We start from the raw sequence: 72,089 nt of genomic DNA on the forward strand, positions 1-72,089 counted from the left end.
GCATCAAAATATGATTTTTGTATTCACTAAGTTGTAGCTCGGTGGAGGGGTTGTAGCTCCTTGGTTTAGTGCCCTAAATTATGAGTTGGATCTCCCTGGGTTGGTGCCCTAAAATCAGGGATTGGTGCTCCTTGGGTTGGTGCCCTAAACTTTATAATCATAGATTCATTGTGAGGCTGGATTGGAGGAGTAGACTCTAGCAGAATTTCTCACCGAGGTTTTTCCCATCTTGGGTATTCCTAGTATATGTTGGTGCTATGTGATGTCTCCTTTATGTTTGATTTCATTTATGGTGGTCTCCCCTCCAACTGGTAAGTCTACATTAAGTTAGATCTGATAACCAGTATACTCACATAGGATAGTTAAAGGGAAAATATTGAGAACCATTGATTCACCTCCCTCTCTGTGGTGCATTGTGTCTAAGAATTGGTATCAGAGCCTTAGGTTCCTGGTTGATAAGTTTTCTCTAGATTGGTTATATTTTAGCTTAAGGACAATGATTTGTTTAGTGTTAATCCCTACTCCTATTTTTGATGGTTCAAATTATTCTATTTGGAGTTGTACGATGGAAGTATACCTATCCTCTCTAGGGTTTGATGTGTGGATGTCTTTTGTAAATGGTTACCCCAGAAAAGACAATCATCCCATCGATTCAAATGTAGAAATAAGAAAGCAGTGAAATGAAAGCTATAATCTATGGTTTATCAGATGATGTCTCCTCACAGGTGGTCAGATGCAAATTGGCAAAAAATTTATGGGACAGATTAAAGAAGCTATATGGGAATGAGCTTACAACTACAAGATCATTTTGTGAAAATAGTAAAATCAATACAATGAACACATGTGTTGGTGTTGAAGGCAAATCAATTAGCAGCTATAGTAGTGATGATGAGGAAAATCATCTCTTCATGGTACAAGAAATGAAAAGTGAAGGGCACACATCAGAAGGTGACAAGGTAGACAAATCTTACAGGCAAGATCTATTTGGGAGTGATGAAGAAGATGAAGAAAAAGTTGAGGCAGAATTTGATCTAGAATGTGAGTTTCTAAGTGCCCTTGATGAACTAAAAAATATTAGAAATGAAATTAAAAATTATAAGAAGTCAGTTCATGAAAGAATGCAGCCAGTTGAGAAACTGCCTTGAAGAATCAAACCAAAAGGTCATTTTATTGAGCACTCAACTAGAAGAGGCAAAAATAATGGCTGGTGATTTGAAATCACTCTTGGAAGCCAAAGAGAAAAGATGTGAGGAGCTATAGGAAGAAGTGAAGATAAAAGACAAAGAATGTCACAAGCTAAAAGAAGATATGGAGAATCTGAGGAAAGTATACAAGTTATTCAAGAATGCAGTAGTTGTGGAGTAGAACTGGTTGATTATATGCCCTGAAGATTCTGAGAAGTGTGTCTCAGAGTTGAAAACTCAACAAGAAGACATCAAGGAGTGTTGGTGTAAAGATCTAGCATCTGAGATAGAGGTAAATGATAAAGAATATTAGCAACTACTTGGAGAAATGGAGATCCTCTGTAATGACCTTGAAAAATATTTGAATGACCTCAAGGTAAGAATCTGGTTCGATGGAAATAGTGATGCCTTGAATAAAATGTTGAAATAGTAAAAGCTTTCCAAGGACACTGAAGGATTAGATAGTGGTGTCAGTGAATGCTCCACCAACAAGAATGTCCCCCACAATGAAATTCAGTTTTTCTCTTCAAATGGAGAAAACAAGGGACATGGCTTCACAGTTAGAAATTCTCCCTAGAAAAAGGTTGATCTAACCACAACTGGTGAAGACATGTAGATAAGGATGATGATCAGTGCTGCAAAAAGGAGGAACAATGTAGATCCCAAAGGAAAAGGGAAGATGGGAGAAGAAAGCTTCACCAGAAGCAAGAACATGAGAAGGAAGTAAAGAAGACCTCCTACCGGTAGAAGATAAGGAAATGGTACCTCCCACAAGGCAAAGAAAGTATGGGAAAAGAAGAGATCACATGGAATAATTGCTCAGCATGACCAACCTAGGATGCATCCTAAGAAAAGGAGAAATGGAGAAGCCATATCGGTAAGATCGCCCCATGCATGGCAGAATAAGTTTGTAAGTTATAAACCTTCCTTCTTTGGTTCTTGCTTTGCATTTAATGGTCATGGCCATAGGGTAAAAGAATGTAGAAAGGGATATAGAAGGAAGAATCTAGGATCTCATAGATATCATAGAAATGAGAAAAATGTATCAAGGAGTAGATACATGCATATCCCCTCTCCCGGTTATGCAAATAATGTTTGTTATAACTGCAATGAAATTGGCCATAGAAGTTATCAATGTAGGAAGGACTTGTGGTCACATGGAAGCTAGTATAATAGTTATGCTCAACTTAAAAATGGATACAAAGCATATGGAAGTTAGAGTCCTCAAGGAAGTCAAATGAGAAATGTCCCAATAGGATCAAGAGGTCCACCGGTTTCAATTGCTAGTCACAGTAGCATGATCAGAAGAAGATGGTCTAATCGGTATGTTAGAAGATTTCCCAATCATGAGGTTGGAATGGATGTTGTGTGCTACTATAGCACTACTTCTGATTATGATGCAGAATCTAGAAATGTAAGGACCAATCACCAAAGCAAGTAAAACCTGCTCCCAAGATTGAAAATTGGAAGAAGAATGAGAACATGTAGGTATGGAGGAAGAAAGAGGAGAGTAGGACCATGGACTGGCATTGTGCATTCAATGTATAGATGATATCTCCTTGGGTTGAAAGGAGATATAGGACCTTAGGGGGAGTTACACATTGACCACATTCTTCACCCCTATAGTGGAATAAGTGAAATATAAGAACAAGGTGTTGTCGGTATAGGGGAAGGAAATGAGATGGAAAGTGTGTGTAGTGGCTACCTTGGCTACATACCTATAAATCAGAGATGGAACTCTATTGCATGTGTCAATGGATGAAAAATTTGCAATTGGGATCAAAAGCAAAGTGACACAAGAAGATAGGAGTTAGAGAAAGATGCTCTGGTAGAGATAGTGAACTGGTACAAGAAACCCTTATGTGCAGTAAACTACCGATATGTGTGCTAATAGGTACTTGTTGGTTATGTAAGCCAATGAGTTTGAGGATCATTGTATTAGCCACTGTAGCATGGAATGAGGAGTTTATGTCTCAAGTGGTGCTGATGAAGACCTAATTTACACATGATGGCCCGATAGTTGATCATGTATGCATGCATCCTTTATGGGATAACAGGTTTGATTTATGGCATGATGATGATATTGTATGGCATTGTGTACATCCATGATCATGTCATAGGTTGTGGTAGATATAATGGAGTTGATAAATCATTGGATCGATCATATATGCACAGCTCAACTGATATAAGGGGTAGATTGGAGCTCTAGATTAGAACCTGACAGACAATGGGAACCTCAGATGTATGACTCGGGGGGAGTTGGCAGCCATTCTTTTCTAACTATTGTCATACTTGCTGACAAAGAGGGTGTGCAAGTGTCTATGGCTATACCGGATATGTTTGTATCTTTGGAGATATCTGGGACTGTGAGATATTTCAATGCCAATTCAATTGAATTCCCAACTAGATCACCAGAATAGTTTTCTTCAAAAAGGGAGAGTTTCTTGCACAGGAGAACAGACAGTTGGTATCAAAGAAGATACAATTGGTATTGGTGTCAGCTTCAACACTTGATATCATCTAATTGGGGTCAGAATAACTATTGCATATCAAAGGGGAGATGATGCAGTATGGCCGATAGGTAAGTTTTGTTCACTAACACATGTGCTTTCAATTGGTCTCAGACTTGTATATGCATTAGGGTTATGGTGTGCATATACACTTGGTTGTTTAGCAATTAGTGTCAGTTCATGGTTGAATCCTCAATCTCAAGTGTTGTACCTTGAGAAGATGTAACAAGTGGTATCAAAAGAGGAGATGCATCTGATAAAGATAAAGGGGGAGAAATATTTATGCCAGTGGTCGGTATATACAAGGAGGTGAGAGACCTTGATAGTTCCATTTTCCAATGTTTTCAAAGGGCAAGAATTTTAGTATAGCACCTACTACATGTGTGAGAATCCATGGATTATATAAAGGGGAAGATTTGGATCACACAAAGGAGGAGAGATATTACGTAGTATGTTAGGTACTACGTGTGTTGAGATCAATGCCAAAGGGGGAGATTATAGTACCATTATGTTGTCATTGATGTCAACCAGCATTGTGATGTCATTGGAGTCACCGGTACACAAGTTAGTGTTTGACTTGTGTAGAAGATATGGACATGAGACTGGTATGATATAACAATGAGTAAATGATGACATATGTGAGTGGGAAAGATGTTGAGTTGTTGATTGTGATGAAGAGGAGGAGTTCTATCTAAATCACATCAACACAGGAGGAGAAGGATGTACAGGTCACCGGTACACTATGTGGCTGTAGAATAGCAGGACTCCCACCGGATAGAGATGCAGTCACCATGTGAAGAGATGACTGATAGTGAGTGTGCCCAACTGGATCACATGTGCTTGTTTGAAGATATGTTACACAAACAAGGAAGAAACATTAGTGCATTGTAGGATACAAATGATAGGGATCCACTACCATTGGTAAGTAGAGCTTATCTCCTATTATACATAGTGTGCATCATAGTTCTATGAGATAAGGAAGAAGCGATAAAGGAAGGTGTTTGAAGGCTCACACCAGATCTACCAGTGAATTAAAGGGATGCCTCAAGTGCATGAAATTAGGGATATGCACTAGACCGACATATAAGGCATGATGAGTAGTGAGGACAGATGAAGAGTGATGGCTTTATCACTTTGACAAATTGGTTGAGATATGGTCTGGGCTGATGAGGAAGAAGGTAGGGTTGAGCAGTTGCAGATAGAGGACAATGGGGGGATTGAAGATGGAGTCAATTTAAGGGTGATGACATGTATTCATCAAGGTGCTTACCGGTATGTATGTCCACTGGTAATATGGACAAGGTACAGGATGCAGAAGACTATCATTTGATGAAGATGTGCATAAGGAAGGTTAGCAAGAGTGTTGACCAGTTGAGTATTCCACCAAAAGAGAAGTAGAATGCAGGGTTCGTAATAGTAAGATAGTTTGTCGGTTGATCAAGTGTGAATCGACCAAATATCAATAACTTGAATGTTGAGTTGGATGTTGACATGTGCCAAGTGGCAAGAAGGAAGAATTTAGTGAAGGTGTTTATATCATCAAGGCATGGTAGGTTTTTTACAATTGCACAGTTAATATGGAGCTTGTGATTTGTGGATTAGATCAGAGGATTGTAGGTTGAGAAAGAATGAATGATAGAAGGAGATCAGGGAGTTGTTGGCACTAGGATCAAAGAAAAGTAATCAAATTGCAAGAGAATCCTAAGAAGGAAATAGTTGGGTCATGAATGTGTCAACAGATTTCAAGGCCAAAAAACAAGGCTAGGTTTTCTATTCTTGGCAAACATACTTTGGATAGATGGAAAATGTGTGATGGCTTATCCCTCTAAAGTAGGTGTGTGATCCAAGGTGGATCTGATCGGAATGGATGTAAATTTAGTCGGTAGAAGAAAAACCTAACCGCATGAAATTTGAATTGTCTTTTAGTGAGAAAACAAGTTGATAAATATGAAAGCCAAAATCAATGAAGGTTGTCACCAAATGTGAGAGTGTTGTTGCTGTAGAAGAGAGTAAATCATTCAAGTGCTCATTGATAATTAGAGGAGAGACTAAGTGAGAAAGAGAATCCAGTTGAAAGGTTCAACTGGCAACAGTGAAGCAACTAGCAGTCTGCAAATGAGATTGAGAGAGAAGTATATGAGCGGTGACTAAATTGACAGAGAAAAGCCATAGCAAATTGCACAGAAGGGAAGTTGAGATTTGGCAAGATTTAGATGGTAGACATCTGAATAAGTTATCAAGACCATTGGTGGAGAGTAGTAGTGTAGTAGAGTACCTAAGAGAAGAGAGAACTAGCAGAGAGTAGAACCGGGAGAGTGTAGAACCAATAGAGAGTAAGGTTGTAGCAGTGTGAGGGCTAGCAGAGAACTGGCAGTGAACTGAATAGAAGATCCAGTAGAGAGTTTTGAAGAAGAGTTATAAAATCCATTTGTAACAAGAAGATAAATTTGGCATCAAAATATGATTTTGGTATTCACTGAGTTGTAGCTCGATGCAAGGGTTGTAGGTCCGTCCTTGGGTTGGTGCCCTAAATGAGGGGTTGGTGCTCCTTGGATTGGTGCTCTAAAATCAGGGGTTGGTGCTCCTTGGTTTGGTGCCCTAAATCAGGGGTTGGTGCTCCTTGGGTTGGTTCCCTAAACTTTGTAATCAGAGATTCATTGTGAGGTTGGATTGGAGCAGTAGACTCCAACAACATTTCTCACTGAGGTTTTTCCCATCTTGTGTTTTCCTCGTATATGTTGGTGTTATGTGATGTCTCCTTTGTGTGTGATTGCATTTGTGTTGGTCTCCCCTCTAATCGGTAAGTCTACATTGAGTTAGATCTAATAAGTAGTATACTCACATAGGATAGTTAAAGGAAAAAGATTGAGAACCACTGATTCACCCCCCTCTCAATGGTGCATTGTGTATAACACCTACTTTCTTTATGGCATCATGGTTGAAGCATGTTTTTGTGAGGCCCTACCCCAACCCATCCTATCTCTTCAGTTATTTTCATTTTGGAACTATTTTGGATACTAGTTTGGACACACTATGGATATAGAACTTTTCATGATTCCGCGATTTTGGTAACATTGATATATGTGGATGCTTCATTTCTATGCCTTGTGGATTATAGAATATTATATGATTCTAGATTAGGGTAATGTTGTGATGATGCAGGTTATTATCTGAATTTCAGGATTAGATATAATGTTTGGAAAATGTTTGCATATATTGTAGATGGATCAAATTTTGAGGATTATGAGGAAATTGCTTTGAATTGTGACAAATTATATTTCATAATGTCAAGTCTTTGTAGAATGAATGTATTGTATTCTGATTATGTGATTTTATATTTTATATGAGGCTATTTGGGAAGTACTAATGTTTAAATTGAGATGTGCAGGAAAATATCCATGTGACCATGGAAATATTAGGGAGAATCAAGCCTAGGCCAATGTGCGTTAGTAAAACCAGGGGTTGTCTATTTGGAGAGACAACACCCCGTATGTACTGTATTTTATTCGTAAATGTAAAATGTTGCATGAGTGTAATTTGTATTTATTGGAATATTTAAATTGTTTAAGGGACAATTGCCATGTGTTTATTGTGATGTGGAATTATGTTGTAGTGTCACTTGACACCTATGTAGTATGTTGTGTTGGCAATTTGTCATGTCACTTTTTTGAAGGTTTTATTTTTGTTAATGGTTATATCCCCTAATTATCCTTGAAGGAACCAAGAAATCTAGGTTAGAGAGCCACAAGGAAGGTCAACTCAGAGTTGACCCGTAGGTTAACTTCAGGTGGACTTTCTGAAGGTCAAATCAACTCCTAGAGTCAATTTTAGAGCTTTTTTATTAGGCCTCATGGGGTACCTATGGGTGAAGGCCAAAATTGGCCATGTGTCTTTCCCTTAGGACTTGTTTAACCACCCAAAAAAGTGGTTTTCCCAAGATGGACGAATTCCATCTATAGGAGTGCCATCCTTGGTAGGATAACCTTCTTGGAGATAGTAATCCCTCTTCCCCATTCCATTTCCCTTCTCTAGGCACCTAGGTTAGGGAGTGTGTAAGACCTAGGGAAGACCAACCCAATGGGAGATCACTCACTCTATCCAAGAGGTTGGAAGGAGTGAGAGAGGCCTTCTTAGGCTAAGAATGGAAGCTTAGTGAGCTAATCACCCACTCTCCACTTTTGGAGATTTTTGGAAAAATTTGAAAGGAAAAACCAGTTTTAGAAAATTTAGAGGAATTTGGTGGCCAAGATTTGCAGAAAGTTGGGTGGATTGGGCAGCTCATCTTCAACCAAGTTTAGAATACCTATTGGCAGAATAAGGTTGGTTGTTATCTCCTCTTGTTTATGTTGTTTATGTTAGCTATGTTGTTTTGTTGAAGGAAAGATTTGCTTGTAAAGGAAGTGTGTATGTATAATGTTGTAGAAGGAAATAATGTGTAGTTTTATTTCTATGTTTTTTCTGTTTTGTGTTTTTGTTTTGGGAGTGTCCAAGATCTCCTACTCTTGGGAGAGTAGGATGATCTTGGGGTGGAAGAAGCATGACAGCCTTGGGTGAGAGGCTCTCCTTAAGGAGAGTGATCTCAAGGGTGTCCTTTGTGACCCTTGCTGCATAGCCTTGTGTATGCATTTGGGGGTCATAAGGGGAGAGAAATGGCTTTGAGCCTTTGGGGGGGCATAAGGTGGTTGGGATGAATTCTGATTGAGTATTTGTGTTGCCATGAGGTGGCTTGTGATATTCTTTTTGGCTGCAGTCTCCCCAACGGTACTTGGTCCACTTCCACCCATAGATTTATCTCCACAAATGTGGTGATAGTGTAGCTTGGGATGGGAAAGTGTATGTGTTGTGTGTTTTCCCTATTGTTATGTTGTATTGCTTGGTTGTAACCCGTCTATGCCTTGATTCTCCTAGCTCGGGGGTGGCTTCTGGTAAGCCTAGGCTGGGAGGTGAGCATCCCATGGTCACAGTCCTAAAATTTACTTGCAGGTGGCTTGGGAAAAAGATTAGGAGTTGCAGATTGATGTGTTGCAGACTTCTATTCAGGATTCTTATTTTTATTTAAATGCAAAAAAAAAAGAGAAAAAGAAAAAGAAGAGAAAGTGCAGATGTAAATATAGGACTTAAAATGATTCTGTTTCTATTTGAATAAATGTAATTTTTTATTTTCTGTGTAAAGATTAGAGAAAGATGACTGTTTAGAAATTCTACCCATTTTTATATTGGGCTATTGTAACCTATCATTCTGGAAAGTAATGTAAATTTTTATTATATTTTGATGCCTATTGTGTTGTAGAAGACTACATTTAAATTTGGTCTGTAACATGTTTAGTTACTGCAATATTAAAGAAAAGTAACAGAAAAATGCATTAGGATTCCTTATTTACTATTCATTAGTTTATTTACTGCATTAGTAAGGAAAAGAAAAAGAAGTGCAGTAGGGTTATTATTTACTTGCATAGTGTAAATACTGTAATTTTATGACTGTTTTAAAAAAAGGAGTGAACTAGTATTGTTTTTTTTATTTATTTCTCACTATTTACTTGCATAGTTTAGATTTTGTTTTTTTATGACTGTTAAAAGAAAACCAGAACTATTTCATTTCTGTAGCAAGTTTAAATAAAAGAAAGAAATAAATAGATCTATTCTAAATGCTGTTAGAAGACTAAAACGGAATGTAGATGGTTTAAAAAAAAAAAAAACTCAGATCAATATAAGGGTTTTAACCCTATTACTTCAACATTTAGTCATATATATATTTCTATATGTATATAAGTATATATATTGAAAATATATACCTATATATATAGAAAATATATATATATAAGATTTCCTGTATATGTATACCTCTGTAACAACGAAATTTAAAAAGAAACAAAAACATGTATTCTGAATCCTGTGCATCTCTGTTACAAATCATATAAAATATAATGCAGAATAAACCCTTTTATCCTATATATATATATATATATATATATATATATATATATATATATATATATATATATATATATATATATTCTGCATCAAAAAAAATATGCTCTGTGGATGCCTGTAGAAGAAAATATCTGCATATTCATAAACGATACTATGCATATTATATATATATATATATATATATATATATATATATAATACACATAATATACATTGGAAATTAAAAAAATGAAAAAAAACTACATCTTATACCATTTTTATCAACCCACGAAACTTATTAAAAATGTTGCAAAAAAAAAAGGGAAGCAAGTCTCGCGGGCCACTGTGTGCAACACAGTGGACGGCCACGGCCGAACCACTGTGCTACACACAGTGGGCGGCGCCGAAGGGCACCGCACTGTGTGTAACACAGTGGGCGGTCGCGGCCGCCACTGTGCTACGCACAGTGAACGGCGCCCGCCACTGTGTGTATACACAGTGGGCGGCGGCTATGCCGTCCGCCACTGTGTGTACACACAGTGGGCGGCGCTGCCGCCACTGTGCGTATGCACAGCGGCGCCCGAACCCCTGCGAAAACCTCCGCTCTCCCCGCATGAAACCCTCCGCCTCCGTACCTGCAGTCACATTTCAAAACAAAAAAAAAGAGAAAGAAAACAAAACAAAGAAAAAGGGTAATATAAAACCCTAACCCATTTCGGGTTAGGGTATAATATGTAAAAAAAAAATAAGGGGTAAAAATAACATAAGACAAGTGTAATATGTAAAAATGCAACCCTAACCCCATTTCGGGTTAGGGTTAGCATTATAAGAATATATATATATACATATATATATGTATATATATATAAATGAATATATTGATATATATATATATATGTATATTTATATATACATATATATTTATATACATATTGGAGATTTAGATTTGGGGACATTTAAATTGATTTTAATTTATAATGAGGATTAGAATTTAAGAATTTATAATGTGATATATATATATATATATATATATATGTATATATATAAATATATATATATATATATATATAAAAGGGAAATTAAATTGGAAATTTAAAGCTAGATTTTAGTATAAAATTTGGGGTTAAGTTTATAATTGAAATATTATGGAAATTTTAAACATTGATTTTAATATATGAAATGGGGTTAATTAATGATAGGATTATTATACGTCCATTTACTCCTTAGGAGATTTGAAATTTAAAAAAAAAAGATTTAAGAATGAAGGGGTTATCAAAATCGGAAACACCATACATCAACTCGAATAATTTAATTAATTAATCAATAGACTTCCCTAATTATATTTGGGGTATTAGGAAAATTTAAAAAAAAGGGAATTTGTAGAATCAATTTTATGGACCATAAACCCTTTGGGGGTAAGCTTGGGCCAAATTTAATTTAATCAACAAATTAAGAAGTTAGGGAAAATTGGAATTGGCCTTAGCTTATTGTCGGTTTTAGTGGACAAACGACATTGTAGTAATTCGAACCCTCATCAGTTGGATGTATATAATAATTTCGCAGGTGTATCAATTAATCAATAGCATTATCCTTATATGGATTGGGAATGATTTAATACCTTAAGGTAACCAATTATTCCTTGGTTTAATTAGCGACAACTTGTCTTAGGTAATTGAGCTAGCTAACTAATCGGCAATGCAAATTAATCTTCATCAATCAAGTCACTCGCTCGAGTTGGTTATTTAACTTAACCTTAGTAAGTAAGTTAATTACTTCCTAGATAAGACAAAACTTTAAATACAGTCGTTATGTATTAGGATTTATAGCGAGTTCATGACGTCAAAAAAAATTGTTGTTCCGTTTTTGTGCCCTAAAGTTTGGGCACGACATCTTGGTATCAGAGCAAGGTTTCCAACACTAGGAACCTTTCTCCATTACGTTTCGCTTTAATTATCTAAATTAATCAAATATTTTCTTAAACGGAAAATAAAAATATAAATATATGAAAATTGAATTGTTTAAATTAATTGTTTATTTATTTTATTTTTGTTTCCTCATAGGATGCCTCCGACTACGCGACAAGCTCGCAAGCGCGGAAGGGGTCCTAGGCGTACACGTATGGCACGCGAGGATGTTGCTAGGGAGGAACCGGTTCCAGAAGGGAACCCGGAAGCACCTCCCGAACCACCGGTTGACCCTAACCGAGACATCTTGCTAGCTCTTCAGAACTTGATCGGGATCGTGCAGGATAGGCTTCCAGCAGTGGACCGTCATGCAGACAATCAGAACTCAGGGAGTCATAGATCAGTGGATAGGGAACGGAGTAGGAGTCCACCTCCTAATTCTGTAGAGGGTGAGGCAGAGCATGAGCCAGAGTCCGTTCACCTGCCCGAACCCCCTCCAGTAGCAGCACCTGTGTACTTTGAGAGAGCACGTCAGGAACCAGGAGACCTGATTAGAGAGGTTTTACGCCTCCAGCCGCCATCTTTTGGAGGCACTACTGACGGAGTAGAGGCTGAGGCATGGCTTTTAAGCCTAGATCGGTGCTTCGCATTGCGATCTTATGAAAGCAATCTGAAGGCACGCGTTGCAGTCCACCTTCTGAGATCGACAGCCTCCACATGGTGGAAGCAAGAGGAATTCAAGTGTGGACTCACTGCAGATACCATCACATGGGAAATCTTCACAGAGAGGTTCAGAGAGAGGTACTTGTCAGAGCATTTCCGGCAGCGTAGGATCGATGAGTTCCATGACCTCCAGCAGAAGGGTCTCACAGTGACCCAGTACGAGAGTAAGTTTATTGAGCTCCTACCTTATGTAGATTACCTGAAGGACGAGAAGCTACTCGTCAACCGTTTTGTTAGGGGGCTTAATGCTGGGATAGCAGGACCAGTGAGGATGGCCGCTCCAGGGAGCCTTCGGGTTGCCGTAGAGAAGGCCCTTATAGCCGAGGAGATTCAGATCAGGCCACAGGACACGAGGGATCGGTTCCAGAACCGAAACCCAGCTCCCCAGCCTTTCGGGTTTCAGAAACCCCATTGGAAAGGCAACCACAGAAATGTTTCGGGGTCCCATAAACCCCCTCCTCCACAGCAGTCACAGCAGAATCAGAGACAGAGGCCACCTCAGGGACAGCAGGGCTCCAGGCCCAAACAGTGGCAGTCACAGGGTCCTAGGCGTGACCAGAGAGTACAGGGTACATACACACCCCCGGCACGGGCTCAGCAGTCCTCCAGGGGTGGGTACAGTGGTTCTAGCCGGACAGGTGGGCATCCTTTTACTAGGCCTCAGGGTGCACAGTTTCAGGCACGCGGTGCTTGCTTCACGTGTGGAGCCATGGGGCACATGGCGAGAGAGTGTCCACAGGGACAGATGACAGGGAATCAGAGGATGGCAACATCAGAGCCTACAGTTGGGGACATGGGCAAGGCCCATAGAGTCTTCGCAGCGGTTGATAACCGCCAGGCAGAGCACCAGGCCACAGTCATCGAGGCTGCAGGTAAGGTCAGAGGTAGTAGTATTTCTATATTATTTGACTCAGGAGCGACTGACTCCTTTATATCTCCATTGGTTGTGGAGCGTTGCGGGCTAGTGGCAGTAAGGCAAAGTGTCAGCTGGGAAGTGGAGTTAGCTTCAGGAGCTAGAGTGTCAGTGGATTCAGAGGTTAGGGGATGTCCGCTCCAGATTGGTAATACCACCACCTTAGTAGACCTTAGAGTTACACCACTCGGATCTTATGGCGTCGTACTTGGCATGGATTGGCTTTACGCCCACAGAGCCAAGATGGATTGTCGCTTGAAAAAGGTTGAGTGTGAGGATGATCATGGTGCTCCCATAGTAATCACTGGGATTCAGAGACCCGTGTCTCTTCGTATGATATCCGCAATGCAGCTTAAGAGGAGCATGCGGAAGGGATGCCAGTTGTTTGCTATCACAATCAGTGACCGAGAGGAAGAAAATGAGAAGGAGCCTTCCATAGATGATCATCCCATCCTTGAGGCATTTGCAGACGTGTTTCCTGATGAGCTACCCGGTATGCCGCCCAGCAGGGAAATTGACTTCCACATAGATTTGGTACCAGGAGCCGAGCCAGTTTCGAGAGCACCTTATAGGATGACCACTCATGAGCTTAATGAGCTCAAGATGCAGCTAGAGGAACTCTTAGAGAAGGGTCACATCCGTCCTAGCGTCTCTCCTTGGGGCGCACCAGTCATCTTCGTGAAGAAGAAAGATGGATCCCTTCGGTTATGCATGGATTACAGGCAACTGAATAAAGTAACCATCAAGAACCGCTATCCTTTACCGAGGATCGATGATTTGTTTGATCAGCTTCAGGGTGCCAAAGTGTTTTCCAAAATAGACCTGAAGTCAGGGTATCATCAGTTGAGAATTGTGGAAAGTGATATCCACAAGACCGCGTTTCGCACCAGATATGGCCACTATGAGTTCACTGTGGTCCCATTCGGTCTTACGAATGCTCCAGCTGTATTCATGAGTCTCATGAATGGGGTATTCCGCACCTTCCTCGACCGATTTGTGATAGTGTTCCTCGACGACATATTGATCTATTCCCGAAATGAGCAGGAGCATGAGGAGCATTTGAGACAGGTTTTGCAGTGTTTGAGGGATAACCAGTTGTTCGGCAGTTTGTCGAAGTGTGCCTTCTTTAGATCAGAGGTCAAGTACCTAGGGCATGTTATATCCGGTGATGGGATCTCAGTTGACCCATCAAAGATTAGAGCCATCATGGATTGGCCGGCACCTACCAGTGTGACAGAGGTCAGAAGCTTCATGGGTTTAGCAGGATACTATAGACGTTTTGTGGAGGGATTTTCCAGAGTTGCACACCCCATCACATTCCTCCAGCGAAAAGGGAAGAAATTCGAGTGGACAGAGAAGTGTGAGAGGGCTTTTCAGGATCTAAAAAGGGCCCTTACTAGTGCACCTATTCTTATCGTGCCAGACCCCACGGCCGACTTCATGGTATGCACGGATGCTTCCTTAGATGGATTGGGAGCAGTTCTTATGCAGGAGGGTAGGGTTATAGCATACGAGTCCAGGAAACTTAAGACTCACGAGCTTAACTACCCTACGCACGACCTAGAGCTTGCGGCAGTTGTACATGCACTTGTGAGGTGGAGACACTTCCTTTTAGGTCATCACTTCGAGCTTCATTCAGACCATCAGAGTTTGCAGTATATCTTCACCCAGCCTAACCTTAATGCACGTCAGAGGAGATGGATGGAGTTCCTTTGTGAGTATGATTTTGATGTTCATTACATCAAAGGAAAGGAGAATGTGGTCGCAGATGCCCTAAGTAGGAGACGACATGAGGTTTACACCATATCCATGAGCACTGATTTGAGAGACCGTATTTTGCAGCAATTGCCAGAGGATGATTGGTATCTTGAGGTTTGTCAGAGGATCCGTAGTCAGGAGACCCTGGAGGGGAAGTTTGTGGACTACTCTTTGGAGTCTGATGGTTTATTACGCCATAGAGGGCGCATTTATGTACCCTCTTCTGGGGGTTTGCGAGATTTCATTGTCATGGAGGCTCATAGAGCTCCTTATGCAGCACATCCCGGGGTTAAGAAGATGCATGCTGACTTGAGGCAGTTATATCATTGGCCAGGAATGCGGCAGCTTATCGCCGAGTTAGTAGCCCGATGCCTTGAGTGTCAGAGAGTCAAGGCAGAGCACCGCCATCCAGGAGGGTTACTCCAGTCCCATGCTATACCAGAGTGGAAGTGGGATACTATATCCATGGACTTCATTATTGGTCTTCCTATGTCATCGCGTCGCCATGATGCTATCTTGGTGACAGTTGACAAATTGACCAAAGTAGCCCACTTCTCACCAGTTCGGACTACCTTCACAGCTCCAGCAGTGGCACAGGTGTTCTTACGAGACATTGTTAGGCTTCATGGTGTCCCACGCAAGATTATCTCTGATAGGGATTCTCTCTTTACATCTTCCTTTTGGAAGGCATTACAGGCAGCGTTGGGCACTAAGCTCAACTTCAGCACAGCCTACCATCCAGAGACAGATGGCCAGACAGAGCGGGTTAACCAGGTGTTAGAGGATATGCTCCGCATGTACGTCATGGATCATCAGACCCGATGGGAGGAGTACCTGCATTTAGTAGAATTTGCCTATAATAATGGGCATCACACTTCTTTGGGGATGCCACCCTTTCAGGCCTTGTACGGCAGACCATGCAGGACACCTTTGAGTTGGGATCGTATTGAGGACAGAGTGGCCATAGGCCCTGAGTTGGTCCGTGATATGGAGCAACAGGTAACTTTGATTAGACAGCGCCTTAGAGAGGCACAGGATAGGCAGAAGAAATATGCCGATGCAAAGAGGATAGACCGGAGTTACATGGTTGGGGACAGAGTTTTCCTGAGAGTGCGACCGCATAAGAGTCCAATCCGCTATGGAAAGGGTTCTAAGCTCGCACCTCGCTTTGTTGGACCCTTCGAGATCCTTGAGAGGATAGGACCAGTTGCTTATCGCCTAGCTTTGCCACCTAGCCTGTCACGCATCCACGATGTGTTTCATGTGTCAGTTTTGAGAAAATATATCTATGATGAGTCTCATATTTTAGATTGGGATGCCTTGCAGGTGGAGTCGGACGGGCAGTTAGCCTTGGAGCCCATTCGCATTTTGGCACGCCGGACGTTGGCCCTTCGAGGTCGAGAGCTGGACCAGGTTAGGGTCCAGTGGGATTGCTATGATGAGGTTACAGCTTCATGGGAGGATGCAGCACGTATGAGATCACAGTACCCTCATCTTTTTGATGAACTCCAGGAGGACGTTCATACCTAGAGGGGGAGGGTGTGAGGCCCTACCCCAACCCATCCTATCTCTTCAGTTATTTTCATTTTGGAACTATTTTGGATACTAGTTTGGACACACTATGGATATAGAACTTTTCATGATTCCGCGATTTTGGTAACATTGATATATGTGGATGCTTCATTTCTATGCCTTGTGGATTATAGAATATTATATGATTCTAGATTAGGGTAATGTTGTGATGATGCAGGTTATTATCTGAATTTCAGGATTAGATATAATGTTTGGAAAATGTTTGCATATATTGTAGATGGATCAAATTTTGAGGATTATGAGGAAATTGCTTTGAATTGTGACAAATTATATTTCATAATGTCAAGTCTTTGTAGAATGAATGTATTGTATTCTGATTATGTGATTTTATATTTTATATGAGGCTATTTGGGAAGTACTAATGTTTAAATTGAGATGTGCAGGAAAATATCCATGTGACCATGGAAATATTAGGGAGAATCAAGCCTAGGCCAATGTGCGTTAGTAAAACCAGGGGTTGTCTATTTGGAGAGACAACACCCCGTATGTACTGTATTTTATTCGTAAATGTAAAATGTTGCATGAGTGTAATTTGTATTTATTGGAATATTTAAATTGTTTAAGGGACAATTGCCATGTGTTTATTGTGATGTGGAATTATGTTGTAGTGTCACTTGACACCTATGTAGTATGTTGTGTTGGCAATTTGTCATGTCACTTTTTTGAAGGTTTTATTTTTGTTAATGGTTATATCCCCTAATTATCCTTGAAGGAACCAAGAAATCTAGGTTAGAGAGCCACAAGGAAGGTCAACTCAGAGTTGACCCGTAGGTTAACTTCAGGTGGACTTTCTGAAGGTCAAATCAACTCCTAGAGTCAATTTTAGAGCTTTTTTATTAGGCCTCATGGGGTACCTATGGGTGAAGGCCAAAATTGGCCATGTGTCTTTCCCTTAGGACTTGTTTAACCACCCAAAAAAGTGGTTTTCCCAAGATGGACGAATTCCATCTATAGGAGTGCCATCCTTGGTAGGATAACCTTCTTGGAGATAGTAATCCCTCTTCCCCATTCCATTTCCCTTCTCTAGGCACCTAGGTTAGGGAGTGTGTAAGACCTAGGGAAGACCAACCCAATGGGAGATCACTCACTCTATCCAAGAGGTTGGAAGGAGTGAGAGAGGCCTTCTTAGGCTAAGAATGGAAGCTTAGTGAGCTAATCACCCACTCTCCACTTTTGGAGATTTTTGGAAAAATTTGAAAGGAAAAACCAGTTTTAGAAAATTTAGAGGAATTTGGTGGCCAAGATTTGCAGAAAGTTGGGTGGATTGGGCAGCTCATCTTCAACCAAGTTTAGAATACCTATTGGCAGAATAAGGTTGGTTGTTATCTCCTCTTGTTTATGTTGTTTATGTTAGCTATGTTGTTTTGTTGAAGGAAAGATTTGCTTGTAAAGGAAGTGTGTATGTATAATGTTGTAGAAGGAAATAATGTGTAGTTTTATTTCTATGTTTTTTCTGTTTTGTGTTTTTGTTTTGGGAGTGTCCAAGATCTCCTACTCTTGGGAGAGTAGGATGATCTTGGGGTGGAAGAAGCATGACAGCCTTGGGTGAGAGGCTCTCCTTAAGGAGAGTGATCTCAAGGGTGTCCTTTGTGACCCTTGCTGCATAGCCTTGTGTATGCATTTGGGGGTCATAAGGGGAGAGAAATGGCTTTGAGCCTTTGGGGGGGCATAAGGTGGTTGGGATGAATTCTGATTGAGTATTTGTGTTGCCATGAGGTGGCTTGTGATATTCTTTTTGGCTGCAGTCTCCCCAACGGTACTTGGTCCACTTCCACCCATAGATTTATCTCCACAAATGTGGTGATAGTGTAGCTTGGGATGGGAAAGTGTATGTGTTGTGTGTTTTCCCTATTGTTATGTTGTATTGCTTGGTTGTAACCCGTCTATGCCTTGATTCTCCTAGCTCGGGGGTGGCTTCTGGTAAGCCTAGGCTGGGAGGTGAGCATCCCATGGTCACAGTCCTAAAATTTACTTGCAGGTGGCTTGGGAAAAAGATTAGGAGTTGCAGATTGATGTGTTGCAGACTTCTATTCAGGATTCTTATTTTTATTTAAATGCAAAAAAAAAAGAGAAAAAGAAAAAGAAGAGAAAGTGCAGATGTAAATATAGGACTTAAAATGATTCTGTTTCTATTTGAATAAATGTAATTTTTTATTTTCTGTGTAAAGATTAGAGAAAGATGACTGTTTAGAAATTCTACCCATTTTTATATTGGGCTATTGTAACCTATCATTCTGGAAAGTAATGTAAATTTTTATTATATTTTGATGCCTATTGTGTTGTAGAAGACTACATTTAAATTTGGTCTGTAACATGTTTAGTTACTGCAATATTAAAGAAAAGTAACAGAAAAATGCATTAGGATTCCTTATTTACTATTCATTAGTTTATTTACTGCATTAGTAAGGAAAAGAAAAAGAAGTGCAGTAGGGTTATTATTTACTTGCATAGTGTAAATACTGTAATTTTATGACTGTTTTAAAAAAAGGAGTGAACTAGTATTGTTTTTTTTATTTATTTCTCACTATTTACTTGCATAGTTTAGATTTTGTTTTTTTATGACTGTTAAAAGAAAACCAGAACTATTTCATTTCTGTAGCAAGTTTAAATAAAAGAAAGAAATAAATAGATCTATTCTAAATGCTGTTAGAAGACTAAAACGGAATGTAGATGGTTTAAAAAAAAAAAAAACTCAGATCAATATAAGGGTTTTAACCCTATTACTTCAACATTTAGTCATATATATATTTCTATATGTATATAAGTATATATATTGAAAATATATACCTATATATATAGAAAATATATATATATAAGATTTCCTGTATATGTATACCTCTGTAACAACGAAATTTAAAAAGAAACAAAAACATGTATTCTGAATCCTGTGCATCTCTGTTACAAATCATATAAAATATAATGCAGAATAAACCCTTTTATCCTATATATATATATATATATATATATATATATATATATATATATATATATTCTGCATCAAAAAAAATATGCTCTGTGGATGCCTGTAGAAGAAAATATCTGCATATTCATAAACGATACTATGCATATTATATATATATATATATATATATATATATATATATAATACACATAATATACATTGGAAATTAAAAAAATGAAAAAAAACTACATCTTATACCATTTTTATCAACCCACGAAACTTATTAAAAATGTTGCAAAAAAAAAAGGGAAGCAAGTCTCGCGGGCCACTGTGTGCAACACAGTGGACGGCCACGGCCGAACCACTGTGCTACACACAGTGGGCGGCGCCGAAGGGCACCGCACTGTGTGTAACACAGTGGGCGGTCGCGGCCGCCACTGTGCTACGCACAGTGAACGGCGCCCGCCACTGTGTGTATACACAGTGGGCGGCGGCTATGCCGTCCGCCACTGTGTGTACACACAGTGGGCGGCGCTGCCGCCACTGTGCGTATGCACAGCGGCGCCCGAACCCCTGCGAAAACCTCCGCTCTCCCCGCATGAAACCCTCCGCCTCCGTACCTGCAGTCACATTTCAAAACAAAAAAAAAGAGAAAGAAAACAAAACAAAGAAAAAGGGTAATATAAAACCCTAACCCATTTCGGGTTAGGGTATAATATGTAAAAAAAAAATAAGGGGTAAAAATAACATAAGACAAGTGTAATATGTAAAAATGCAACCCTAACCCCATTTCGGGTTAGGGTTAGCATTATAAGAATATATATATATACATATATATATGTATATATATATAAATGAATATATTGATATATATATATATATGTATATTTATATATACATATATATTTATATACATATTGGAGATTTAGATTTGGGGACATTTAAATTGATTTTAATTTATAATGAGGATTAGAATTTAAGAATTTATAATGTGATATATATATATATATATATATATATGTATATATATAAATATATATATATATATATATATAAAAGGGAAATTAAATTGGAAATTTAAAGCTAGATTTTAGTATAAAATTTGGGGTTAAGTTTATAATTGAAATATTATGGAAATTTTAAACATTGATTTTAATATATGAAATGGGGTTAATTAATGATAGGATTATTATACGTCCATTTACTCCTTAGGAGATTTGAAATTTAAAAAAAAAAAGATTTAAGAATGAAGGGGTTATCAAAATCGGAAACACCATACATCAACTCGAATAATTTAATTAATTAATCAATAGACTTCCCTAATTATATTTGGGGTATTAGGAAAATTTAAAAAAAAGGGAATTTGTAGAATCAATTTTATGGACCATAAACCCTTTGGGGGTAAGCTTGGGCCAAATTTAATTTAATCAACAAATTAAGAAGTTAGGGAAAATTGGAATTGGCCTTAGCTTATTGTCGGTTTTAGTGGACAAACGACATTGTAGTAATTCGAACCCTCATCAGTTGGATGTATATAATAATTTCGCAGGTGTATCAATTAATCAATAGCATTATCCTTATATGGATTGGGAATGATTTAATACCTTAAGGTAACCAATTATTCCTTGGTTTAATTAGCGACAACTTGTCTTAGGTAATTGAGCTAGCTAACTAATCGGCAATGCAAATTAATCTTCATCAATCAAGTCACTCGCTCGAGTTGGTTATTTAACTTAACCTTAGTAAGTAAGTTAATTACTTCCTAGATAAGACAAAACTTTAAATACAGTCGTTATGTATTAGGATTTATAGCGAGTTCATGACGTCAAAAAAAATTGTTGTTCCGTTTTTGTGCCCTAAAGTTTGGGCACGACAGTTTTCACTCCTAAGTCTATGTGCATGATCCTATTGATTCTGGGTATTGGCTCTGAGTATTTCTATGCATTGGGTGATAGGATTTGTAAGTTTTCAATCCCTCATTTTGATTTTTTTATTTTTAAATGCAAATCATACTTTTCATCTTGGTCGTACCATTTAGGGGGTTTATTGAGATGCATGTTGCTTGTCGGGGGTCATGTTGTTGTTGTTTTGTAGTTTGTACTTAGTTGCTTAATGCATATTGTCAATTTGGGTGTGTTGAGGGAAGATTTGAGTGAATTTTAAGTTATTTAGAATCATTTTGGTGTAGATTGGTGTTGTTTGTTATGCATTTCCAGTCTGTTGTCTTATATATCAGATTTTCAAAAGTTGGATTTTGAGTGAGTTCTTGTGAGTGTGAGTTGTTTGGATTATTAGAGGATGTTTGGAGCTTGTCGCAGCTGTCATTTCTTAATTATCACTTGGTTTACCAATTTTATATTCATTGTAATGTTGATTAGTAGTGCTAATAGCAACATTTTGGCTTTCTATTGTCCCACTTTCTGAGTGGAAGAGGTTGGCTTCGCCACCTATCTTAGATTGGGAAAATTTCATAACTTTTGAAATCTTTGTAATGAATTGTAAAGCTTGTTAGTAGTAATAATAGCTATCTTATTAGATTTCTCATTATTCTCACTACATAAGTGGAAGAGGCTAGCTTGCCACCTATAGCTGCAATTTGTAATAATGTCCTCTGAAATATCCCCTATCAAATGATTGATTGAAAAACAAGGAATATATTGACAATAGTTCCTGAATTTAGTTTATATATATTGTTGATATGTTTGTCTTAGATTTGGAACAAGAAGTTAACAACTACTAGGAATAATTATAAGTGCAATTTTAATGTTTGGAAGACAAGTCTAAGATGCTTATATAACTAACTTGAGAGCTCAATACCAAATTAGACACTTAGAAGACACATAGATAACACTTTCAGTCAACCAACATTTTAACAAATACTTGGTATGCATCCTCAGATAATTGATACAATGAAATGTAGGCTCTTATTCAGTTCAGGAGTCTTATTATAATGTGACAATAACAATAATGACCTCAGATATCATCTTAATTACTAACAGCAAGTTTGAGTACATTGGCAGCAATGGACATAACTCATACCAAGAAACTAGGACATAAAATGAGGATTAAAGAGCCTGGTAGCAACTCACCTTGAAGAAGGAAGAAATATCCACAAGTCTAAGCCCTTGAATGTGACAAATCGGATCACCCTTTGAAGCCTCCCCTACTGTTATAGTCCTAGACTAAGATCACTAAGGAATGATAGCCAAAATCATCACGAATCTCTACCAAAATGATCGCCTTAAACACTAGATCAGATCACCCTCTTCAATGTGTAATTTAGGAGTCCTTTGCATGAGCTAGAAGCCAACATCATGAGTAATGATAGTCAAGTTCAAATTTCTTATATGACTGGATTAGTGGTTGATCCCATGTCAAAATCTCTCCAATTTTCTACTAAAAGAATCGCCCCTCCTTACTCTCCAAATCACGTACCTCTAATATGAAGTTTGAAGCCTCCTTGAGATGGAGTGAGAAAAATCAAAGGGTATGCACATTAACAGCAACTATGCTTTAGACTATGTAATGTTCAATCTGCGAACAATATTCTTCCAATACCACTTCTAACTAAATTTGGTCTCTCCTCCTTGTGTAAATTGGCTAGCTATGAGAATCTGATCGTGGTGCAGGAGCACCTAGGACTTAGGCAGTTTAACTTTCACAATTTTGGCTTGTACTAACCCTAGCCAAGTCAGTGGTGAATAATGACTCCAGGAGGGCCCAAGAGTGATTATATTGTGTCAATGTAGGCCTAGGTTGAGTTCATTTTACTTAGGTTTGCATTTTTGTGTAAATAGTGAGTTTGAGTAGGTGTTTGGCCTTTTTATTGGTCAAAAGTGTCAAAAGTTGGTAAAAGCACTAGAGAGGGTTAAATAGTTCTTACACATGTTTTAAATGTCATATGTGATGACTTGAAATAGGTCTCATAGGTTGAAGAGACCAAAAAGTGAAAAAATCACAAAGTTGCAAAAAGTTGTCATGACAACTTTTGAAAGTTGTCATGACAACTTTTGTCCTGAAGTTGGTTAGCGGTGGAGTTAGGGATTTCCCAACACCATGGAAATGTTGGAAATCTATATAAACCCTCTCTTTCATGTTTACCAAGGTTGGTGAGGTGTGTTTTGTAAGTTCAACAACTGAAACTACTCATTTTCAGTCTTGTTGGCAGCATTTTGGCTTGATTTTACGCTTTTTGCAATAGAATATGGATTGAATTCATGGATGCAGAAATGGATTGAGTTACTCCTATGTGTTATTGTTTTTTTGGTTCAATTTAGATTCTTGTAAATATTGTTCTTTTGTGTTTTCTTGCTCAAGTTTGTAAACAGCTAGTTTTGGCTTGTAAATAGCAATTTTCTTGTAAATATGGTTGCCCCATGAGTCCCACACGTGCTACCATCATGGCTTGTTGGTAAATGATGGGAAACCCTCTATATATTGTATTTATGTAGGTTCATGTTCTAGAGAAGAGCTTTGAAATGACTATCACCTTATTCTAGGCGAGTCCAGGAGCAACTCGGTTAGAGAAAATAAGGTGAAAATGGAGTCTTAAGTGCAGGGGTGAGTGCAAGATCACTATATTAGAGTTTGGAGGGGTCCATGGGGTTTGGGAAGACTTGTATGTTCAAGGAGGAGCCTTGAAAAATCCATTTAATATAAAAACCCCAATTTGTTTATTCATTGTCGGTTAAAGGCCTTAAAAACCCTTCAGACCCTCATTTTGGGGTTCATACATTGTACGGTCAAACTAGGGCCTAAAAATACAAAAATAATTTAGGGATAGGTGAAAAATTGAATAAAATCCAACCTTGTTTGGGGTTCCTTTGAGTCATTTTCCCTCAAGCCCTAGAAAACCGGTTTTGGAGGCCTAATTGGGGCTCATTCCTTGTAGCCCTTTTCCAGGCAAGATTGTGAAATCAGTAAGAAACCTCAAGGTTGAAAACCACCAATGGACTCAAAATGCACTAAAAACATGTTATAATACATCTCTACACCTCTCCAAAATCTCACAACAATTGGAGGTCATTTTTTTAGGCCAAGAGGCTAGAATTGAGCACCTAGGAAGCACAGTGAATTGGCAGGGTTCCTAACCAAAACACCAAAAGAAAACACCTTAGAAAGTTCAAGAATCAAGCTCTAGAAGAGGTTGAGAAGGAATTTGAGGTCTAGAGTGAAACTAGGCCTGGTGAGTTGGTGGACTTGAGCAACACCAACTAGGTGGAGTGTTGAGCAGGCTAGGTGAACCCCATCAAATCGGTCATTCTAAAAATTCTTCATGATATACACCATAGCATCAGAAAAACCACAATATGCCCCAAATTGGAACACTAAAAATGTCTCCCACTCAAATTCAACCCCTTGGAAGGTCTTTCACTTCCTCAATTATGCCAATCACTGGGAGTTTCTATTCCCAAGTGACTCAAATGCAAATAACTTTTCAGCTCCACAAATCAACATACAAGAGAAGATACAAGTCAACTGATGATCAACAATGAATTACTCTCCTCCTTTTATTACATTCCTATCCAATCATTTCATTCCTTCTATAAGATCACCTTGTGAAGGTAGGTACACTTTATTATTTTTATTAAATATATTAAATTAATTGCACTTTATAAATATTATTAAAGTGCACATGTCTCCCATTATATGATATCTCCTTATTTCACCTTTAGCTCATAAAACATGAAATTTGAAGCCTCAAGTCATTGTAACTCAACCCTCAAAACACTCCTCTTGGCCTATGAGGGTTGAATGATAGGCCAATCCCATGAAAATGAGGACTAATGAGAAGGGGACATTACATCCTCCTGATGAATAAGCTGTTGAGTTCATTGTAATGTTGTCCTCCAGCTAAATAAGAGGTAGAGATGATACTTTTCAAGTTCTCTCATTGCATAAGCGGTAGAGTGATTGTTCTTCAGTTTCTTGTATCATCCTTGGTTGTTTTACCGCCAAGCAATATTTTATATTATCCATATCTTGTTGAAAAGTGGAAGGGGTCAGCTTGCCTCCCAAATATTGAAAGCAATTTCAGTTGGCATCTAACGATCTCCAATACAATGTATGCTCCCACCTTCCTAGATTGGGCTCTCAGTGATCAAAAGGTGGTAGGGTTACTTTCTGTAAGAATTGTTTTATTTTCATTGCTAACCCTAATGGGTCCTTGTTATGTTGTGAACTGCTAAATTCAAAAAAAAATAAGGGGAATATTACAACATTTTAACAATATGACCATGGAAAATATACTCACTCTAAGGACAAAGAAATGTATAAAAAAAGAAGCCTTCACCTTTTTATTATTTCAACTTGACCTCCTTGTCGAAAATGTGGAACCCCTACAGTGAATACTAAAGCTTTGGCAAATTTATAGATATTGTCATAACATGCAATTATATTTTCCTTATAGATTTTCTCTCTTATCAAATGTATATTTTTCTTAAATCGTGCCTAAAAGAGCATCTAATATGTGAAATGAAAAAAACTTGACTTGTTCATGCAAAGTAGGGTTTTCACTAAGTTTTTAAAACCCTACCTCAACATGAATATTGATCAAGGCTTCTTTTATTTTCTTCTTAACTGCTCTTGGAAGTTTGTTTGTTATTGTTCACACACATGACTCCTTTGCATGCCATATATCACTACTCCCTAATGAGTCTTCGATGATGAAGTGCAGATGTGGGTAAGTTTATATTTAGTTCTTTTGCAAGAAAAGATCCATATTCATGGTGAAATATCAAGAACTAAAAGAAGACTCCACATGAATGCAAAAAAAACCCTAACAACAACACATGACTATGCTTCTCAACTTTGCACTTTCCCTCCAAATATGAAATAAAAATGCTTTGACCTTCATCTTCAACATGGAAAATGTATCTTGACAGCATTTGTTTAGAGTTTAAATAAAAAAATTGCTTTAATTAATTCCCTTGACAAATAATAAAAAGGTGTTTGAACTGATTTTTTTTCTCCAAAATTTTAACACCTTTTAAATATTTTATACTATACCTAGGGCTATTTAGGCTATTTTTTGACCTACCAACACAAAATAGGTAACAAATAAAATTCCATATTCACAAGAAGAAGTAAATAGGTTTGGTTGATGGGGGCTTGCCTTAGTTCAAACCCTAATATAGGAATTTACAATTAATTAAATTTATAATTAGAATAAAATTAGACTAAAATAGAATGCTCTCCTTTTGAGGGAGAGACTAGATTTTATCTAAAACTTCTTGAACTTTATACCTTGATGTTTTTTTCTTGAATCCTCATGCAAAGGCTTGTGATGCAATGCATAATATCTTCATAGAAGGTTGATCATGGATGCTTGTGTTGGCATTGCATGAAGATTTCATTGATGAAGTCTTAAACACAAGAGGACTCGAAATGCTCTGATACCAATTGATAATGTGATGAAACAATAAGAATCCGATCAACTATTGAGAGCGGGGGTGAATCAGTAGATAGAAAACAAACTAAACTTTCACCAAACTTAACTCCAACTCAGAAACAAAACAACTCATTGACCTTATAAGAAAATACAATAGGTCAGTAACACATCACAAAACCTACAAATCTCATAGAGATTTCAAAAATATCGATTCAAACATGACCATTGGATTACATAAAAATTAACTACACATTATTGTAGACAATATCAACCTCTCCTGGATCACCGCACATAAAATCATGTAGCTCATCACACGGTTATCACTTTATGCTATGCATTTTCTCATTCCCAAGATAAACAGTTATCTTCACGTGCCAAAACCACTTTGAAACTCATCATGTGCATCATGCTTGTCTGGCATCTTCATCTCCAATCACCATTCGATCATAGATCATCACAATCGATTCACCAAGCTCCATTGGTTAGGGTTTTTCTTATCAATGGGTTAGGGTTACCGGTTGATCACTCTACTTCAAATACCAATACTAGTTTCCATCACTTCTTTACTACAGGTTGCACTATTGCATCACTACCAATTACAATTATAACTTCATTACCGGTTGTTATTGACATCAATGACAACACCATACTTCATCAATGCAATCTTCATGCAATGCCAACAATCTCCCCCTTTGGTATTAATGGAAATACAAATATCAATACCCTTTGATTGTGATGATTGAGAGTAAAATACATACACAAGTATAGGAATCCCACTTTACATTTTTCACATACTCTCCTTCAACTGTATCTCCATGTCTTCAACTAGTAACTAGCTATTCAATCAAATACAATTCTTCTCCCCCTTTGATAGCAATGTCAAACTGAAGGTTAACCATTCCATGCATCACTGATCTACAACTACGATTCACAACTAGTTGCTCCCCCTATGGAATAGCTCTACTCTACACCAATCCTACTTTAAGATTTTCAATAAGCTCCAGGACTAATGTCTTAACTATATCTATCTTTAGCTAGTAATTGGCTATTCAATCAAATGCAATTCTTAATACCAATTGAATCCTCATGCAAAGGCTTTTTATGCAATGTATAATGCCTTCATATAAGTTTGATCATGGATGCTTCATGAAAACTTGAATTCTTTCTCACACATACTTCAATTGATTTTTCTAGAGTGCAATTAAGAGCTCACTTATGATTTTCTTTTCCATTTATAGTTACCAAATGAGAGGGGCAAGCATCCTTTTATACCTAGCCATCCATTAAATGTTTGAATGTTTCTATTAGGCCAACATGGAGCCAAATTTCCCACCCACATCAAGTGATCATTTTGAGGTCCCATTTTGGGTCCTAATTGTACCTTAGTCTTGAGCCAAGACCAAGGTTCCTTGGGCACCTTGGTCTATCAATGAACGCTTGAAATGAGATAAAATTTGGGTTATGAGTTGAAAATGCAAATTTTAAGATGGTCTGAGTAGCTTCAAAGAAAACATTAAGCACTCAAGGTTGAAATGCCAAGGTGAAGGATAGGTGAGGATAAAATTGTATAGGGACATAATTTACGATGCTACATTTAGCCCCCATTTTAGTGATATTGTGACTTTTATGTCCATACTCATGGTAAAGTACAAAGTCACATAGAAAACATTTCACCAAGATACCAAAGAGACAAGATACACCAAGCCCCCAAAGAATTAGGATCGTATCAATCGAATATTGAGATAAAAGGAGCAACACATTAAGAGAAAAATCATGACTATACTCAGCCTAGTAAATCTTGTGCTTACTATGATTCATGTAGGATTGACAAATTTGAAAAATATTACAAAACAAAAGGCTCAAGTTGCAAAGTAACCTGAACATTGAATTGAATTTATTGCAAAATGGATACCGCGGCATGTACCAAACATGTTATGGTGTGTGATCAAAGTGTACAAACCAAGTCTCATGGTATGTGCATGAAGTGTAACATTGATTGGAGTGTATGTCCCCATGTTAAAGCAATTGTGCACACCTTATCGGTAGAAGTCGCTTTAAGGTGTCCAACATGCATCCAAAAGACAAGCACATTGCCGTAATGATATGCCCCCAACAAAGGACAAATCAAAGGGAAATGATCACAAAGAACATAAGGGATCCACTAGCTAGGGTCTGTATGCACATTTCATAAATCATATATATTCAGGATTATTGCATTGAATTGACCAAAGAAGAGCACATATGATGAATGAATAAATGTCTTTTTAATTCAACATGAAAGAGACAAAAAAGAGACTATGACACTTTGCATTGTCCCTAAGTAGACAACAAAAAGGCACATTTACAAATAATAGAACATGTATGACATAACATTGATACGACATATAGAATAAGTAAGATACAAATAAAGGAATGTCACAATAGATTCAACCTCTTTATTACCTTGCACCAATGGAGTAACAAGGTTCATCCAAAGAGAATCTAACATAATGTAAAGACATGTCAAGAATCACATCACGAGGGGAATCACATTACAGACAAGAAAACATGCATAAGAATCTATGACACAAATGAATCTAGTCGAGAAATCATCCAACTCCCAATATTTCTTAACATCATTTAGGAATGGTTGACAAGATACAAGAGGACAAATAGTGAGAATGATATATGAAGATACTACAAGTCCCAAATAAAGACCATTCTCTAATGATGTATCACTTTATTTGTCGGTAGGAACTAAGATTAATGATTTGGAAAAGTGTGAAGATAGTTAATGACTAATCTCAACAATAGTTAATGACTAATCTCAACAAGCTCATACATATCATCAGAATCATTAGGATCAATATTGTTAACATGAAAAAATTATTACTCATCATCCATACCATCATCTAAATTAATCATAATAGGATCTCTAGCATCAAAATATATTGAACCATCATTTTTCTTAAGCATCTTAAATTTGGTGATTTGAGTTGAAATTCCTCCCTAGGGTTAAGTGAAGGTTGGACAAATGGGACTAAGTCAACATTTGGTTTCTTTGTGGAGGAAATTTTTTGAGATGCAAGTTCATGAGCCTTGGCACAACATCTTTGCCAACATTCTCTCACACAACCATTTCTTTTAGTTTTATTTGAGACTTGTGAAGTTTGAGGATCAATCATGAAATGAATAACAAGAGCAAGAAATAAAATGAAAATCCAAGAAAGTTTATTGATAGAAGTAATGTCACCAAATAAGTTGAACAATTTGAGAGAGAAACCACCTGAACATGAAGAGGAGACATAAGATCTTTTGAAAGGGGAAAAAAATAAAAACCCTTTATGTATTATGAAGGCAAAGCCTAGAGAGAAAGAGATAGAAAGAGAGAGAGAGAGAAGCTCATTACAATAATATCATGAAGTGAAGAATATGAGGAGAAGCATCTTTTAAATAGAGATGAGGAGGGGAGTTACAAAGTAACTCCCATTTCTATGACTACCACAATTTATAATATGTGTGTGCAATGTATCACAATCCTCATGAGGAGGAAATCTAATTCCATATATTTGGTATAAATAAAATGAGTTGTGAGAAATCAAATAATAAAAAGGACTTGTAGGGATACCTTATGAATATTTCTACAAGTAACAAATAAAAGGAAATTAACTTTACCAAGTAATTATTAATTCCTAACACCCCTCCTTAAGCTTTACTTGGGGAGTTTACACCAAATCCTTGAAAGGGTTGGAAACCAAGATTTTTACAATTGAACTTAAACTTTTATTTACAAAATGGATTTTTTAGAATATCAACAACTTGATCTTTTCCCTTATAATATAGAAGTGAAATTTGCTTGTCTTCAATGTTTTCTTTAATAAAGTGGTGTTGTAGAGATATATGTTTGGTTGTTGCATGGAAGACATGATTGTTAGCCAAGACAATGGCACTTTTAATGTCACAATATAAAGATGTTTGATCTTTTTGAGGTATCCCCAAATCTTCAAGCAATATTCTAATCCATAAGGCTTCTTAAGAGGCATTAGTGAAACCTTTATATTCAGCTTCTGTGGAACCAATAGAATTAGACTATTGTTTCTTACAATTCCAAGAAAACATACCTGAACCAAAAAAGAAACAATATCCACAAGTAGATTTCTCATAATTTGGATCTCCCCTAGATATGAATCAGTTAATCCTTTTAAAATAAACCCACACTATAAGCAATATCTGATCTAGTGAGAGTTAAAAATTTAAAATTCCAACTAATTGTATATATAAAGTAGCATCAACTAAAGGAGTTTGCATATCAAGCATTAATTTTTTTCTTAATTAAAAAGGAGTATAAACATGATTAGCATCATTCATTTTAAAATTGTCTAAAGGACCTTGAGTATATTTACTTTGAGAGAGAAAAATACATTTGGGGGTTTGCCAAATTTGCATCCCAAAAACTAATGTAAGAGTTCTAAATCAGTCATTTAAATTTTTTTAACTTTCTCAAAAGAATTAGGATCATTTTAATTCATAATACTAGACATCAACACATAATTGCAGTAATTTACTCTTCTAGCCTTAAGTTTATCAATTCTAGTTGTAATATCCCACCAAGAAACCCTAAGGAAAACAACTTACATTCTTTTTTTTAATTTAAGGGGTAAACGCTCTTGACCTAGAGCTATGAACTAGTGAGGCCACAAATAGGGGACCTCTTCCCCACACTTCACTTGTTCAAATCCACAAGCACAATGACCCAACAAAGGCACAAGGCCTTGTGAGCACAAAGGCCCAGCAGGGATTTGAACCTTGGTGGCCGCTTCACCAACAAAGTGTTTTAACCGCAACACTACATGCCCGAAGACAACAACTTACATTCTAGATAAAGAGTGAATTTTTTTTTTTTTAAACATTAAATGAACTTTTTTTAAACCTCAATAGACAAAGATTAAGATAATATGCACGTGCAAAAGACATCTACTAACTTTTCCCCTAAGGTTTACTCAACGTGGTTACTTATCCAACCATACATCACTTAAGGAAATTAATCCAATTGAAGACATTTAATGCATACATGCACTTAAAAAACTTTTAATTAACTAAAATAATATGTTTTTGATTATGGAAAAAGAAGGTTTTGAAGGGACCCCAAATCCCTTTACATCAAGATTACATAAGATAGATCAAATAAAGTCCTTTCACAACAAAACCAATAGACAAAACCTCACAGGGCTAAAAGATGGCAAAAATAGCAAAAACCCAGCAAACTGCCAGCACAGACCCAGCAACAGAAATAGTAAAATCAACCCAAATTTTTAAGATTCTCCACAACATCAGCACTAAGTTGGTGCATCTTCTTGGTAGCATTCTTCAACTCAGTGATGTTTTGGGGCACTTCAATGACTTTCTTCTTCAAGCTAGCCCGAGTACGCTTTCCTGGAGGACCCTAATATTCCACACCAGCAACCATATCCTTGTCCACATCTACCACAATCCTATCCATGTGAGCTTTCTCTAGCTTGATAACCATGGTAGACATAGTTTCAGAAGAAGCCTTGGCAATGTTCTGACTAGTTTTCATTATACCCCAGAGGGTAGCTTCGCATTTGGAAATTCTGGCCTCCATATCTACAAAAACATTTATCATAAATTATCCTTCACTCTTTGGGTGGCTTCCATGTTTTTTTCCAGACAATTAGTCATGACTTGTTTTTTGCTATCTATCCATAGAGCACCCATTGAAGCCCCCTCAACCACCTCCTTACCACTATCAGCAGGGTGAGCACTAATAGCAGCATGTGGCATATCTCCAACATTCACATTAGCCTGCATAACTTCCATATTGGAAGATAAAGACCACTGCTTGAGATTAATATTCTTAATCTCATAAAACACCCACCTAAAAATACAGAAAACCTCTAGAGAGCAGTTCTTGGCAGTGTTGACCACAACAAATGGAATCTCCTATTTAGGATGAAAATCATGTGGGGTAAAATTTGATTATTCTTGGGAATTATGTTCAGAGCCATGGGAGGAATAGGATGCCTCAATATTGTGAGTTTGGTCCACGGAATCCTGATCATCAGAGCTATTTGAAACCTTCAAAGTGGCTTTTTGAGATTTACCCTTAAAACATTTGCTCAAACCCTCACCACCAGCATCAGGGGACCCCTTACTAACACCCAAAGCAACCACCTTAAGCCATGTTTTAGCCTTTTTGCTGGTGTGAGGGACAAAATCCCCATCATTATTGTCAGTCTCCCATCCTTCCAATTCCAAATCCTCACTATCATCAATCTCTTCAATCTCTTCAAAAGTAAAATATATATATAGCAAAATTTGCATCAAAAGTTTACATATACAAAAATGTAAAAGTCTATCAAGTAGCGTTCACTACAACTTTCAAGAAAATGTCACTGAAAGTAATCTTCATCTAAGAAAAATCATTTTCACATGATTCCAGTAAGGTTTCAGTGATCTCAATGGTCGTCATAACCTGTGCAGCAAATTCTTCCATTGCATCTACTGTACTCATTTTGGGAGTAGCCAAAACCACTTTTGCATCCTTATATGCCTATTACAGGATGTCCACTTTAGGTCTCAACAAATTCTTTAACTCATTCAGGGATCAGAGTCTCTTTTCTTGTTTAAAATCATACATATCTAACCAATTTTGCAAATCATCAACCGATTTGCCCAAAAAAAAGGTTGAATCCTACAGAGGTATGTATGTAGTACATATCTTTTCCAGTTCTTGTTCTATCTTTGTTCACCTCTGAATTAAATGTTCATATAAAAATGAAACATTAGATGTATAGGCTAGAATTTTGCCTCCTATTTTAATAGTTTTTCTCAAAAGGTCTTTATTCGGGGAGAAAACAATCTTCCCTGTATCAATATCTTTCATTATGCATTCTCCTCTTTTCTTCCTATAGTTTTTCTTAGCTAAACTTTGAGCAACTTCTTCAAGGGACTTTAGTTGATCAGAGGCATCAAGAACCAACTAGTCAAGCTTGCCAATAAGAGTTGACAAATTACCAATACCAATCTCCAGTAGAAGATTGGACAAAATTTCAACAACAGTTTAGATTGTTTCTGCTTCCTTCCTTTGTTCCTTTAATCTCTTCTTTTGAGCCCTAGATTGCATCATGGTTGCAATCTCCATTAGTTAAGATTCACTCGTATTCTCTACATCTAAAGGCCCTTTGATGCCTATTGAGTCATATTCATCATCAGTTTGTTTTGATTAATTAAGAAAAATAGGTTTTCAGGACCCAAAACCTTTAACAAAGGAGTTTAAGATAAGACAATAAAAAGTCCAAGATTATAAACCACTTACAAAATGACTGGCAAAAAAGCCAGCAAACCAAAAAGATAGCTAAAGATAAAAACAGCAAAGAAACTAGGACAACACTACACAATTATAGTCTTCAGCAGGTCCTCTGCCTTTTTCACCAACTAGTCATAGGTGGCCCCAACAGCTTTGAGATCTTCCAGGTCCTTGTTAGGTTTCTTTTCTTTCTTTTTTCCTCTAGTTTGGGTCCTGGGTCCTTGCACATCTACTGTACCTTCAGTGTCAGGATCAATATCCAGGGTCTCCTTCTCCTCCTCTAGTTTGCTGATGAGAGTATTAGTGTTGCTAGTAGAAATCTTCAGGATGCTTAAATTTTTTTCAGCAATACTCTTCAGGCACTCCTCAATTTTGCTAGCTTTACTGGTAGTATCCAAAATAGTTTGATCATTAGCGTCAGCAAGATTTTTCCTTTCTAGCAGGTCTTTCTCTATTTTCTCAAATCTGGGGTTGAAGGAGTCTCTTATGTTTTCAGCTTTTGCAATGGTATTTTTTCAGGTCCTCAATGTAATCAGCCATAGTCTTCCCTTCCCCAGTGTTGATGGTTTCCAAAATCTAAATTCTATGGCTGAGTTTTTTGTTGTCATCCATAGATTTCTTGTAACCAGTTATTAGCCACTCTATAGTATCCATGAAACCTTGCATACAATCTGGAGGAGGGTTAGGGGGAGGATCAACCTTACCAGGGATATCTTGTACCTTTTTTGGAGTGTCCTGAATAGTAGTTGTGTCTTCAACCCTAAGAGCCTTTCTAGTGGTCACCTTCTCTAGGTTTTGTTTGGCTTTCGAGGTCCTTTCCTGCTTATAAACCTCCAGCTCCTTCACATTTTCCTCCTTCCTCTTATGCTTGTTTCTAGACTATGTGTGAACTTTAGTTTTGTTTTTCAGAAAACCTTGAGGATTCTCCTTCTCTAAGTCTTCAGAGACCTCCTCCTCCAAGGAAGAGCTAATCTAGAGGATTCTTCCTTTAGGTTTTTACCCTTAGAGGAAGAAGGTCTTGTTTTAATATATTTCCTCTTCTTACCAGTTTCAAAATCCGAAACATCCAATCTCTCCTCAGAATCACTCGATGGGTCACTATTAGAATCATCATCCACTAGAAAGACAGAGTCAGACCCATCCTCCTCAAACTCAATAGAGGGCTGCGGGTGGGCTATTTGATTGGCCTTGAGATGGTCATAAATAAGGACCATTAAGCCTTGATGCATGACATTGTCCCCCATAGGGTTCTCTTTGTAGGCCTTAATTGTGGCATTCATCGAGCATAATAGAAAATAAGGAAAATTAACCTTCTCATCATGCCTAAAATGATTCAGTAAGATGAAATGGTAGCCATAATTTTTTGTAAACCTACCATCTAATGTAATGTAGCGCATTAAAACAAAGAGGACCTCCCACCAAGGTTTAACAAAAGCCCTAGGGGGGTAATAAGTTTTACTTAACTTAACCAGGCATTTTTTCTCCTTCTCGGTTTCTAGGTATCTGTCAATGGCCTCCTTACTGACTTTTTTATCTCTATAGAGGTTGCATCCTTCCCTTTTGAGGCCCATGGCTTGGGCAATAAGGTTTTCATCAATTTCAATAGTCTGGTCTCCCATTTTTAGCATACCCTTTCTCTAGTTTTTGTAGAAAAAGCCGGTATCCATACCATCCCGTCTGTGGAGTCTCTCCATGAATTTCAAAAAACCACCCTTTTGCAGGATGCTCCAAACCTCCTCCTTCTATTTCCATTCTTTGTAGCTACTTGGTTCATATCATCGCCTGTTACTGCCCATATTTTCATTGTCCAAAGCTGATTTTTGAAACTTGCAGAGAGTTTTAGCCAGAAAGCTTATCAGAACTATCAATTTAACCCAGAAAGTGTGGGAAGTGATGGAATAAGTATTATAATAAATGAGGCTGACATTATTATAATAACTCGAAGTACTCCATATATTCCTTTTCATTATTATTTTATCCATCAAAAATATTTGGAGTGCTTCTATATCGGTCCTTAAAAATGATTAGTCTGACATTTTCAAGGAGTCCTTGTTCTCCCGTCCACGTAATCATCTCATCTTTGTTAACTGTTGCACTGGCAGCCCAGTCAGCAGAGCCATTGGCCTCATGGTAGATGTGGGATATGTAACTTTTTTCAAAAGTGTTGATAAGGTCTCTAGCGGCTTTAATGATATTATTGATCGACCATGAGGACTTTGAGGTCCCCTTGAGACATTTGATGATGTTGTCTGAGTCCCCTTCAATCCATAAGTAGGGGCAATTCCATTTTTTAGCAAGGAGAATACCTTGGAGAGCTGCCATTACATCAGCTTTATGGTTTGTTTGGCTCCCAATTGGGATAGCAACCATTTCCTTGCAAATACCTTTATCATCTCTAAGAATAGCTCCACAACCTACAGGGCTTGAGTTACCTTTTGTAGCACCATCAAAATTGACTTTGAACTAGCCATGAGGGGGGTTTTCCACCTAGCTTCAAGTCTTTTATTTTGGTTGGGGTCAGAACTTTCAGCAATCTTAAAATTCTAGGAGCTTAAAATGTAGGATTCCAAGGGGTTGGTCGAGTAACAAGGACCCTCAATGATCCCAATATTTTCCACAATCGCCCATTGAATTTTTTGGAACATAATATCCTGATTGAGGGATAAGTCCCTGAAGATATGATTATTTCTTTCTTTCCATAATCCCCATAGGATGTGAGGAAGAGATAGCTGCCATAGAGATCTCAAAAAGCAGTTAGTCCAATGAAAATTCCAAGAGGAGAACAGTTCACTGATAGTGTTAGGAAACACCCAATCAATGCTAAAGCTTTTAAGAAATATTTCCCAGACTGAGGTAGAATAGGAATAGTGGATGGCTAGGTTGTCCACAGACTCTTCCTCTTGAAGACACAAATCACATCTATTAGGGAAGGCAAAACCTCTTCCCTTTAGGTTGTCTAGGGTCAAGATCTTATTTTGAAGGATGGTCCAATAGAACAAATTGATTTTGGGGGTCAAACCCTTAATCCAGGCTTTAGACTAGAAAGGATTAATAGGAGGGTGGGGGAAAGGACACCATACATAGAGGAAACAGTTATAATAGCTTTGGGTTCATGTTTCCAAATAAGGGAGTCTTCCTCTTTATTCAACCAGACCAAAGATAGATGGATCTTGAGCTTAGAAAGGCTAGGGTGGATACTTTCAATGTTCTACCATTTGTTACTAGATCAATACTCTGCAACTAAAGAGCCAAAAATTCTAATACAAGAGGGAGCATGAGGGGCCCATTCATTGATTTTAGTCAAGGGTTTATCAAAAAGCCAGGGTCCTCCTAGAATTTAACTTTCCTATCATTTCCTACTTTCCAAATCACTCCTTTAGCAATGCTTTCTTTGCACTTAGAGACTTGATTCCATATATGGGACCCATTAATACTGATTTCCAAATTGGTAAAAGAAGAAAGAGAGGAGGACAGAAGAGAGTACTTCACTAGATTTTACACCATTCAGTATCTGAATGGAACATTCTCCAGACCTGTTTTGACATGAGAGATTCATTTAAGGTTCAGATTCTTCTCAGGCCCACACCTCCTTTACTTTTCAGTCTACAAACCTGATCCCAAGCCACCAAAGACATTCTTTTCTTGTCCTCAACCCCAGACCATAGGAATTTTCTTTGAATTTTCTCAATTGTGTTAGCATACTTAATTGGAATTCTAAAAAGACTTAGGGCATAAATCGGAATACTTTGAAGAGAGGCTTTTAGAAGTTGGAGCTTTCCAACCTAACTTAAAAGGGCTCCTTTCCAACCAGCTAGTTTTTTATGAAATTTATCCACTAGAGAGCTCCAAATAGGGTCAAGAGGTGCAATGCCCATAGGGAGGCCAAGGTAGGTCGCAAGAAGATCAGCAATCCTACAATCCAGGATTCTATTGATTCTTTGTTGTCTTCTCTCAGGTTTATTGATGAAAAAAACTTTGTTTTTGACCCAATTAAAAAGCTGACCAGAAGCTGAGGCAAACTTACAAAGAGTACTCTTCAAGATTTTAGCTTTAGAGATACTGGATTCTCCCATGATAATAGTATCATCCACAAACTATTGGTGGGAGCAAATGAGGTCAGCAGAGGAAGGTTGGAGTCCCTTAAAGGAACCTTGCAAAACCATATTTTCCATTTACCTTCCAAAACATTCTGCCATAATGATGAAGAGGATGGGGGAAATGGGATCCCCTTGCCTTAATCCTCTAGAAGCTTGGAATAAGGGGGATGGAGAACCATTGACAAGAACAACAAAAGAGGTCAATAACTCTAGTGGAGAAACCATAAGCCATAAGAACCTTCACAAGGAAAGGCTAGTCAACCCTGTCATAGGCCTTGGAGAGATCAAGCTTGAGGATGAGACCCTGCTTCTTAGCTCTAACAAGAGAATGAATGTTCTCATGGATAGTTATAATAGAGTCAATAATTTGTCTTCTAGGGACAAAACCATTTTGCTGATGATTAGTCAAAGCAGGAAGGACAGACAAAATTCTGGAAGTAAGAACCTTGGAGATAATCTTATAAAAAGAATTGCAAAGACTGATAGGTCTAAACTTGTCCATAGAGTCTGCACCTTGGTTTTTGGGGATGAGAGCAATGAAAGTACCATTGATTTCTTTCAAAAAAATTCTAGCCCCAAAAAATTCCTTGACCCCATTGGAGACATCTTTCCCGACAATGTCCCAGAAATCTTGGAAAAAGAACATGGGGAAACCATCTGGGCCAGGTGCTTGGTTACCATCAAAAGAAAAAATAGCATTTTTTATTTCCAAGAATGAAGGAATGGACAAGAGAGAGACGTTAATTTCATCATCAATGAGACAAGGGATGTTTTGAAAGAAAGAAGGTTGAGCTTCAGCATCCAATCTATGATCCCTCTTGAGCAGTTCCGAGAAATACCTTTTGGCTTCATTCCTTATTTCTTCCTCCTTGACCAACTCCCCATTATCCACAATTAGTTTGGTTATCCTATTAGCTTCTTTATGCTTGATCATCAACATATGAAAGAATATTATATTCCTATCTCCTTCCTTAAGCCAAATGCATCTTGATCTCTGCCTCTAGAAAGTTTCCTCTTTAGCAATGATTTCATGGTATTTTTTAAGAATCACATTTTCATCAGCAATGGACACAGTGTTGAAACCATCCTTCTGAATTTGGGCATTTATTTTTTTAATGTCTTCATGTACTTTACCTTTAGCCTCAAAGATATTCCCAAATATAGACTTATTCTAGAGTCTTATGTTATCCTTCACACTTTTAAGCTTCTTAACAACTATGTACATAGCAATTCCCTCAACTTGGATACTCCACCATTTTTTAATATTACTTTTGATATCTGGGTGAAGGATCCACATTTTTTCAAATCTGAAGGGAAAGTGTCTCCTTCTGTTAATTGAGTCAGTAATGAAAGTGATAGGAAAATGATCTGACCCAGCCTAAATGTGGGCCGAAAGAGAACAGAAATAATGACTGTACCAGTCATTTGAAATGAGAGTCCTATCAAGATGAACTTGGATAAGATCATTACCAGTTCTCCTATTAGTCCAAGTGTAATTACATCCCTATATTTCCAAATCATTGAGAACCTAAGTATTAATAAATTCCATCAGGGCCAACCTGCTTTCCAACTGAGAAGGGCTTCCTCCAAATTTTTCCTCCTCTCTCAAAGGAGTATTGAAGTCTCCCATGACTAGCCAGCTAAGATTTCTAAAGTTGTCCCTATCTTCTATAAGTTTCTTCCAAAAGGAATTTCTAGCTTTCAAAGTATTGGGAGCGTAAATGTTAGTGAGGAGCCAAGAGGTGTCATCTTGTAAGTGCTCAAATTTAATACAGGAGAAGTTGCTTTCCTGAATAAGGACATGGCCTTTGACAGTATTAAGGTTCCAGATGGTAGATATGCCTCCTAAAGCACCATCTGAACTACCACCACTGACATTACCATTTTTTAAAAACTTCAAAGATTCAACTTTTTCTCTACTCATTTTAGTTTCTTGAATTAAAAAAACATTAGGTTTACTATCCGTTATCATATTCCTAATGATATCATGTTTATGAGGATTATTGAGTCCCCTAATATTCCAAGAGATAATCTTCATAGTTACTTACCGATTCCTAACTCCTTAAGAGTCTTCTGGGAAACATCTGCAATGTTCTTACTGGCCTCCTTGTCTCTAACTTTATGGTTAGAGGGTCAACCTGGGAAGAGGAGATATACCCAACATCAACTTGAGCTATTCTGTTGGATTTCCTTAGATGAGAAGCCGATGGAGTGGTTCCTTTCTTGTTCCTGTATTTTGGTATTTTCTAGTCAGCATCTATCTCAGGGGCCACTTTCGAGTTACTGAGGATTTTGGAAATTTCATCTTCATTACCCCAGTTAGGGATGTTGGAAGCATTTGAATCACTGTTAACTATTTTTGAGTTCTGGTCTGAGTCTGAAAGGTTCATACCCAATATTGCACATTTTTGGGCTTCTTGTATTTTAGAACTTGTCATGAGCAATGAAGAGTCAGTCTTTTCTTCTTGTGATCCATGGATCTCCCCTTCCTTAGGTTTGTCATCATTCTCTTGATGTTCCTTTCCTTCATAAGTGTCAGCTACCACTTCATCATCAGTTTGTTGCTTAACTATTTCTTTTTCTTTTTATGTAGGTTTCTTCTCCTAAATTTTCTCTTTCTCTTGTTCCTTTTCTTGTTTGGATGGCTTCTCTTCAACCTTTTTTATCAGATTTCTCTTGAGTAGCCTTTGTAACTGGTGGTAGTTGAGTTTTCACTTGTTGATCTTTTACCGTTGGAGGTGGAATATCCACACTTAGTTGAATTGTCGGTATTTCAATTGATTTAACCTATGTAACAGTAATAACCAATGGTTGTTGTGGTTGTTTATCTAGTTCAATAATATTGCCAGACAAATCAATGGTGTCTTGAATATCATCAACAAAAATAACCGGTTGGGAAGTATTGTCATCCTTATGCTTGATAGGATAGACAATATTAGGTGAAATAATTTCTTCCTCATCCTACTCCAGTCATTCCTCGGTCTCTAGTTGATCAGTCTAATGAGACTTTATTTGTTTATGCATCCTCTGAATATTTCTTGATATCTGATGAGTCTCAACTTCAATAGATTTCACCTTTCCATTTATTAACATTAATCTTCTTTCTTTAAAATGAAATTGTCCTTTAAAATTACAAATCAATGCAATTAGTTCATCTCTAGATAATTCAGGAAAATATTGAATAAATAGATTATCAATGATTTCTTGATCTTTCTCTGTAGCCTCTTCCCACTTATTTGAAAGAATAGAATACAAATAATCAAAAATTTCATCTTTAAAATCCTGAGGTAATTGACTGTATTGACACAAATGGTTGATTACCTTTTGAACAATTTATTCCTTCTAATCTTCATCAATTGAATTAAAACTTTCTTTCACATTATCAAAACCTATTCTTCCCTAATGTTCTTATAGTTCTCTCAAAATCAGTCATAGGTTTGTAAGATAAATGATTAATAAAAATACTTTGTTGTGAGGTGTCTTCAATTGGTTTGGCTTTCTTACCAGTTGCCATTATTTTCTTTGGCTCCATCTCAGTGTCGATATCATCATATTATGCTTGAAGAATCAATTGTCTACCTCTCTTCTTCATTATAGACTACTTCTTTATATATATTTTTGGTGTCGGTTCCTTCTTGAATTGGACACTTCGTTTCACTCTTGCGCTAGTTGGTACTGAAGGTGCTTGCTCATCCTTCTTCTTCTTTCCTTTACCACTACTGGGTTGAGTACTACTGGTTTGAACTTCTACAATTTGTTCCTCAAATGTTCCCAGTCTTTTCTTCTTGTTGTCCACTAGATATGTCAATATATTATTAGCATAACCAATTAATAAGTCATAATTGACTTTAAAACTCATTTCTTCCATTTCATCCTCCCTGGGTTTGATGGCTTCCATGAGACAAAAATAAGTGGTGACTGTGAAAATGATGCCTTTTGCAAAGTTTTTCACCACATCTTCAGGTAGCCTCACCCTCATACTTATCTTCTTTTGGAATTCATTAAATTACCTATTCATTGTAGTAGAGAAAGTGTTCTTAACATCCTTAATGTTGTTCTTGATTTGAGTAGTTACCGGTAGGTCATTTGACCATTGAATGTCACCAATTCCTGGTAGAAAATTTTAAAAGTAAAAGAATAAACCAATCAATAACTGACCAAATTTAAACTTTTGATTGTTGTCCTTCTTTATTGATTGCATATTTAACATCAATTGACTCCTTATGGCCTTGCATAGGTCATAATCTGCATTCTTAGTAATCATTCTATAAGTTGTATGCACTCCTGCAGATGGCACACTGTTCATTCTACTGGAATAAAATATCTTGTAGCCAATAACCATAGTATCTAGTCTAATATTTGGGTCCTTAATGTTGTTAATTGACAATGCACATCCATTAGAGGTAGTCTAAGTTAATGTCGTTATAGTCTCTTTTGAAATTCTCCTCAACTTTGGAACTTCACCGGTTTGCCAAAAACTAGTCACAGCATGAATAGCTTCCTTAGTGATCGTGTGTGACCTTTCCAGATATATATTTTCACCATGTACTCGACTAAGAATGATTCTAAAATGTTCATCTTCAAAGTTTTCAAGAAAATACAATGCATTGTGAAAACCCTCTTCATAAACCCTAATATACTCGGGTTTGATCTTGTCACTTTTATCACACAAGAATTTTAGTTGAGAGTAAATTGACAATGATCCCAAATCTTCCATTTTGCAGTCAATGTAATTAGATAAATCACCTTTTATGATAACACCTTCATGAACTTGAGACAAAGCATTGTAAGACATTATTTGTTTAGATTACATAGTCTTCATTGGTTTTGATGTGATCATAAATCTCTCTACTTTCCTAAATGACGATGTCATTTTGATAAACTCGATTTGAAAGAGATTTACAAATAAATACCTTAATTATTTCGCACTGCCTCGGTTTCTGGTTTATCTTTCAAATGTACACTAGTTCCACCTTCACTAATCATCGAATCAGCTTCAATATTTCAATTCGTAGCAGAAATCTATCTACAACCAGCTAGCAATTCTCCTTTCACTTTGCAAGTGCTCAAGAATTCTCTTTCGAATGCATTTAGGGTAAAAATAACATAGTAAAACTTGCTTTTATTATTTTTACCTATTGCATTAATTGCTTGATCGATAGGGTTATGAACCCTAATACACCATTTTATAATACCTTCAATACTAATAGGTGTATTACCAGTTGACAATCTTTCAAAAAATTGATAGACAAAGATATCAAGATTTTACACAGAACAACTCAAAAATGCAAACTTTCTTACCATGCATTTTTTAAGGGGTCCAAAAGTAGATTTACCACTATACTCCCCTTAGCCCTGTTGAAAGGCTTAATTCACCGGTGCAAGATTCTCCAAACTGGGTGAAGGATCAGGCTCTTCTCTAAGTATATCATCACTCTTCTTATTCCAAATTTGGTTCATCTCTTCTCTGGTTTCCTCAACATTTACCTTTTTCTTACCTTTCTGGTCTACAAAATGATTAACCAATTTGTTCTTTCTGGTTCTATAGAACTTCGCCATGTGTCCTAATTTGTGACAATGATAGCAGGCCATTTCGAATGATCTCCAAGGTCTTGCATTTCCTCTTCCAGTTCTCCTTCTATATTTCATATCCACATGGCCATAATTGTTACAAATGAAATAACATTAGTTACCTTTTCCATTTCAAATGGACTAAACCGGTTGACATAGGGTTTTTGCCAATTCACGTTTCCCTGATTGTCATAGGTTCTCCTTCTGTTACCATTAGGTCTTGGATTCATGTGAGGTACTAGATTATTTTCTCCATATCTATATTCAAATAATCTATGTCCATACATTTTGCATGTTGTGAGATTTTGCCAAGATCAAGGGCACAATGAAAAGCATAAAGAGAGACAAAAGAATGACAAGAACAAATTGTATTCTCATCAATATGAAAATGATCAACTGGATTAACCAATACAATGAATATGGGCCTACTTATATAGGCAAGGCCATATGTATATGTGAGCATACAATCATGACATGTGGCTCAATGAGAAACAAGGGTAGGTAAGAAAAACTAGGGGTAGGTAGGAGAAATAATATAATATTCCACAAGAGGTGGATGACCCACCGAATTTGGAGTGTAACAGCAAGATAAGACCACAAAAGGTGGAATTTCTCCTACAAGCTATATCCCTATGTTCACACTTCCCTAGGTGTCTCATATCCAAGCTACGAAGAGATGCATTATCCTAAGTTAACTTAAGTAAAGTGTAATAAAAACCATGACGAATATTTATTTACACCAATACCTATAAAATAGTGACCTTCAAATCTTCTAGATACATACCTAGCATTTGCATTATAGCTTGTATTCTTATTGGGTCTATTTCTACACACATTTGTAGTATGCCCAGGTTTAAGACAGACAAAGCAAACATGTTTAAATACTTTTTTACCGGTAGACTTGTTAGCCTTAGGAGCAGCTTTATCCATGTGAGTGTTGCTCTTTGTACCAGAAGTTTCTCCTTTCTCATATGTATTAAAGCCTAGTCCAGATGTGTCACCTTTCATCCTCTGAGATTGGATCTACTCATACAGTATAGAAGAACTCTTATTGACCTTTTTTAGCTTTCCATTAGCCTCAATGAGCTCTCTGGTAAGATCTTCATTGTGTTTTGTAAGAGTCTCTTTTAGGGATGTTGCCATTTCAAGATCTATCTACAAAGCCTCTTTTCTTCTTTTTCTTCATGCCAATGCTCATGAAAAGTTGCATTCTCTTGTTTGATCTTAGCAATCACATGATCTCTTTCTTTGATTAGGTCTTCAGCTGCCCTCCTAGCTTCTAGCTCTTGGCTCATGTGGATAGTTAGGGCTTCTAACTCTTTTCTCATATTTACCATCTCACTATTCAATTTTTCAACTTCTTCAGCTAATGCATCAATGTTAGCCTCATCTAAAGAACTATTATCAGATATCTCTAATAAGTTTTCAGTCTACTCTCTCCTTTTGACTTGTGAAACTTTAAATCTGACCCTTAGGGTTTCAAGCTCTTCCTTGGTAGCATCAAGCAATCTAGCCATCTCTAAGTAGCTCATATCCCCCATGGTAGCTTTAGGGTTTCCTTCCAAGTGATTAAGCCTTAAGGAATTTAGGCTCTGATACCAATTGATAGACTTATAAAGCACTAAGAGGGGGGGTGAATCAGTGACAGCAAAAATGATACTAATTTACATACTGACCGGTAGAGATACTTAACAAGTTTATTAAATACTATGCATGCAATACAAAAAGATATTAAAGCATCCACAATGAGTAAAACATCCACCATAACACAAGTGTTTATACATGGAAAACCCAAATGGGAAAAACCATGGTGAGATTGGACTCACAAGTTAACTATCTGCAATAATAGATAACTAACCGATTAAGGTCTACAAAAATGCTCTTCTAGAAGCGAATCCTGTTAAAGATTCCAAAGCTCTGTTAGGAGCTATACCCTGTTAGGAGTAACCTTGGTATAGGATTTCTGAATACAAACTAATGGATCACCTTGATAGAGGATTTGTACATTAAATCTTTTTAGAACTTACCCGATTAGGGGATTTGCCTATTGTAGTGATTAGAAAACAACAGGTGGTGTGATCTAGAAGTATCACAACTTGCTTGAATAGATCCTCTTCTGCTCACTCAAAACTACATCACCCAATTCATCACCAACATTTACTGAAATGCCTTCAATAGCTTAGCACTTCTATCTTGCATCCTTTTTTATATATCAAAATGGTTCATCATAATGTCATTATATAGACATTAGATTTCATGTTGGCTCAAGAATGATATTGCAATTTCCTAGGTGCAGTGTATCTGGACAATTAAACATAACTCATCACAGATTGTCACCAAATCTATCAATTAGGGATAACTCATCACACAATCAATGAATACCGGTTGGAATACCAATACCAGTTAAGAGTTAACCACTTTCAACATATAAACCAATTGTCCTTCACTTTCTTCTTTGATAGTTTCCGCTAAATCTTCAAGCTGGTGTCAAGCCATTCCTACATATATCGGTTGTCTACATATACCAGTTAGACACCCTCTAAATCATCTTAAACTAAACATCCAATACTAGTTACAATACAAGTAACTTTAAAAGTAATATCAGTTTGTCTTAACTAAGATGACTATAACAATGAACATATGTGAGTGTATACACATTCCATCAATGACAACACATGAATTCATCCATTACAATCATCATCAAGCCAACATTCTCGTCACTTCAGAAATGAGTTCCTCATTGATCTTTATCACCCTACCAAATAGATGCACCTTACCATCCTTCCACCCCTTCACTAATTGCCTCGTAACACTCTAGTTATGCCCATACAGTTTCTCTAGAAATGGTGTCACTCCCCACTCCTACAATCTATGCTAAATGGTAGGGTTCTTCTACCAATTAGCACAATTAGGCGGTCCCACCTTACATTTTTGACCCCCCATAGTCTTAAAACTTGAGACAGAAACAATAGTCTTCAATAGAACAGAGTCAGCGATAGAAAAACCAGCACCAACCTCCAAAACAATAAATACCCATAAAGCATGCAAAGTCTGGTAGTAATAATTAAACCAAACTCAAGCCAGAAAATGATGACACAATTAAACACTTTCATCATAAAAATTAGTAGGGATCTCCTTGTATCTGCCATGTGTTCGATCGTGCATAAGAAAGGATCGAACCTCATACTCTAGGGTGTCTTTATTAAACCAAATCTTCCTTGTGTTAAGCCTAACCCCTATGTTAGAAAAATAGTCCACCACATAATTAACCTCTCTATAGCTATAAGAAATGAAGGACTCTTCAAAGGTATTGATAATATTCATAGATGTTTTAATAATATTCTCAATAGTTCATGAAGGTAAACTTTTCCCCCTTAGGCATTAAATAATATTATTTTAAACAACCTCAATCCACACCTTCCTGCATCGTAATTATTTAGCAATTTATAGAGTTTGGAAGGTGCCCATGCCTTCAACAAGGTGGTTAGTCTGGGTACCCATGGGGAGTGCCACCGCTGCAATACACATACCATGCTCATCCCTTATCACTCCCCACACCCAGCAAGCCCAGGATTTCCCTTATCTGCCCCATAAAAAATACTAAAATAATATGTTTAAACAAGATAAAGATTCTTAAACATACATTAACATAGATATTCTAAAACCAATTCTACCTTTGATTGTATAGAACAATGTGTTTAAAACAAAATTAGAATCCTACCATCTAGTTCCATCACATATAAATCAAGATTACCACATGATTATATTATAGATATATTGTCGTTACATCATATTTACATCATTTCCATGAAGGCATGTACATACATAGGTTACATTTGATGCACAAAAGTACATTGGACATATACATAAAGTCTCCATCTGACTCACTGAGATGACAAAATCCAAGAGAGCAATATGGAACAAAAATGAAGCCAATCCACACAAGACTGGTACAAAATCCCCAACGGAAAAAAGCACTACCACATGACCATTTGGACCCAAAAGGACCACCCCTCCATGTTGGGAGATAGACATAAGGCCCTAAAGCATACAACAAAAGGGTGAACAAAATATGGTTAAAACATACTTCCATCGGTTAAGGCACAAACAAGGTAAGCATAGAAAAAGCTTTAACAAGACTATTCCAGAGGCTACAAACATTGAGTCAGGACTCTAGTGTTCACAAGGGAAGAGTGTCATCACATAGCTTGATATGGGTTATCCTATTAGGTCTCCATAGGTATCGGCCCCCATCTTGGGTTATCCTGGAAATATCTCCCAACCATTGACCCCCATTCAAATCTCATGTGGAACCAACATACCTTTCAAGAGGACAAGGTAGTTGATCATGCCATTCGAAGCCTTCTACACCTCACCTTGAGCCTAAACAATCACTAAAGCCATGAGTGGGAAATCCATTATCTTGATTAATGTGTATAAAAACCCAACCCCCCAATTCATTAATTAGGTTATCACTTATTAAGGAAACTTCCAATGGGTTATCCTAGGAGCCACTTTGGGCCCTAACTCCCATTGGAAGCCACTCCCCCTTATGACACAAACATAATCAAAACTAGCCATCACCAAATAAATAATCATAAAATAAACTCAAGAGTCTCATAGAAAATATCAGAAGCGCAATAAACCATATAATCAGTTCCAACAAAAATAGGAATTACATCGCATCTCAACGTCATAAGCATCAGATATCAAAAGCTTCCAATAAGAGCACCACATGGATCAATCTCATATGATAAGTAATGTTAAAACACCAAGATACTGATAAAACACCATAGCCATCCATGAGACAATCCCACATAGTAATAAGAACATAATATCATTGACAAAAGAAAGGCAAATCTCAAAAACCAACCTCTGAAGTCCTCAAAGACATATGAGCCAAAACAACACAACAAGGCACAAAACCCTAACACCTATTGGTTTAGGTTGCTATAACATTTAAGGACAAGGGTTTGATTTAATTAAACTTCAAAACAATGACCACTACAAGAAAAGAGAAATAAACTAACAACTATATAAGGACATATACGCATGCATGAATTAATATGAATGTGTCACAAAGATTATTGTTAAATCAACTTCATTAAGTTGATTAACATTATTTAATAAAACATAAACACACACAAATAACTGCAGTCATTTATTTACCAGTATAAGAATATAACCAATTTGTAATTAAACAAAGTATCTAACAAATTTAATTATCCAAGTGAATTTTAATTAAATTTCCCTATTAACAATTACCTAAATTTATACTTTCAGAAAGGAAATTCACAAAAATCAAATTTAAAGGAAAAAGCAAAAAAACCATTAATAATTAAATTCCTCACAAATTAATTTAATAAAAATTTTAATAATAATAATCTCTCACAATTTGTACTAAAAATTGCTAGCACATTATATTAATTGTTGTAGCATCGTAAATTGTACACCCTTGCTAGGGTGGTACAATTCTACACTTAGTTTAGCACCCACCTTAGTGTGTTTGCATCTTGCATTGTAATTTCCCTTTAAAAATTTATTAATTAATTTAATTAAATTTAAAGTCATATTTCATCACTCCCCACATCATAAAATTGGGCCCTTTACCCTAAGTGTGCCCCTTTTTATTTTATTCCTCCAATAAATCATTAAATCATAAACCCTAATTATGTCTTATTTTGACCTTTAAGGCCCGATTTCGCTTATAAAAACATCTCAAAAGTAGTTGTAACTTTGGGATTCACACTAATATCATCATATCTAATAGCCCTAAAAATTTGATGAAAATTTGGTCGGACTGTGCGTAAGTTATGCACGATCCCCAACATTTTTCCTAAAATTTTGGGAGCATAGTTCTATGATATTATAATGCTTAACCCCAATAAATTGGTGGAAAATCCAATCTCTAAGTTGACCTAAAGTCAAAATTAAGGTCTAGGGTTCCATATATAAGAACTTCTCTTTCTTCATTTGAAGGCAAGCAAAATAGGAAGATCATGAGTTGAATCAATCAAGTTGGAGCAATTTTGAAGGACCCTTCTATGTAGTGAAAGATAAGCTTATGTGGAGTCTTCAACAACATTCATCAATTATTCATCAAGAATTCATCATCAATTAGGAGCCTTGAAGACATTGAGGAATAATAGGAGATCAAGTGGCTTATATCTCTCCCTTGGGGATTTGTATGGTTTCATGTTATTTTCATGTCTTTGTATGAGCTTCTTTACACTGATTTTCACATTTACATTCATGCTTTATCATTTAGAACATTTGATTTAGAGCTTTCTCATTTACATTTACATGCATTTAGGGTATACTCTCCAAAGCGTAGGGTAGCTCTAGTTTCTTATATTTCTCATTTAGGATCTTGCATACACACAAGCTTCTAGCACACACATTTTCAATACATTATCGGCTATTTGTGGAGGTGGAAATCACAAAAATAAGGGTTTTGACCAAGTTAACCCCCTATATACCCCCCCCCCCCCCAAGCCCCCTTTTTCAGTTGTAGGTGTAGGTACAAGTACTTGGAAGACTTTCAAGACTACTAAAAGGCACAAGGACTATCTGGAGGCCTCATATTTGTCCCAAAATCATCAGGGACAGGGGTGTGGTACCCTTTTCCACCCCAGGAAAGGGGTATGGCGCCCTTGTCCCCCCCACTTTCTAGTGAAATTTGGCAGGTTGAGGGCTCAGAACATCAAGATTGCAATCTCTCAGTTGCATCTTCCTATTTGCAGAATCAGGACAGGGGCATGGCACCCCTGTGTCGAGTAGTTTGACTCAATTTTTTGTGCCACATACACATTCAAATTTCTCCCCCTTCTCTACTTTCAGTATCTTTGTTTCAGTCCTGCAAGTTTGTGTAATTTCAGTTCATATATGCTTCATTGTTCATCGCCTAGTCTAGTTGATCAATCACACCCTATTTTTCACATCTTCTCTTCATATACAACAAGAGGAATAGAAACCCTAAGAGATAATCCTTGGCTCTCTTTTTCTCATAAGAAGTAGCCAAAGTGAGCTATCTCCCTAGGCTCTTTCATATTTCCAATATGTTGGCAAAAGTGGGATTAGGTCCTAGTCACTCGGTCTCGCTTTTTCCCTCCACATTTTGGTGAACTTGACATGAATCCAATCTTCTTTAATTTTGATTTATGTGTTTTTTCTATTTCAAATTTAAATTTACATTTACAAGTTTCAATTCCTTGCAAATTTTTAAAATTTAGGGGTCAATTTTGTTAAAACCCTAATTTTTCAATTCAGAATTTGGATCATTAATTTCAGATTTGATTCGGAACACATTTCACTCATAAATTTTATTTTCTAAACCAAACATTTAGAGTGCTTGCATTGATTAAAATTAAAAATTTCCTTCTATTTTGCATATGGTATCATTTGAAAGAGAAAAATTGTTGGCATGATGCATTCATTTCATAAATGTGATAATGGGTTAGCTTCACTTGCTTCAATTTTTCCATCTCTTAAATAACCTCCTCCTATCTATGACAATATTTTAGTGCCTAAAATATTATTTACCAACCTTTTTAAAACTCTCTCATTCTCTAAGGATGAATATTTGAAGAGTGATCTTGACAATTCTCCTAAAATGTGCCCTTCCCATCTAGTTATCTTAGAGGAAGAGGATGATATCATAAATACTTTTCTTAGTGTTACTTTACCTTCTTTATATGATGCCTCTCTAATTGAAAAGGTATTGATTGACATTAACTTATCTTCTCCTAAATTTGGTCTTACCAATGGGGGCATGTTAGTGCAACAAGAGGTTATGAGCACTTCTTTCAAAGATCTCCTTCCTAAGCAGGAACCTTTGGAGAAAGATGTTCATCTCCCTCCTAAATAATACTCCCCTCATGAGGATCATTTTGTGCAAGAAGATGGTATTGTCCCTAATTTTTCTAGTGATGGCATTTCCTCTTTTCACTTCAACAAAATTCCCACTAGAGATAATGCATTAATGAGAAATGTGTCTCCTTGCCCTGAAGCTTATCTTACCCATAAAGATGCCTTAGAAAAAGAAGATGAAATCATAATCAATTTCCTTAATTATCTCTCCCCTAAACATCCTATTGAACACATTTTGAGGCAAGAGGATGATTTAAACACATGTAGTGATGCTCTCCCTCCTAATGATGAAGAATTAATGAACAATGTTATCCCTTCTCTCAAAATTGGCAATAACAATAAGGACATCTTTGTGCAAGATACTTCTAATACTTTTTGCAATGACCTCACTATTTGGATGAACAATTAGAAGAAGGTGTTGATTATTCTCTACCCCATGAGATAACCCATGTAGATCCTTCTCCTAGAGAGTCTATTCCCCATGTAGATCCTTCTATGATAAATGATGATATGACTTTTCCTACTAATACTCTTCTTTCTAAAACATCAATGCCTACTCCTAGTCTACCTCCCAAAATTGATCTTATCCATGATAACATTTAAGTGCAAGAAGAGACTATCAACAATTCTTCCAACAATCTTGTCCATTCTTCTTCTTAAATTCATAAGGACACCTTTTGATATTCCTAAACAATCTTCAATCAATTTGATACATGTGAATGAAACACCTAATAAACCCCTCTTCATGGTTCAAGGTGCTCATCCTTCTCAAAGTTCTCAATGTAATCCTATCTTAGTGGTTCAAGGTGGTTATGCTAATGATTATTTTTGCACTCCTAAGAAACCTGTTATTACTGTTCAAAGAGGTTATCCTACTAAGAGCCCTTATGAGTATGCTAACAAAATCACTAAAGAGAGTTATCATGTGGTTGCTCATACCTACAACACAAGAAACAATAGGCAACCTAATCCTCTTCCATTTATCCCAACTTCACTCCCTCCCTCTCAACCTACTCTTCCACAAGCACCACCTATATTGAAGAGTCCTAGTAAGGAGTATGATCTCATTTAACAACTTAAAGCTACTCCTGCCAAGATTTTCTATTTGGGATTTGGTTCAAACTTCACCTTCTTATCATGGGATGTTACAAGATTCTTTGAAAAACCTAGATGTCCCACCTACAGTGACACCTAATAACATGGCTTCTTTGATTGATCCTACAAACAAACCCAAAGCTCAAATTAAATTCACACAAGATGAGTTACCTTCTCATGAAATCCAACATCAATATGATCCTCTTATGATTGTATTTATTATCAACAATAATGCTATAAGATGAACCCTTGTGGACAATGGATCTGGCCTTAATGTTTGTAGTGTGGACTTATTGGATAAGATTAATGTGGATCATTCTCTCATCGAACCTGCTTCTATTTCTATTCGAGGCTTTGATAATGTTGCTAAACAATATTTACGTATCATAACCTTGCATATTAAGGTAGGTCATGTTACTTTATCTACACCTATTCATGTCATGCCTAGTAATTTGACATATAACCTTCCATTAGGGAGACAGTGGATTCATATCATACAAGATGTCCCCTCAACTTTGCATAGGCAATTCAAGTTCATTTATGACAATAAGACATACACCTTGTTAGCTAATACCAATCTTCAAGCTCCAATGAAAGTTGGATCTTATTGTTAAAATACTTCCCATTCTTCTCCCAATCCCCCTACTTCTTCAAATACATCTATTTCCTTTAATGATCTTGTTCCTTCTAGTACTCTTGGTTCTTCTAGTCAATTGGAATCTCCTCCCAAAGATATTTTTTCTCCCAAAGGAGTGCTCTCAAATGATGATTGGGTATCTCTAGACTTTAACCCTACTTTTATAGGAGAGTATAGAGTATCTTGGAAATAATATAAGAATGAGAAGGAGAAATCTAAGGAGGAACCTAAAGAGCAGCCCACTTTGTCTAAACAACTAAGTAACAACTTTGTGGCTGCTTCTAATTAAAACAATTCTTCAAATCCTTCCTCTAATTCACATAGCACTAAGACCTATGAGGCACAACCATCTCTTTCTAATTTGGCATCCCTTTATGGTCCTAGTTTTCACATTTTAGCTAAGAGTGGCTATAATGGCAATGGTTGTGGCGCAAATGAACAAGGAATTAAAGTTCCTTTAGAAAATAACACACATGAAGCTTCATTTGGACTTGGATATAATCCCTCTAATCCCACCAAAGCATCTAAAATACCATCTCTCAATGTGAATGCTATATTTAGTAGTGATGATGACCCCACCTCAATTAAATCATCTTCTACTTATTTCAAAACCCATCCCCCTCATAAGTAAATCATGGTGATGAACAAATCTCTTTATGAATCTCCTCAAGTGATTTTTAATCACACTCATAGGAATTTATCTTCTACTCATTCTAAAATCTCTTCTTGTAGGAATAAATCTCTAATGAATTATATTTATCCCTCTCCTAAGATTTCTTGGGTGCAAGAAAAGTATGATTTAGTGGTCTATTCTTCTCCTATAAACTTCTCTCTTTCTAAAGACTTTTTAATATTAATCATATTATATATGTTTTTAATCTCACTTATAGTAGAGCATTTAGCATGTCATATTCAAACACCTAATTCAATCTATCATGTCTTTAAATAACATTAATGGCTATTGTGTTGCTCATCATTATGTGACATCGGTAGCTCACTTACTGGGGGCTCATTGTCATTCATGATGGTACAATTTCATGTGCAATCATAATTTTGGAAGCAACATAATAGCCTATTTCTATCTCATCTCTTCTCCCTATATATGGGGGTCAAGAGTGATTTCAAACATCTCTCTTTCTTAATATTAAAATTTCCCCTTTGTGAAGTAGTGTCTTCTATAAGGATTTATTATTGATTGTAGAGGTGTGTTCATATTTGAATTCCTTCTCTCATATTGGAACAAGCATCCCTAATGGGGATCTTAAGTACATATCTTTAATTGGGACCTCCTCCTTGGTGTTGGAAGTCTTTGATCATTCATCAATTCCTTTTCTTCATTGAGTAGTATCTTTTATAATCAACGCTTCTATTGTGTGAACGTGCATGTCCCTAATGAGGATCTCTTGCCTTATTTTAGAAGAGTGTTGCTATAAATAACCTCTTTGATGTCATTTCAATCTTCCATTCTTTTCCAATTTCCTTTATGGAGTTTCTTTTTTGGGGGGGGGGATTATATCTCTTGAATATCATTTATCATTTATCATGTCTTATAGCGAGATGTTCACAATGCTAGTCATTTGTCACTTGGCATGTGCATTATATGTCTTGTACAGGTTGAATCATAATCAAGCATAGACTCCTATGAGGTTATTCTTAGCTCACTTGCCTACATGTGCATATGGTTGAGTAGAACTAGCGGTGTTCTCACTCTCCTCCCTTATATGGATCACCTATATAAAACTTCTATAGGTGATTAGTCCATGGTTCCTCTCTCTCATTAGTCTTCTCATGAATCACAAAAGTGTCTATTCATGCTTTCTATATCTTCTTCATTTTCTTCTCTTTGCATGTGTTTCCATTTAAATCTTTCATCTTGTGTTAGAGAGCTCTCAAATCCTCAAACTCTTTGTTGTGTTGGAATTGAGGTTTATTCCTCTTTCTTACAAAATTATTGTCCATTAGTTTTTTATCTTGTTCTTATTGTGAGCATTTGTCATCAATCTTCTTTCACAAACTCGATGTGGTAAATATGATACCCTATTTCAACTCACTAAATTAGCAAGCCAAAAATAGGGGGTATATAGCTACCCTCAAATTTTCATCACCTTCCTTAGTAAGCATTTAGGTGATTTTGTGATTTTATCTAACATGCAGTTTTGTAGGGTGCGGTTTCTAACTGTATACTGAAGATATTGCTGGGGGCTTCGTTCGAAAACTTGTGAATATATCTTTTTTTCATGAATGTTTACTTTTATTTACTTTAGCTTTCATATGCACATAGTTTCATATGACCACTAAAGTGGGGGCTAAATGTAGTGTCATATACACCCTTGCTAGGGTGGTACAATTCTACGCTTATTTCAGCACCCACCTTAGTGTGTTTGCATCTTGCATTATAATTTCCCTTTAAGCATTTAATTAATTAATTTAATTAAATCTAAATTCATATTTCATCACTCCCCACATCATAAAATTGGGTCATTTACCCTAAGTGTGCCCCTTTCTATTTTATTCCTCCAATAAATCATTAAATCATAAACCCTAATTATGTCTCATTTCAACCTTTAAGGCTCGATTTCGCATATCAAAACATCTTGAAATCAGATTTAACTTTGGTATTCACTCTAATATCATCATATTTAATGGCCCTTAAAATTTGGTGAAAACTTGGTTGAACCGTGAGTAAGTTATGCACAGTCCCCATATTTTTCCCAAAATTTTGGGAGCATAGCTCTATGATATTATAATGCTTAAACCTAATAAATTGGTGGAAAATTAAATCTCTAAATAGGCCTAAAGTAAAATTTAAGATCTATGGTTCCATATATAAGAACTTGTCTTTCTTCATTTGAAGGCAAGAAAAAAGGAAGATCATGAGTTGAATCAATCAAATTGGATCAATTTTGAAGGAGCCTTCTATGTAGTGAAAGAGAAGCTTATGTGGAGTCTTCAACAAAATTAATCAAGTATTCATCAAGAATTCATCATCAATTAGGAGCCTTGAAGACATTGAGGAATAATAAGAGATCAAGTGGCTTATATCTCTCCCTTGGGGATTGGTATGGTTTCATGTTATTTTCGTCTCTTTGTATGAGCTTATTTACACTCATTTTCACATTTACATTCATGCATTATATCATTTAGAAAATTTGATTTAGAGCATTCTCATTTACATTTACATGCATTTAGGGTTTTCTCTCCAAAGCGTAGGGTAGCTCTAGTTTCTTATCTTTGTCATTTAGGATCTTGCATACACACAAGGTTCTAGCACACACATTTTTAATACATTATCAGCTATTTGTGGAGGTGTAAATCACCAAAATAAGGGTTTTGACCAAGGAAAATCCCTATATAGCACACCCCCCCCCCAACCCCCTTTTTTAATTATAGGTACAGGTACTCGGTAAACTTTCAAGACTACTAAAAGGCTTAAGGATTGTCTTGAGGCCTTAGATTTGTCCCAAAATCATTAGGGATAGGGGTGTGGCACCCTTGTCCACCCCAGGATAGGGGCATGGTGCCCTTGTCCCCCCACTTTCAGGTGAAATTTTGCAAGTTGAGGGCTCGGAACATCAAGATTGCAGTCTCTCAGTTGCAGCTTCATGTTTGTAGAATCAAGATAGGGGTGTGGCACCCCTGTCAAGGGAACTTTGAATTAGTTATTAGTGCTAGGTACACATTCAAATTCCTCCCCCTTCTCTGATTTCAGTGAGAGTGGTAGGGGAAAGAATCAGGAAGAAAACCCCCTACCATGGCTCTATTCCTTAAATAAAGAAGACCAGCACTAGAGACTGGATGAGTACAAAACAAGACAGATACCAACCTCTTAGAGATACAAAGGTTTTAAGACAAATAGAAAATAACAAAATCAGAGAGACCGGAGGGCATAATGACAACCGGATTCAAAGGGAGTCTTCAAAAGCATCATCCACAAGAGCATGAGCCACATCCAGGATAATAGGACATTATGTGCCATAGATCGAGTGAGCTGTCGATTCTGCCTTCTCCCTAGGGAGTCAGTAGTTGTTTGGGAACCACTCCTCACCTAGCCCAAACCCCCAATCATTACCAACCACCAAGTCTCCATTCTCAAAAATCTCAAAATCATGAGCACCCGCTAGATATTCATCATGAAGAAATTTTTCCCTCCATTCTGACGTGAAGTCGCTTTGAATGTCAGTCGCTTTAAGCAGGAATTCAATGTTCATGGAAATGACAGACCAGGTTGTTTGAAGAGTCTCAAAATCCAGGGAGTTAACAATCACAAGCTTCCTCACCTTCGCCCCATTACTTAAGGACATATAGTAATTTTGGGGAAGTAGAATTCTAAGATTGTCATCACTATTGTCCAATACAGCATCAATTTCCCCCAACAGGAGATGTTTAAAAATCATTTGAGTTAGCAATTTTGCTCTCTGCTTACTAGTACCCATATATATTATCATTGCAAGAAAAAACCTCAGGATATTAGCATTGGCTCTGTACCTATGATAAGCCATAAGGAATTCCTTTCCCATAATCCTCTTAAGGCTGTGGAGAATAAGAGGATGTCAAGAGAAGAGAACCTCTTACAGACGTATGTCCATGATTTTGCCCAGGAAAGCCATATGGCGACAAGTCGCTTCAAGGAGGATTGGGGTCTCCATAGCCAGTCATTGAGAAAGGAAAGCAAATGTTTGATGGAAAAAAAATGTGGGGCATTCCATTAATAAATAGCAAGACATCAAAATCAAAAATACGGCCCCCTGCAAGCATTTCATGCCAATTGAAAACCCACATGCTTGAAATGCCAGTGTCCACACAACATCTACTCCAAAGCTTGTCAACTTAATGTCAAATGACTTTAAGCACCAAGTGATCATAAAACAAATCTTGAAAGGATCTAGTCGTAACTAGATATTAATTAAGGTACAGTTGCAATCAATTTCCATGAGACCCAAAATGACACTTATCAATGATATCGGCAAAGTGTCACATCTCGATGATAAGAGAAACCATAATAGGATATCAAGATAGACGGTTGTTCGATCCACCGAAAACCATGACCATTAGGTTGAGAGGGGGTAAAGTGGAAACCAGGGAGTAGAGCACTAGTTTGCACTGCAACCGGTTATTATTGTGGAGAGAGGCTCAATCGGAAGAAGAGTGCAACTGTCAAGAAACCCAACCGGAGGATGCCCCCTTCAATAAGATAGTGAGGATACCATGACAACCTATGGAATCAATATTATGTCACCAATTAGCCCAAAAGAGAGCCATCATCTGGAGTAGACAATTGATAGAAGCCACTTCTGATAAGCTCAATCAGAAACCAAATTTCTTGGTAGGATAAGCAAACCATAACGCCGGTGGATGATCAGGGAGGGTCACCAATAGCTATCGCCAATTTAGAGAGTCTATCAGCCTCACCATTACCTTCCCTATAAATGTGGCTGACCCAATATTCATCAAAGGTGGCTAGCAGCACCAGGATCAGTTGAAGCCACTAATTAAGGCACCAACTAGGGATGTTAGTACAATGGATTGCATTGATCACATTTAATGAGTCTCCCTCCAGATGAATTCTCTGCACCCCAAGATCCTTCCCTAACTGAAGACTTTTAAAAGCCGCTTTGAATTCCACTTCATTATTAGTAGAAACTCCAATCTTTTTAGAGATTTCTTTTATACAAAAAACCATCGGAGTCCCTCAAAATATAACCAATACCACTTTGACTCAGATTTACTGCAGAAGCACCATCGAAGTTTATCTTGCACCACCCAGCCTTTGGCGCATCCCATTGTCACCCCCACTCTTGGATTGGCCTAATCTACCGGGGTTCCCAAGCCAAAAAATGGTGGAATGAGTAGATTTGGCAGAGCTAGCTTAATCTTACAATCCCAATCTGTGTACATTTTTTTCTTAAATGATTTGGATTAAGCACCCTCATCCAGGAGCTCAGTCAACTGGTTCTCAATTTTTCCACAAAGACGCATTAAGCTCATTTCTTTACCCTGAAAGATTCAACAGTTCCTTTCTTTCCAAATTTCCCAAATCAAAAGTGATGGAAGGATATAAATAAAATCAGCAAAAATAGCCTTACCTACCGGTTTAGGCCATTGCAAAAACCACATATCCGGCCCTGATGGGAAGGGGCCGAAGATTCTCAATTTTCCCATAAAATGCCACCAACAATGGCTGGAGAATTTGCAGTGGAGAAGAAGATGATCCATAGTCTCTTCCTGCTCTAGACATAAAGTACACCTATTGGGTCCATTAATACCCATTGAATGGAATCTTTCTTTAGTTAATATTTTTCTCTGACAAGCCAACCAGGCAAAAGAGCCTACTTTGGGAAGGAGGTGTTGATGCCAAAAAATATTAACAGGCCAATATTTTTTATCTATGGCTTCTTCTTTCAATTTATAACCAAAACATACTTTGTATTTATGATCAGAGGAGCTGCACCACCTAATAATGTCCTTATCAGAGGAAGGGAAAATAATCCTCTTATTGAGAATATTGGCAAACAAGTTTTTCTAAGGCTGATCCAAGTCCAGGGGATCCAAGGAGTTCCATTTCCATTTAGCAATACCATTTTCTTGGATAGGATAACCATAATCATAGATATTGTGCCCCCAAAGGTGACAGGTTTCTGCCATAATAGGTTGCAAAGAGGGATTGTGACATAGGGCATCTTCACCAGACCAAGAGTCAATCCAAAAGGAGGTATCCCTATCATTCCTAACATCCCAAGTAACCTGATTACTTATGATTTCCCTACTATCTACAATAAAATTCCAGATGGCCAAGTCTCTGGGAGGGTTGTTTACAATGAGAATCCTTTTTGTCTCCAAGCAGTCCATATATTTATGTTTCAGAAGCCTTACCCATTTTTGCTTCCCACCACTACAAATTTCCCAAACCAGTTTTGCACCCATAGCTAAATTCATAATCAAGATTTGGTGAATGCCAGCACCCTCTGCCTTTTTTAGTTGGCAGATCTTTTTCCAAGCTACCAAAGTAAATTTTCCTTTATCATCTGAACCATTCCAAAGGAACTTTCTCATTAGAGAGATCAATTCATCTTCAATTGCCACCGGTATTCTCAGGCAAGTCATGGAAAAAACCGATAGTGCAGAGAGGACCGACTTTATCATGGTGAGCTTCCCAGTAGAGGACAACCACTTGCCTTTCCAAGTTGCAAGCTTGGATTTTCACTTATCAATAAGGTTCTTCCAGTAGTGAGTTCTATTACTACCAATGAAGAGGGGGGTACCAACAAACCTCCCTGGGAAATTTGCAACTCTGAGGTTAAGAATCCTTGATAATACACCTTCCGAGATAATCAGAGTGTTGACAAAAAACACTTCAGATTTGTGCCAGTTGATTTTTTGCCCAGAAGCCATACAATAATCATCAAGGCATGTTTTAATTGTTCTATCCTCCCTCCTATAGGCCGCACCAAATAGAATAGTATCATCGACAAACTGCAGATGAGTCATTTTTTCAACCCCTATTGCCACATTGACTCCAATACAATGATCATCTTGTTGAAGAGCTCTTATTGATTGACCTAAGGCTTCAGCCATTATAATAAATAGGAATGGTGATATTGGATCGCCTTGTTTGATTCCTCTTGTTGAGGAAAAGAAACCATGGGATGAGCCATTAACTAGAATAGAGGATTTGGGGGAGGAGAGACAACTCGTAACCCATGAGAGCCAATTCTTGTAGAAGCCAAATTTATTAAGAACATCAAATAAGAAATCCCAATCCACTATATCATAAGCTTTCAGAATATCTGGTTTTAAAATCATACAGGAATCCTTGGTCTTCCTAGTTGTGTGAAGCATTTCATGAGCAATGATAATGCCTTCCACAATGGATCTTCCAGGGGCAAAACCATTGTGCTCATCTAATATAATGTGTTTAAGGAGGGGCTTCAATATGTTGGCTATGATCTTTGTCATAGAGAAATGGGTCTAAAGTCACTCATCTATTGTGGGTTTTTCTTCTTCGGGATTAGAGTAAAAAAGGTGTGATTAATAGCACCTAACATAATCATTTTCTTTCTTTATTCTTCTACTGCAAGATATAGATCACGAGTGATGATATACCAGAAATTATGGAAGAAAGCAGCAGGGAAGCCATCAGGGCTAGGAGTCTTATCAGGTTTCAACTGGAAGGTAGTGTTCCTTACTTCTTCAGTTGAAATAGGAGTATAGAGTGTTGTATTTTGACTATCAGATATAATGGATGGGATTGAGTTAAGAATTCTGGCTCTTTCTTTGTTATCAATCTGGTGATCACCATTCAATAAAGAGTCAAAGAATCTTACAGCTTCTTATGCAATATCTTCATAATTCCTGACAGTGACTCCATCCGGTCTCATAATCTCTGATATTTTGTTTCTATTTCGGATGGAAATGGCCGACCGGTGGAAGAATTTGGTGTTTTTGTCACCTTCCTTTAGCCATAACTCCCTTGATTTTTGACGCTAGTGGATTTCTTCACATCGAAGGATTTTATTTAGATCAGATTTTAGAGTATTTTCTCTAATAAATAGATCCTCAGTCATTCCTAAAGTAATAATAGAGTTGGTTAAATCTTCTAGTTCAACCTTAATTCTTAATTCCTCCATATGAATATTCTTGAATTGGCTCTTATTCCATTCTTTGATCTTAACCTCAATATACTTGAACTTCTTATTAAGAATGAATAGTCTCGAATGATTCCCAAAAACTAGTTCATTCCACCACACAGATATAAGATCATATAGCTCAAGCACTCTGAACCATATTTTCTCAAACCGGAAAGGAGTACCTCCTTCTGCTTGACCCATGGTGATCTCCAAATAGATTGAGTAGTGATTTGATCTGATAAGAGAGGGAATCGACGACTCTAAAGCTAGATTTTGTCCTAGCCACTCACCAATAACAAGAAACCGGTCAAGTCATTTAGCAATATTAGTAAAACCCACTCTCTGGTTTGTCCATGTGAAAAATCCATTTTTAGGAACAATGTCTAAAAGGTGGTTCTTCTCAACAAATTCCAAAAAGTCCTTCTAGTGCATACCAGTTCTCTGAATACCCCCACTTTTCTCAGTACCAAAAAGGATCATATTGAATTCCTCGGCTACCACACAATTGCCACTGGAAATACTATTCAGTTTAATGGATAAGAGATCCTAGAGAGCACGTTTATCACTAGCAGAAGATGGACCATACACATTGAAAAGATTGAAATTCTCATTCTGTCTAAGAATAGTAACTAGGAAGTATTGCCAATACTTATCTTCCCCAACAAGAGAGATCCTAATTTTCATGGGATTCCAAATGACTCCCAAGCCACCAGAGGCACCATCCGATTGCCTAAACAGCCCATTCCACTATTTCCAAACTCTCATTTTAGCATCAGTATCAGCCTTACTCCATTTAGTTTCTTGTAGTAGCCAAATATCTCCATTGGTGTCATCAATCTGGCATTTAATCAAATGCCATTTGTTAGGGGCATTGATGCCCCTGACATTCCAAGATAATATTTTCATTGCTCCTGGGGAAGGGCATTTTCCTTCCCTAAATTAAGTTTGGTTTGACCACTGGCACCACCAGCCACTGCTAGCATAATTTTTTTGGATTTGCACCCCTGCACACCTTTTGGCTTAAAATTTGGTTTGTTAATAGCTGAATCCAACTTCCCAAAACCATTTGAAGTAACCTCCAATATAAGATCAGAGTCAGGTTCCAAGTCTTCCTCCCCCTCTGAGGAGGAGCTTTCAATTTCACCATCTTCCTATTCAAAGCCTAACAAGGAGTAGATCTTCCCTCCTATCTCCCCCAGAGTGTTAGCCTCCATACCCCGAGTGTGAAAATTACAATCTTTAATTACCAGTTGATTCCTGGGCACAAAAGGGGAACGTGGGACTGAATCCGCTAACTTGGATTCAATGTCCGCCTGTAAGGTTTTAGTCTTTTCCAGAAGTGTGAGAAGATCTTGTTGGCTCTCAGTTTGACCAGAGGAGGAAGGAACTATAATCAAAGGAGTTGCCTCTGTTAATGGAACATTCTCATTATCAAGAGTATTGTTGTATAAATCTTCCCCGGTATCAATGGAAATAGGAGGTTCCTGTTGCATCTTATCCTCAATAGGAGATTTCATACAGGAGTAACTTCGTTGTATTGTAGCCAAAATATCACAACTAATACCGGTGTGGTCCAAGGAGAAGCATTTAGGATAGATATACAAATGATCTTCTCTATCAATCTTTTGGATCCAGATCTTCCCAGCCCGAATAATTCTTATTTCATCGGTGATCTTAGTGATTTGGTTTGTGCTAATACAAATTCTAAGGAAGCTTCCCCATAATTTATCCTCCAAAATGTCATCAGCCGATACAAAGGTGCCAAGGTTTTTTCATATATCCTTAATGACATCAATGTGCCAGTAATCTGAGGGACAATTGTATAGTCTTATCCATACCTTGTTGTCCGGCAATACATACGTTCAGGGGTTGAAATTGGGCTGCCAATCAATGATGTGAACTTCAATGCCATCCAAGATATATGGACCTTTGTTTTTAGCTTGCCATTTCTCCTCATTGCTCAAAAATTCAATCATATAGAAATCATTTGAGAGGATATTAATGTTAATATTACTTCCCCACTATGCTCTACACCAGGATTCAAAGTTGCCCTTAACCCATTTTCCACCACCCCACTTGATGAAAAGGCAAGACTCAAGCAGACTCGACCTAGCAGAATTAATTTCATTTTCATCCAAAAAGATGGTAGGTTTAGATAATTTTCTTACCGACTTATGAAGACGGGGTCACTAAGGGAAGGAGGTTAGTCAGGGTAACTCTCTTGGTTCAACCAAGGGTTCCAATTCTTAGGACGGGAGTTGGATCTCCAAAACCTGGCATGGTCAACCCTTGAGTTATCTTGCCTAAAGTGTCCATTCTGCTTTTGGAAATTTCCATGATCTATCAGGGGAGCCAAAAAAGAATCAAAATGAGGAATGCCTCTCTTGATGGCCGCACCGGAGCTGCTAGATTCAGGTGGTGGATACCAGTTGTAGGGGGCCTCAGAAGCAGGATGCTTGGCCTTGTGAAACCAACCTTTTTTATTCCAAATGAAACCATTTTCCTTCCACTTATGCGGGTCAATAGGGCATTGGTTACCACTTGAATAAGGATTTCCATAGTTTAACCATGGTCTGGAATATCTGTTGCCCTAGAACATATCTGCTTTCCCAGCATTAACCAGTTTCTAAGCAGCCTGCAATCTACCTATCTCAATGGGAAAGACAATATCTACTTCGTCGCTCCAAGATCCAACCTTTACGTCCTAAGTGCTAGAACTTCACACATCGGTAGGCCTGCTCCTATTGCTAGTGTCGATCATGCTGCCTTCCAATGTCGTCATTTCCTAAAATCATATCTTGCCACGTATGTGGGAAATATTAATGGCATTGAGTTTGGAAAATGTGACAACAAATTCTACTCATTTAATAATTTTCATCTTTGATTTTATTATTTTTTAATTAATGACTTAATTTATTAAAAAATTTATATAATTTATTTAATCAAACATTAGAATAGATTTGTTAATTAATTAATATGGCAAAACCATCCAAACACATGTATATATTGTATTTAATTTTATCTTTATGCACGTGAACATAAGTAATAAATTAAATTATCATAAATTAAATAAAGCCTTGAGACATAAATTAATAATTAAAAACTACCAGAACACAATAACAAATAAAACCAAAATACAACACAAACACATACACACAACATACCTAGGGTAATCAAATTTTGCCTAAGTGGCATTCTGATCAAAAAGACACGAGATGTGATATATTGCTCTAATATTGAGAAAAGGATAGGGTTTGAGAATGGGCCTTATGCTATCTCCCACAACTTCCATTGGGATAATGTAGGCACGCTTAGACCTATGAATCCATGTGGAGTCAATGCCTTGTACCTGCAATCTTGCATCACTAAGAAAACATACATACATATATCCAACATTTACAAGCACACTGATGGAGGAGATTCATGACATTTTGTGTCTCTGAAGTGAGTGACAAAAAATCATCCCCTCACACCCCATACAGACTCATACACATACATGAAAATAAACACATGATATATCTCATACATAAGTAATTATGTCAGTCCATGGTCATTACATAAGCATAAAATCTACATCTAAGCATCCATAAGGATATAATGCATAACCAACATTTATTAAATCCTCAACATCATAGCATAGTATCATGATAAAAGTCATCACAACATAGAGTATCATCCAGGCATATAAATAATAGAAAAAGTCAAACTAGGTCAAATAGAAACTGATCAAGGGAGGGGCATTACATCCTCCCCCCTAGGGTTTGACTTACTCCTGGAATTCACAAGGCTAAGAGAGGAAAACAAGAACATGTTAGTCCTAACACTTTTATTAAATAATACTAAAACCATCATAACTTGCACTTTTCAAACATGAAAACACTTCCTTAATAGCTATATGCCCCATTAAAAGATAGACATACATCTAATACATCATCCTACACATACACTTCTTCCTACATTACCAGTCCAAACATAACATACTCTTAGACTAAGCTCTCAAATTTAGCTATAACTAATATATCATACTACCTCTATGGTCCATATCACATACACATTGAATGAAGAAAGGTTTAGGGTATATATGTCATATCAACATCAACACCAAGCACCAATCATAAAACACAATACAACCTCAATCTAAAAGAGGGACTGTATATAATTACATGCAATCATCTAATGCTAACTTAACTCTAATAGAATCCATACAAGCATTCCCAAACACTCATCAAAATAATAAGTCTGCAGACAATTAATATCTATCCAATGCATATCACACAATCCACTTGATTCAATTCACACTTCTTCCTAATACATTTTATGATCCAAATCGTTACAAATAAGTTTTATCATAGAAATTACACTTTTATTTCCTTAAACTAACACCAATGCGATTTGATTACCCAACATGCCTAGATCCACTCTCTGTAATGTTCTCCCTTAAAACACTATCAGAGGTTCAATTGAACATGATAGAAACAACACTAAACAAATAACTAGGACCAGCTTAATCAAACATTCAAAATGACCACCAGAAATAACAAAAGAGAATATTTCAGGAAGTAAAATCATCAAGTTCAACATTAAATAATGGAAAATATTGGCAATTACGACAACCAACAACACCAAAAAAATGACAAGTGTCATAATTAAATGGAGAGAAAAGAGAATTTTGTGGTCACTCCTTCCATAAGAAATTTCTAAACAACAAAGTTATTCCATTATCACAAAACATGATTCATAAGAAAGTCAAAACAAACACTGTCACAACAAAAATCTCAAAATGAGCTGATCATTTTTTGCCACACCATAGGGAGTAATCACTACACAATACCCAAGATCCTGAGTGTGTTAGAGAAGGAATAACAGACACCTTGGGCTATTAAATTAACTACATTCTTTTAATACCATATTATTTTTTATACACATGAAAGTTCATATAACTATCCTTTATGTAAGAAAACATATGCGAGAAAGGGAAAGATACAGTATTTCCCACATATAGAAAACACACTCCTTACATATCTGAGATCTTAATGATATCATAATTATAAGTAATCGTGTTATTAGGGGTAAATTAAGCATAAATAACATAATTAGATTATCAGAGCGAATCACCAACTCTATTCTAATCAAATTACTCCTAAATTACCATAAAATAATGCTAACATAAATTGAATTATGAAATGAATTAAAATCTAATTTAAGACTCCCTCAATTGATTCAAAAAGGCTTCCATTGCTCTTCTCCTTAGTTGTTGTGAATTGGCTCTAAGGTATTGCACTGATTTCCTGCATAGATTAGACAACTATTTTGAAGACTGTGATTCTAGATTGACTGATGTGAAATGAGGTTGAATTTATAGATTTTCAAGAGAGATGGGGAGGGATTTTGAACTCAAGTCCTAATTGGGAGACAACTGATTTAGATTGATCAGTTAACAAAGTTGATTGATTTGTTAACTAAGATTGATTGACTTGTTAACTCATTTGATTGAGTAGTCAACTAGATTGATTGGATAGTGAACTGAATAGATTAGTCAATTGACTGAATAAATTGGGGAGATGACTGAATGGATTGGAGAGATAAGTGGATTGATTGCTTAGTCAAAAAAGGTGATTTGGAGTGAAAAGGGGTGATTGATGAGTTAACTGAGTTAACTGATTAGTTAATTGATTTGATCAATCAGTTAATATTTTCAACATGTGTTGTAGGAGACTGAATTGAAACTCAATTTCATTTTATTTGGATTTGAATTTTGTTTTTCAAATGTTGAAATGCACGTGAGATTTACTAAAATTGATTGAAATTCAGATTTCGTGAAATGTGAATTTGGGAGAAATGAAATTAGATGGAATTATTTGAAATTCGAATTTGGGGAATTAGAAGAAGAAATCAATTAATTTAAATAATTTAAATAAAATTATTTAAACATTAGAAATAAAAATAATTAAATAATAAAGATTTTTAATTAAGGAATAAACTGTAAGTAATTAAATAAATAATATTTAATTAATATTTGAAAAAAGGGGTTTGATGATAAATTGATTAATGGATAGAAATTGAATAGTTAGTAAGATAGATGATGATGATTAATTTAGTTCAAAAAAAATAAGATTAATATTAATTAAATGATTAAATAATTATTTAACTAATAGGACAAATAATTAGAACATGAACACTGAGACATTTTTAGGTGTCTACAAATATCATTCCTAACGGTACCATTTTCTAGTAGCTCTTAAGCATAAACTTATAACCACTTAATGATTTCAACAACTAAAATTAAAATTAATAACCTAAGGATGCAATATTCCTATCATCATTTATCCATTCTACTAGAATTTTCATTAAACAACACATCCTTCACAACTCGAATAAGGTAAGGAAGTAGCATCATTTTTAAATTTCACTGATCAAACATAGCATTCATATACTTCTTTCTAACTATGCAAAAAATTTACAAATCTTAAGACTTCTATATTTCAACATAAAACAAAATCACAAGAGAATAACTTCATATCTTTTATACACATTCTACATGCAAGGCACAACTTTATCTTAATCAATACTTATTCTCTATTATGATCTGTGCAATGAACCACCTATCGTTTATATTCAAAGAGGTTGTTTACCTACTTACTCACTTTAAATGAAATCCTAAGTGCAATACAAATGTTTTAGGTCTTTAATTCATAAATTAATCAAATATTCCTAAATGCAAACCATATAATACTCATTATTAAGCAATTAAATACTTCTATTTAATTTCATATACATCATTTAGTAGCATCCCTATGAGTTCTTATACCTAAATAGAGAGAAGATAGAGAGAATTTAATAGTCAAACAATTCATACATATGCACGCAAGCCAACATGGTCATACAAAGATGATTGAATTTTTCCTATGCATGTCACCTTTATTGTGTTAGGATAACGGGTGGACAACTGAGAGGGGGGGTGAATCAGTTGTCAACAGATTAAGTTAATCAAACCACTTTGTAACCTTTAACCGGAGCACATAAACATTGAATATCAAAATAGCAGAAACAGATACCAGTAAGCAATAAAACTTAAGAATGAAACAGAGAATAAACACAATGCAACCATACCACAAAACACCATGATTTGTACATGGAAAACTCGATAAAGGGGAAAACCATGGTGGGAAGCCCACCCATAGTCAGATGATACTTCTGCAGAAAGTATGTGATACAATAAGGGGCCTGCACATGCAGGAAGGCACATTGCCTAGAGCATACTACTCATTACAAAGGAGTCTCACTGACTACAGAGAGGTTATAACCACCTCAAGATAATTAGACAACAATCCAGAAGAATGAACTACCAGAGATAGCATCTACCATGCCTGATTACAGTCTCGGTGAAGCTCAATACTTGAGGCCTTTGACCTCTTACTTAAACCCAATTTGATCACCTATGATCGACCAAATCTCCTTCGCATATGATATTTCATTCCACGAACACGACACATGATCTACAATGAGATCTTACATCAATTTATACAAACCCTAAGGCCTAAACCAATTAGGTCGACCACCTACAAGATATTACAATAAGATCATTGCATACATCCCTATTACAATGATATGCCATGTTGGCTTAAGACCAAAACAACATTAACCAATCCATAAAAAATCCTGGTAACGTGTAGAGAGCACGTTAACATGATACTGGTCCATAACCTAGATAGGTACCAAACCTAATATGGGTCCACCACGCCAAAGCGATGTCTCCAATCAGTTGAGGCACGATCAAGGATCAACTTCTACATCCTGAATTCCATCTAGAAGCTGCACCAACACCACTTATGCATTCTATCAAAGATTCTCAATAAAATCTATGATGGTAAAACCTTAAACCCTTATCGGTAACACAAGATCTTCTATCGGTAACCAAAACTTGTCTATCAATAACCAACCATAATAGCTAGTGTTGACATCAATGCAACAAATAATCAATTCCTCCATATTGCCAACCATCTCCCCCTTTGGCATTGATGGCAACACTAGATGTGAAAAAGAAAATATCTCAATGCCAAGAAGTGCCAAACATTTCTCATAGAAGATATAACAATGAAAAACTAAAAAATCCTAGCAACTCCCTCTGAGGAGTGAAGTCCAATCTGAAACTGGTCTAAATTTTTCACATCTAAATCTCCCCCTTTGACATCAATGCCAAGGATATGACATAGATATCAAAATTTTGTGAATCTCAAAGATGACTACTCCCCCTAAGTAGTAGCACCACTACATCAATCCGGAGCAAAGGATAAAGTTTATGACGCATAGCAGACTGATGGTTTGCTCCATCAATTAAGTTTTTGTTGGAGGGGTAGATACCCCTAACCTATCTCTCAAATACTCAAACAATTCCTTGGATAGTGGTTTAGTGATTATATCTTATATCTTCTCTTTAGTGTTCAAATAAACCAATTTGACTTCTTTTTCTTCCACCTTGTCCTTCAGAAAGTTATATTTTATTGATATGTGCTTAGTCTTAGAATGAAATACCGGATTCTTAGACATGTCAATAGCTGCAGAGTTATCATAATAGATAACTATCGGTTCACTACAATTTACCTTGATATCCTTCAACATTTGTTTCATCCATAAGACTTGAGTGCAATTAGTTACTATTACAACATATTCAGCTTCTGCAATAGATAAAGAAATGTATGACTATTTTTTGATGATCCATGAAACCAATTTCTTTCCAAGAAAGAAAGCTCCACAATAAGTTCTCTTCATGTCATTAGTATCTCCTTCCCAATCTGAATCTGTATATGCACATAAAGTGAATTTATCATCTCTAGAATACCATAAGCCATATTCTGTTGTTCCTTGCAAATACCGAAATATCCTCTTTTGCACATTAATGATTTTCTTTAGGATTACTTTGATATCTTGAAATAATACTTATTGCATTCATAATAAATGGTCTAGTCTGAGTTAGATATAACAAGCCACCAATCATAGACTTATACCTTGTCGAATTTACCAGTGCAAATGTATCTTTGATAGATAATTTTTCACTTGTCACCATAGGAGTACTTACCGGTTTGGAATTATCCATACCAAACTTCTTCAACAATTCCCTTAGATACTTAGTTTGACAGATAAAGATGCCTTTGTCAGTTTGAGTAATCTACAAACCTAAGAAAAATCCCATCTCACCAATCATGGAAATTTGAAATTCATTCTTTATATTATTAGAGAATTCCATGCACAATTTATCTGCACCTCCAAAAATGATATCATTAACAAATACCTCAATAATAAAAATATCATCATCAGTGATCTTCTAATATAAATTACTATTAGCACTACCTTTAGTAAAACCAAGCTTCAAAAGATATTTATCCAACCTTGCATACCAAGATCTAGGAGCTTGTTTAAATCCATATAAAGCTTTTCTTAACCTGCAAACCATATCTTTGTCATCTATCAGTGAAAATCCATCAAGTTACTCAATGTATACCTCTTCCTCAAGTTCACCATTCAAAAATGCACATTTAACATCCATTTGATAGACCTTATAATTCTTATATGTTGCATAGGCAAGAAATAGTCTAACATCTTCAATTCAAGCTACAGGTGCAAATGTCTCGCCATAATCAATTCCTTCCATTTGAGAATATCCTTTACAAACCAGTCTAGCCTTGTTTCTTACAAATTGACCATCTTCATTTAGTTTATTTCTAAAAACCCATTTAGTTCCAATAACATTCTTATTTTTAGGCCAGGGAACTAAAGTCCAAGTCTCATTCTTCTCTATCTGATCTAATTGATCTTCCATATCCTTTAACCAATGTTTATCTTTACAAGCTTCAATAATAGTTGTCAGTTCAATTTGAGAAATAAGACATACCTCTTCATTTGCCAGTCTTCTTCTTGTCATAACTCCCTTGTTCATATCTCTAATGATTTGATCTTTAGAATGATTTAACCTTACATACCTTGGTATCTTCTAAATTTCAGGTTCATTGTTCTGATCATCAATCACAGTTGGATTTTCTAATTATACTAAAGTAATTGTCTCAATGTCTTGTACTAGTTGAGGCATTGTCAGTTTAGTTATGATC

This window comes from Cryptomeria japonica, chromosome 5, assembly GCF_030272615.1.
Source record: "Cryptomeria japonica chromosome 5, Sugi_1.0, whole genome shotgun sequence".
Classification (NCBI taxonomy): Eukaryota; Viridiplantae; Streptophyta; class Pinopsida; order Cupressales; family Cupressaceae; genus Cryptomeria; species Cryptomeria japonica.